Consider the following 58,140-nt stretch of genomic DNA (forward strand, 5'->3'; position numbering starts at 1 on the left):
TTTTTTCCCCCTTGAGACAAGGTCTCACTCAGTTGCCCAGGCTGAAGTGCAATGGCACAATCATAGCTCACTGTAACCTCAAACTCCTAGGCTCAAGCGATCTTCTCGCCTCAGCATCCCAAGTAACTGGGACTACAGGCATGTGCCATCACACCTGGCTAATTTTTTAATTTTTTGTAGAGATGGAGTCTTGCTGTGTTGCCCAGGCTGGTCTCAAACTCTTGGCTTCAAGCAGTGCTCCCACCTTGGCCTCCCAAAGTGCTAGGATTACAGGCGTGAGCCACTAAGCCTGCTGCTTTATGTATTTTGAAGCTGAGTTGTTAGGTGCCTAAACAATCATAGAAACTGTATATTTTGGAAGATGTCATGTAACCTTTATCAGTATATCTCATTGTTTTTTTAAATGCTTTTTGTCTTTGGATTCCATTTGGTCTGATACTAATATACCTGCTTTACTTTTTATCATTTGCTTGGTATATTTCCCCCATCTGTTCCTATTCAAAATGTTCTCGTTGATCGGTTTCAATCCATCTGTGTAAACATCATATGTATAGCAGGGTTTTGCCCTTCAATGGGGGAATTCTCTCTTACGTATTACTAATGATATTTTTAGACTTATCCTGTCATTTTATTTTATGCTTCCTCTTTACCTTGTCTTCTCTTCTCTTTTCCTGCTAAATTTTTTCTTCCCTTCCCCTAAATTCACTCTAACAATCTAAAAATTGATTTTCCAATTCTCTCTTCTGTTGGTTACCCTTAAATTTAAATCCTACATTCTTTAACTTATGATTTTCTATCAATGTCTAGAGCTAATCGAGAACTGTTTCTCCCTTAGCATACTTTAACTTTCCTTTCCTCCCCCACTTGCCACCTCCCAAGTTGAGATCATCTTGGTAGATTATGGCTCCAAATTGTTGTTTTTAAAATGTTTACATTATGCCTCAATAATTATTTCGACTTCACTAAAAGTTTTACTAGTTTCTTTGTTCACCACAGTTTCGGCATCCCACGTCTTCCTCTTTCTTGAATTTACTATTTTTTTATTGAAGCACCTCCTCTGGGAATTCTTTAAAGAATATGAGGGTGGCAAACTTCCTCCTTGTAAAACAAAAAATGTCTTAATTTTTCCCTCCCACTTGAATATTTCATTTCCCTTCAGAACCTTGGAGATAATGTTCCATTGTCATGTAACATCCAGTCTGATGCCAATTTAATATTATTCTATTGATGACCTGCTTTTTTCTCTCCGGAAGCTTCTAGGTTTCTTCTTCTTCTTCTTCTTTCCTCTTTATTGTTTTGAAATATTACTATAATGTGTCCAGGTTTGAGTCTTTTTTTCTGGGAATGGTCAATCTAATGATTAAGTTCTTTCTTCAGCAACTGGGAAATTTTCTTTTGTTAGCTCTTTAATTATTTCCCCTCTTCTATTCTCTGAAGTCCTTTCCTTCTCTAATGCCTATCCCACAGATGGATCCTAATTTTTTCTCTCAGACGTTCCATTTTTTTACTCTTTTTACTGTGTTTAAGGAGACTTCCTCAGCTCAATCTTCCTAATAACTGGATCATTAAACCCATCTCAGACCATCTACTGAGTTTCAAATTTCAGTTATCAATTTTTAAATTTCTAAGACCTCTGGGTGATTCTTTTTAATGGATTTAATATTATTTTTCATCTCTTAAAGATAATAATTATATGCCAACTAAACTGGTTTTGTTGTTGTTAGCTTTATTATCTCTATTACTTACAGAATTAACTCTTCTATATGTTTAGATCTATGCTATCCAATACAGTAGCAGCTTGCTATTTAAATTTAAATTAATTTTCCCAGTGTATGTTTTTGTCTGCTTTGTCAAAGACCAGATTGCAATACAATGATGGATTTATATCTGGGTTCTCTGTTCTGATCCATTGGTCTAGGTATCTGTTCTTGTGCCAGTATCATGCTGTTTTTGTTACTATAGCCTTGTAGTACAACTTGAAGTCTGGTAAAGTGATGCCTCCTGATTTGTTCTTTTTGCTCAAGGTTGGTTTGGCTATTTGGGGTCTTTTCTGATTCTATACAAGGCATAGAATTATTTTTTCTAAATCTGCAAAAATGATGTTGGTACTTTAATGGGGATCGCATTGAGTCTGTATATTACTTTGGGTAGTATAGACATTTTAACAATGTTGATTCTGCAGATCCATGAGCATGGTATGGTTTTCCATTTGTTTACATCCTCTGCAATTTCCTTCCTCAGTGTTTCGTAATTCTTCCTATAGAGGTCTTTCACCTCCTTGGTTAAATATATTCGTAGGTATTTTATTTTCTTTGTTGCTACTGTGAAAGGTATTGAATCTTTGATTTAACTCTCAGCTTGACTATTGTTGGTACACAGGAATGCTACTGATTTGTGTACATTGATTTTGTAACCTGAGACTTTACTGAATTTATTTATCAATTCCAGGAGTCTCTTGGTAGAATCATTGGGGTTTTCTAGATATAGGAATCCCTATTCAATAAATGGTGCTGGGAAAATCGAATAGCCACATGTAAAAGACTGAAACAGGATCCGTCCCTCTCACCACTCACGAAAATTAATTCTTCATGGATACCAGACTTAAACCTAAGGCATAAAACTATAAGAATTCTAGAAGAAGAGGTTGGAAAAACTCTTATAGATATCAGCCTAGGTAAAGAATTTATGAAGAAGACCCCAAAGACAATCACAGCAACAACAAAAATAAATAAATGGGACCTGATTAAATTAAAAAGCTTCTGCACAGCCAAGGAAACAATCAAATCCCAACAAAATGGGAGAAAATACAGAGTCTACAAAAAACTCAAGCAAATCAGCAAGAAAAAAATCAAACCCCATTAAAAAGGGGGCAAAAGACATGAACAGAAATTTTTCAAAAGAAGATAGACTAACTGCCAACAAACAAGAAAAAATGCTCAATGTCTCTAATCATCAAGGAAATGCAAATCAAAACCACAATGAGATTATTACCTAACTCTAATGAGAATGACTTTTATTAAAAAGTCCCAAAACAACAGATGGTTGCTGATGTGGATGCAGAGACAAAATACTCTTATACACTGCTGGTGGGACTGCAAACTAGTACAACCTCTATGGAAAGTAATATAGAGACACCTCAAAGAACTAAAAGTAGACCTACCATTTGATCCATCAATCCCACTACTGGGTATTTACCCAAAGGAAAAAAAGACATTCTATAAAAAAGAAACTTGCACTCGAATGTTTATAGCAGCACAATTCACAATTGCAAAGATGTGGAAACAACCCAAGTGCCCATCAATACATGAGTGGATCAATGAAATGTGGTATATGTATACCATGGAGTATTACTCAGCCTTAAAAAAAATGGTGAACTATTACCGTTTGTAACAACCTGGATGGAACTGGAGACTATCTTTTTAAGTGAAGTGTCACAAGAATGGAAGAACAAAAACCATATGTACTCACTACCAAATTAAAACTTACAGATCAAGCCTGTGGGAGGGGAGAGAAAGGGATGGGTAAATTGACACCTAACGGATACAATGCACACTATCTGGGTAATGGACACACCATAACTTTGACTCAAACTGTACAAAAGCAATTCATGTAACCAAAACGTTTGTACCCCTTCATATTCTGAAATAAAAAAATAAAAATAATTTTAAATTAATTAAAATTAAATTAAATATTTCATTCGTTTAGGTGCAACAGCCACATTTCAAGTGCTCAACAGCTACATGTGGTGTGTGGCTACGTATTGGACAGCTCAAATATAGAACATTTCCATTGTCATAGAAAGTTCTATTGGACATTATTGGCTTAGAGCTACTCCCTATTGTGGTTTGGTTTTCCTTAAATTTTTGGTGATTCTTGATGTTCTGCTCATCCTTATTTGCAGCTTTCTGTCCAGTGCAGCCTGTCCCTGGTTATTGAGGGTGGGAGAGAGAGGAGTGGCCTTCTGGCAGCCTTTCACCCGGGGCGGGGGGGCTCCCGATTCCTCTCTCGAGGCGTCAGTAGCTACGTGCAGAGCTGCTCACCTCTCTAGACCCAGCCGCAGGGGCTATCCACTGCTGCCAACTGCTGAACACACAGGCGCTCAGGAACACCCCTGAGACCTCCTCTGATTTTTTTGAGTCTAGTCTGTCGTCTCAGGCTCGGAGTGCCACACGCCATTCCTCCCTCCACGGCAGTCTTCTCCTTCGTGGTTTAGCTGTGGTTTCCTCCACCTTTATTTCTTTATAGCTTTGATGCTGTTTATCTTTATCTCTCAGAAATGCAACATTTCTGATCTGCTGATGTTCCTTTCTTGTTTTCTCACACTCCAATAGATTTATTATTTTATTTGTTCCAATCGTTTTTCTGTCATTTTGCGGATTGGGACAGGAAAGAGGGTCATCTGCCCGCTTGACCCAAACTTCAACGACGCCTTTGTATAAGCATCACTCTGCTCCTTGTACAGCACACATTTCACAACTGAGGGTTCAAAACCTGATGATCCCCAAATTTAGACAGGTGCCGGGCTGTCTGCATCAGAGTCCCCTGAGAATCCATGAGCCCCTCTCCTGGGAGCTCCGAATGCACTGCCCTGCTTGGGGGTCATCGGCCCACCACACGGGAGGGGTGGAGAGGGACTCAGGTACTCAGTTAGGCCACCCGCTCCACAGTGCTTGTGGCCAATGCTCAGATGCCCAGGTCACTGTCTCTGTGAGTGAAGGGGACACTGGGTGGGTGTAGAGATGGGGAGTCTGGGGGATTTCTTTCTCTTAGGAGGAGGATGAGAAACTGCAAAACCCGTTGGGGAGAACTGAAGGACAAGAGAGATACAATGAGTACAACTGAATGGAATGGAAATGAATGATCGCTGCAGGCCTCTCTCCCTCCCACAACGGTATCAACTCTGCGAAACCCAGAGGGCAAAATGGGGCCAGAAAATTCCCACACCTAGAGATTTTTTTTAAAAACTTTAATTGCTATTCTAACAGAGGGGCCCAACTCCAGCTTTGAGGAGATATACTTACTGGTTAGATTTGCAGTAATGATTATTATTGTTACTGTTAAGGAGAATACACTCATTGTCTGCAGTGAGTTCACAATTCTGCACAAACATGACCTCATTTCTCCTCTGAACGGGGCAGGTATTGTTAACTCTGTTTTTAAAAGAAGGACACGGAGGTCCATTGTGGTCCGATGCCTTGAGCAAGGCCACACATCAAGAGAGGGAGGGAAGATGGAATCGGGCCCCAGGCCTCTCCCGTTTGGGTCCCAGCGCTCTTTGTGCTGTTCTAGTCTCACGTGTCTGGTCAGTTCCTCAAGTTCCCTTATGGTCGCAGGGCTGGTTCCAGGGAACCGAGGGGATCAGAGAAGCCAGGGTCCCCTACATCAGATACCAGGGTAGGAACAATCATTACCTTTCAGTGGCTCAGCCAAGTCCAGGCTCCAGACTCAGCAACCAGAACCTTCCCTGGTTTGGCTGCAGTTTCACTACGCCCTAACCTGGCTGACTTCCCTCCCCACCACCTCAACAATGCGGGGGACTCCAGTACTTCCCCTCTGGATCCACACAGACTGAAAGCCCTATTCACGCCAGATTTGTCCTCCTGCTCCATACCAAGCTCCTGCTGCCTACATGTCCCATGGGTCAGCGGTCCCCAACCTTTTTGGCACCAGAGACCAGTTTCATGGAAGACAATTTTTCCATGGACCGGGAGGGGGGTGGGGGCGGAGGCAGAACTCAGGTGGTGATGGCAGCGATGGGGAGCGGCTGTCAATATAGATGCAGCTTCGCTGGCTCTCCTGCCGCTCACCTCCTGCTGTGCGGCCCGGGTGCCTAAGTCTCGTGGAAGACAATCTTTCCACAGATGGTGGGGGCTCGTGGGGAAGGGGGTGGGGGGCGGAGCTCAGGCGGTGATGCGGGGCTGGGTTCATAACAGGCTACGAACAGGTACCCAGCTGCACCCCACGGACTGGGGACTGCAGCCTTGGGTTAATCACAGTACATTTTGGCCACTGCACTATTCTTTGGGCCTCTGCTTCTGCCAACCCCTAAACTGTGTCCCACAACACCCTCCACCCTTCCTACCCAAGCTTCAAGCCTCAACATGCCAAAGAAACCTTCCCTTGGCCTTCCAGAAGAGTCGCTCTCCCTCCCTGAACCCTTACTCATTCATTCCCCTGATAATCACCGAGGGTCTCCCGGGTGGCAGGCAGTGTGGGAGGTGATGGGAATCTGAGAGTGAACAAGCTAGACATGGTCCCTGCTCTTATGGAGTTTACATTCTAGCTGGGGGAGATGGGAAAACAAAAGAAAATAATTCAGTAAGTCACATATTTACAAGTCACCATAAGTACCTATGAAAAGGCTTTCCACTAAATTCCAAAGAAATTAAGGCCTCAAAAACATATCCCAAATCTGCCACGTGGCTCCATCTCCCCCCTGTCCAAGAGAGAGCTTGGCTTGTCTAGGTGCATCTAAAAGGGTCATGTGGCTAACGGGTGATGGCGGATGGGAGCAGTGGGGCACCAGACGAGGCTGGGAGGGAGGCCAGGCTGACTACACAGGGCTTTGAAGACCACGTTGGGCAGCTGCATTTCATGCTCGGAGCAATGGGAAGCCGCTGTGAGATTTTAATGAGGGAGTAACGTCAGCTGACTTATGACAGAGATTCTCAGTGAAGCAGAGGGCAGGGGACATGGGGGGTATGATTTTGCTCCTCTCCCCCAGGGGACATTTGACAATGTCTGGAGACATTTTTGGTTGTCACAACTGGGGGAGGGGGAGCTACTGGCATCTAGCACATAGAGGGATGCTGCCAAATGTCCTACAATGCACAGGACAGCCCCACAGCAAATGTCAGTAGCGCTGAGCTTGCGAATCCCGGCTTTAAGACGAGCCTGGCCTCTGTGTGAGGGACAGATTCTCAGGCCCTGAGAGTGGAGTTAGGGAAACCACCTGGAAAGCCATTTAAATTAACTTCACAGAGCTATTGCATTGAACCGCCTGAATCTCTCTCCCTGTGGCCCAAACCTCATCCTCCCTGCTTTGGGGTCTCTGCTTTCCCTTGGGTGACAGCCAGCCAACTGGGCCAACTCATCTTCCAAGAAGCCCCCTTGCATTTTAACCAGGGCCTTCTGGAGATAATACCGTAACCCAAAAGCACAGTCAGGCTGGCCGAGCAGAGGAGGAGTCATGCCAAGGCTTCACTGCAGAGGCCACCTGCTCTGTGGGGGAGGGTGTGGGATAACAGAGAAGCTCCAAGTGTGTCCTCTTCCCCCATAGTCACTGCCGGCCTCTGTCATGCCAACTGCTGCCAGCTCGGTGCTCCTCTCCTCCTTGACCTCCCGAATGCAGGGGCCTGTATGGGCAGTAAAGGATCTGGGCCCCGGAGACATGTGACGCCCTGCACTTACAGCGAGTTCACGAGTATTTACCGCAGCATGGAAACCTATCATTCACAGCCTTGGCATGGAAATCAACACAGAGAGCCCTCGAGGGGCTCTCCTCTCGGCCCCTCCCTTCCAACTTGAGGTTGGTTTTAAGATTTAGGAAAGACATGATTGAGTTGCGGTGACAATGGATGGGAGGTCTGTGGATGAGGAAATGTCCCCAAAGAGGAGGGGAAGGTACCTCCTCAGGGGCAGGGCTGGCCAAGCAGATGGTTGGAGGTGGGAGAGTTTGTTTCCTGTGCCCTAGTCATGGACCATTCTTCTTCCATTAATATACAGGCTGTTAACCTTTTGGATGTGTAGGGGGTCTTATGGAAATTTTGAGGAAACCTCTCTCTGGAAAAATGAATACCAGGGACAAAGTTTGTTTACAATTTAAGAGACTCCCAAATTCCCTTGAAACCTATGTGACAATATGAACTAATTCACACCAACATGTAAATGACTAATAAGATTCAGTATATTTCCATTTTATTGGGGAGTAAAGCTCTTAAACCAAAGGAACTGGAGCTCTTACCAGGGGAACTTCTCTAGATCAGTGGGCTGAGACACATTCTGAAGGGGATGGGAAAGCATCTCCTAACTTCTGAAATCTCTGCCTCTGCTGTACCTGCATATAAAACTGAGTTAGGAAGTGGGGAAGCTGCAAAGGGAGGAAGGGCAACAGAGGGTGTTCTTAGGCTAATTTGGAATCAGAAGGTCGCCTGAGACTCAATGGGGCTTGTTTGGACCTGGGTACCAGATATTCCCGGTCAGCCCAGAGCATCTGATCTTGTTAATGAGCCAATAAAAATTAGGGGACAAAGGCCAAGCCCTGGCAACTCAAATGAATCTCCTCTGCAAGAGGGAGCAAACTCGTAAAGAGTTGTAACTGAGCAAATGGAGGAATCCTTGTGTTTCATTAACTTTAATAGTGCTCGTTAGGTTGGCTTCTAAGGGCTGCGGACAGGAGTGAGAAAGCCAGACTCGTCATCAGGGCTGGGGAGCAGACCGGCTCTCGCGGACGCCCCCTGCACACCCCAACGCCAAGCTGGAAGCCGCTGTTCTTGCCACCCCCACAGGCTCCCCAGCCCAGCACGACATCCTGGCTACACAGGCAAGGAGCCCGGGCCTCAGGGACTAATTCTTTCCTGCCAGAGTAGGCAAAGACAGGGACAAAGAGCTTGGAGCAAACCATCTCCAGGCTTGGACAGGCCACCTGGCTCTGGGCATCCACACAGAGGCCCCTCCCGGGGACATCAGAAGTCCGGCTCCAATGCCCACAAGCCCCCACTAAAGGATCCTACCAGAGCCTGGCCAGAGGGCCACTGTCAATGCCAGCCCCACCCCTGTCCTCCTCCTTCTCCTCCATCCCAGACGTGTCCAATGCCAGAAAAACAGAAAACAAACAAACAGGGCCAGCAGAAAACACATTACCAAACAAACTCGCCTCGCATTGTCCTCTGTGGTCGGCCAGGGCCTGCGGCCAGAGGCGGCTGGCCTGGAAAGGCCCAGACAGCTCCCTGAGCTCGGCCCCGAGCAGGACCTCCTCCCTGCGCAGTGTCTGCCCCGCCGCCTCCCCCTCTTTCCCTCACGCCTGCTCCATCTCTCCTTCCTTCTATGCATTATTTCCCTGCCTGCCCCTTCTTTTTAAGTCCCTTTCCCCCTCTTCTCCTTTCTGTTCCCTTCCTGCATCCATGAGGAAATAAATTCACTGAAAAGCAACACACCGAAGAAACGCTGCAGCGCGCACAAAGCCAGGGCGTGAGCCACGCCCCCCTCTGCGCGAAGTCACCGCGGCGCGGCTCCCGTGCAGCCATGGCGGCCCTTCGGCGTCGGGCCCCCTCCGCCTTTCAGCTCGTCCTCCCACTCCCGAAGTGCTTGTCTCTGACTGGACCACGTTATTAATTCCCTGAAGACATTCTCCGCTCCGAGTCCTTGCTCGCCTTGCCCCCGCCACCCGGAAAGCCCTCGCCCCTTCACCCGGCTCCACGACGGCAATTCCGTGTGCCCTTCGAGGTCCGCTTGAGGCCCTTTGCTCCTCCATGCAGCCGTCCCGTGACAGCTGGAATCAATCTGCGTCCTTTATGCCCTCATTAGGATTTTATGTTGGCACCTCCATACTTGGACATGTACCACATTCTGCCTTACATCCTGATTACTTAGATGCCAATTTCTCTCCCCTACCCAATTACAAACTTGAAGGGAGAGCGGTTGTCGTCTTTGAATCCTCACACCCTCCAAGTCCCCGGCACAGAGTAAGTGCACAGCACATGTCAAACGTTGAGTCTATGGTTCTAAAGAAACACACATTCAATTAATTTTACGTATTAACTTCACCAGTGTGAGTGCATCTCATTTGTAATCACTTTATTTGCAAACTTGTCTGCGGCGCTGTGTTCCTTGAGTGGGCTCCCAGAGGTCTGATTTCCCCACTTCGCCAAGGGCTGCTGGAGGATGGTATGTTAGATGGCGGCACCTACTGGTGAAGGGCGGCGTTACAGCTTGGTCCCATCGATCCCAGCAGCACTGGCCCGGGGACGGGAGGCAAAGGGCGAAAGGCAGAAGAGGATTAGAACGAGTTCCTCTCCCTCCTCAGTAGCCCTTAGGCTGTTCAAGAGGTGGAACATCGCTGGGTCAGGGTCAGGGCCCCTGGGAAGAGTTTGTTCTCCAGCACACTGCAGCTTCCTGCAGACTGAATTTTGCAGGACCAGAACAGGGGACCAAAGAATCTCAGCCTGACTGTGATGTTCCTTAGCTCTGCCAAGTCGGCTCAGAGGAGGAAAGGTGGCGGGAAGAAGGGAGACCTTCGTGCCAAAAAAAGCAGGCAAAGTTTTGTAAAGATATCAACACTTAGCACGAGTACATAGCTGGCAAACATTCCAGTGACCCCTTTTTGCTACAGGTTTTCAGCTTCTTTCAGAAGGATTTTCAGTCCATGGGAGCCCTTTTCTGAAAATATAATAGATGTTATTGGGTCTTTAGATGCTATTGTAAGCTTTGTTTTACAGTAATTCACTCTACAGTCTACTCGAATCTGGTTCTTGAATACCTTGAACTTTGTCCAATACCTCCACCGATTCTTTCTTTAATCTGGGATGCCGTAAAAATGGTATTGGTAGATGGACAGGTCCTACTCCACCTCTCCATCTTCTCCTCTGGGGAGGGAAGCCAAGCCAGCTCTCAGCAAAGTTTGGAAGTTCATTATGAAAGTTCCCACAGCCCCCTCCTCTGCCACTCAGAACACATTTGTTAAGGCGTCTACTGATAACTGAAGTTTTAACTGGCAAAGTCTTAATCCTGTCATCCTCTCTCATGAGCATATTTGTAGTTGGGGCAAAGAACATGAGGTTTAGCTCAAAGAAGTGACTCTCTAATGATGGCACTTTAAGCATCAATAGGAAAGATCTTTGATGAGGTGGCAGAGAATCCCCCAGGGACTTTCAAGTGGCCTCAGTCAGGGTTCTGCCTCCTGGGTCTGCCTCCTCAGAGTTCAGATGGGAGCTGCCTGTGGACTCTCCATGTACTTTGGCCCACGCCTCTGCTCACTCAGGCTGCTTCTCGCCCAGTCTCCTGCCTCTGGCTCTTCATCCAGGCTGCCATCACCCAATTCTCTAGACCTTTGGGGAGATCCTGAGCTCTGGCTTGGAAAGTTCCAGCTATGTGTCTTTGTCTTCCAGAATCTGAGAGTGTCTGGCCAGAGTTCCTCCAGATCCCCTGCATCTCCATGGTCTTTCTTCAGCTTAGGGTTTCCACACTGCCCTCCATTCCACAACCTCTGCTTCCCTTGGTCCTTTGGGCAACCTGAAGCACCCTCAGACTGGTGGGAGACAGGGAGACAAGGTCAGGGAATGCTCTACTTCTCCCTGGGGTTTGCATGAACTCACCATTCCTTGATTCTTTCAGTCATTCAACAAACAATCAGTGAGCACAACTATGTGCCAGAAATATGCTTGGGATTGGGGATATAGTAGTGACCCATACGGGTCTTGCCCTCAAGGGTTTGACAGACTAGTGGAAGATAAGCAGACTAGTGCAGTACAACCTGGCAAGGACCATCACTGGGGTAGGTTTCAAGGAGCACTGAGCTCCAAGTTTACTGGGGCAGTAAGAAGACTTCACAGACAAGGTACATTTAAGCTGGATCTTAAAAGGTAGTAGTGGGTTTCCAGCTGACAGGAACATGGTGCCTGCAACTCAGAAGAGAAAAACGACATGTCATTGAAGAGGTTCAGGACTGGCACAGAGGGACACGTATGCCATGCCAAGGAGTTAGAACTTAGCTGAGTCAGACAATGGTCCATGAGACACACAGTAAGTGCCTGAACTGTGGCAGCAGCAAGAGGGCTGGAGAGGAGGGATGGATTCGAGGGAGGTTTTGGAAGTTGCACCCTCAGGATGTGGTGGCCTGTTAGATGGAGAGGAGGACAGAGTCATTAATTAAGGACTCTAAGGAACCCAGCCAGGGCCACTCAGTGGGTTATGAGACCATTAACTTCAAGATGGACATGGAAGGAAGAGGACAGGTCAGGGGACAGTGTTGAGAGGAACAATGAGATTGGTGGAGGTAGGTTCAGTTTGAGGTCTTGAAAAATACCATTGGAAGTATCTATAAGTAGGTAGAAATATAGGACTAGATAGAAAAGAAAGGAGGGAGCTAGAGCTATAGGTCTGCAAACTGGACATACGGAATTACACTAGAAGAAAAGCTGGGTTAGGGATATAGATTTGAGGGTCATCAGCATATTGGTGGTGGCTGGAGCCATAATGCCCTACTAGGCGGCCTACTAGGGGTCGTCCACCTGCTTTGTGCTGGATCGTCCACAAGTCGTCATCAGTAACACTCCAACAAGCTGCAAGGGTGGAATTTTATCCTCCCTGTTTTCCAGGTGAGGAAAGTGAAGTTCAAAGGAGAGAAGCGACTTGCCCAAGCTTTCCCACAGACAAGGCTGGGATTTAAACTTGGGACTGCCGGGCCCATATTCTTCCCACCACGCTTGCCGTCTCTCAGAGAGAGCGCCGAGGGAGGTCGTGTAGTGCGAGAAGTGAAAAGAGCCAATCTAGAAGCCCAAACTGTCCAGCGTTTAAGAGGCCAGTGGAGGGAAGCAGCCAGCAAGACAAGCAGGAAAAGAAAGGGCTCCGAGAAGGGGAAGGAAAACGTTCAGAGGTTCTGGGTGACACAGAGAGGTCAGGCTAGATAAGGACTGGCAGGCAGCCCTGGATGGGAAGATGTGGATGTCACTGGAGACCTCGGGGAGGGTCAGAGAAGACTGGGCCAGACCGCCAGGGGTGAAAGGGAAGCAGGGAGGTGGTGATTAGCGCAGGTGTACGCCTCGGAGCGGTTTGGCCGCAAGGGAAGACGAGAGGCTGCAGGGTCTGGGGAAGCTGGTTGTCGCTGCTTGAGGATGCTGCGGCCATGCTGTGCTTACAGAAGCAGGGGAAGGAGCCAAATCGAGAGGCTCAGGCAGGGGGTAACTGACAGAGCGGGCTCCCTGGAGGGCCGGGATGGGTGGGGTCCCGTACATACATGTGGTACTGGGCTTCGCTGAAAGGAGGGACCCCTCTCCCAGCAGGGGAGGGACAAAGGGGAGGGGACAGGAGGCTCATGCCAGATGGTTTCTGGCTTCTCAGTGGAACAGGAGCTGAGGGCGCTGATTGGAGAAGCTCAAGGGCTGGGGTCATCTGGAGGAAGCGAAGTCTGGAAGGGCAGCTCTGTGGAAGGGCCAGGGCATGGGCTTGGGGCAGTTTGGAGACTTGCCTGGTGATGTGTGGGGGTCTGGAGCCACACGTCAGTGTCGATGCCAACTGGCAGCATGGAGATTTTTGTTTCCTTCATGGAAGCAGCCAGGGAGCCGGTGAAAAGGAAGCAGGTGGCAAGGTGACTCAGGAGTAGGGGTGGGAGGGAGGAGGGGGTGGGCTGACACGGGGGCAAGGGGCCCACGGAGCTAATCAAGCGGTGGTCAAAGTGGCCAGGGGAGGTTGGAACAGGTGTGGGCAGCTCGGACTGGGTTACCTCTCCCCAAGTCCCAGAGGGCCGCCTGTCTGTAAAGGCAAGACTAAAAGGCCTTGGAGCGAGGTAATCCTAGAATCCCAGGGCTGAAACGGCCTTTGGGAGAGGGTTACTTCCCATCCTCTGCCTGTAAGGCAAAGTGACTCCTGAGCCATCATGAACAGTGTGAAACAAGGACTGACCAGGGTCAACCTGTCCCAGGTCCCAGCAAGATCCCTTCCCTCCCTCCTTTATTTCTTCTGCTGTTGTTCTGAGTATTCTCCCTTTCTCTCCCTCTGTCAATCACTGATTTTTGTTTATGTTTCTGTCTTTATATTTCTCTCTAGGAGTCATCGAGATTCAGCCCAAATCACCCCTCGTCCACGAAGCTTTCTTGGATGACTGGCTTCTGTTTCCTCTGACTTTCTCTGGCACCTTCTCTCTGGGCCTTCGATGGCACATTCTGCATTCAGATGTTCTGTTTTGCATATGTCAACCTTGCCTACCTGCTCAGACGTATGGCATCTGAAGGGTTTGCCCTGTGATGTGGAGGGGTCCAGAACCACACATTGGCGTTGTACCCCCACCAGCGGGGCCACATTTCCTATTTCTTTCGCATCTCCTAGAGGGCATAGGACAGTGGCGCAGAAGGTGTAAGTACCACATGTCACCTGATGGAGGGATTGATGACTGGTCAAATCATCAGGAAGAGAAAGAGCAAGAACCGGAAGGGGGTCCTGGCAGCTCTGGGATATGGGCTAAGGAGTACTGATCTGGAAGTCAGAAGTTGGGGGAGACATGGATTTTGCTTCTAGCTTTGCCTCTTAAATGTGCTGTGTGCCCTTGGGCAAGTCATGTGACCTCTCTTCACCACACAAAGGTGATAGCTACAGTCTTCTGCAGTTCTACTGCTGCATGATCCTCCAGAGCAAGGGTACTGCTCTGGATGTGAAGGAGCTGGTCAGCGACCTTTGCCCTGCTCCAAATGATTAGGCTTCAAGAGTGGTAAGAGTGTGTTGCGATTCTGTGGATTCAGAGGCGGCAGTATAGACAGCAGAGGAGGTATACAAGCTTCAGAGTCAGGCCTGGGCCCGAGTGCTGGCTTTGTCCCTTCTTAGTCTGTCATCCTGGGCAAGTTAATCTACCCGAGCCTCAGTTTTCCCATCAATAAAACGGGGATAACAAGTCTTGCCTCATAGGCTTGTGGTGAAGTGCCCAGTATAGTGTCTGGCACATGGTAGCTATGAGCTCTAATTTGTGCTTCAGAGTGTCTATATCTTCTTAAGGCACAGTAGAAGGTGCAAGACGGTACAAATGGGAGTGCTGCTGACAAGGGCAGTGTGCTGGAATGCATGGAATTTTTAAACCTTCTCAGCAGGAATGTGTGACAGACAGGAACCCGTTAGCGTTAGTGAGATTGACCCCCATTGGCTACACATACACCTGGCAGCGTCAAAACCTGATCTGGGGCAAAGCTGCTTCTTTGCAAGCACTACTCTGCCTTTACTGTCAAACTGTGGTCTTTGTTCCTTCTGTGAAGCAATGCAAATAACTGCAACAGCCTCCCCCACTGAATGTCTACTACGCGCTAGGTGTTTCTAGACATTATCTTATTTAATTAACACCATAACCTGTGAGATTTTCATCCACTTTGTCAGATGAGGAAACCGAAGTTCACTGAGGTTGAGTAATTTGTCTGAAGTCAAACAGGTAGAAAGTACCAGAGCTGAGATTTGACCCACAGGTTTGTTTAACTAGATAGAGCCCATAGAGTTAGACACTGATGTATACCTCACCTTTGAGTCGTATGACCATACCCATTTTCCAGATGAGGAAGCTGAGGCTCATAAAAGTGAAATAATTCACCAAGAGTAGATAGGTGGCTGGGAAATGGTAGGGCCCAACATTGACCTTGGGGCAGTCTTGCTCCAGCTGGTACGTGCTCTCCAGTAGTCTATGCCTATCTGTCAAAGTAGGGTCATTGGACTTGTTTTACATATTGGGAAGCTGAGGAGCAGAGAGAAAAAGCAAAGCTTATAGAAGGAGATTTGGCAGGAGAGGGGAAGTCCCGGCAGAGGTATCCCTAAGCAGGACGTGAACTGAGATCTATCAGCTACGGGCCCACCCCTCCAGTCTTCTCCCCAGACAGGAGGAATTAGAGTGAAATGAATGTCAGAAGCACCCCCGAAGGAAAGTGAAGCAAACTGCAGCCTGAGAGGTGAATGTAGGAGGTCCAGAGACACTGGACGCTTTGCCCCACTGGTTATGATATGGCAGATGCTACTGTTCGCCATTCCTTCCTTGTCATCCACCTGAATTACTGGCCAACTAAGTCCCTGCAGAAGTGGATGGGGCAGAGGGCAATGTGACCAGCCCCCCAATTCACAGCGCCCCAATGATAGGAGCCCTGCTTCTACTCCTATAGAATCCTCTGAAGGGCTGGGGGTGGGCTGGAACCAGATGGGGGAGGGGAGCAGAGCAGGTAACTGCCTCTTCTGCCCAGATATGGAGGAGGAGCTCACCTCATCCTAGAGAAAAAAAGGAAATGACCAGAGGAAAACTGGTAGGATGAAATAAAAGGAAACTAGGGTAAAAGACCCCTAGTCTTCCAGAGACATAGTAGCTTAGGTGGGGCAACCCACCTGAGCCTCCCTCCCTGAAAGCCAGGGCAATGGCCACATTCAGGGGACTAGGAAATCACACTGAACTGGAGAGAAGGTCCCAGATAACCCATAGTTTGCTCCTATAGAACCTTCCATGCCCACCTCAGCTGACGGGTAGGGTGTGGGCTGGAGCCCCTCCCCTCATCCCCCCAGGGACCCAGAGGTGCTAGTGTCCAAGGAAGCCAGAGGCAGAGCAAACCAAGGCAGAGCATCATCCCCCCTCCCAGCCATGGGGAGCTCCTCGGCTCTCTCCCTGTGCCCCCACGTAGATCACAGGCACCGTCTGGCAACATCCAATTCCCTTTCTTCCTTTCTTCCTCTTAACCACTCTCTTGTTTGGGGCAAAGAGGATGGCAAGTTTGCACTTGTCCTCCAGCCCCACACATAATTGGTAGCAGCAGGCAAAGCTGCTACAAGGGGAGGGGTTTGCCGGTGGAATGAAAGAGGGGGGAGTCTTAGAGTGACAGGGCTGGAAGGGACCTAGGAGATCATCTGACCCAACCTTTCTGCAGCCTCCGTACCATTGCCATGATCTACATGCTCCCATCCAGCGGTCACCCCTCCTGCCGTGCAAAGGTTCTCAAGGCCTTCTCCCCCAGCCTTCCTAAGGGCACTGCCCCCTTTCCACCTCAGAGCCAATCCACGCTCTGGTGTTCTAGATGAGGAAACTGGACCGATTGCGATATGACTTGCCCAAAGGAAATCTTCGTCCTAAGACAGAGCCACAACAAGAAACCCGAATGCCCAAGTATGTTTCCAGCCTCTTGCTTTTCCACTCCATCCCCAGGGAAGGAAGGGCTCAGCTCTTCTCCCTGGGGGGCAGGGAGGCTGCCGACCAAGCACACCTCTCACCCCAGCCGATGCAGGGGGCCACTGTCAAGGGTCTGAGAACCAAGTTGTCTCCGAGGAGATTTTGGTCATTGCCCCGTCCCCCTGAGAACCCTGCGGGCTCTGTGAGGCTGGCCTGGGTTCCGATGGTCTCTTCCCTGCAGAAAATTGGCTGTGAAGCATGAGTAGCACCTGGGGCCTCGTGTGGGCTGATTCTGATCACAGCCCCACACTCCAAGAAAGCCCTGGTCACCTTCCGAGAGGTCTTTCCCCTTTCCCTTGCTGTGGAGAGGAGATGCGGACTGGGGGAATGGTCAGGAGGCAGCGTCCATGATTGAGGGACACTGCTCCTTCTGCACAGGATGCCCCTGTTTTAAAAATATCCGTTATCTTTCCTCTGCTGCCCCTGCAGTTGGAGCGATGAGGGTTGAGAATGGACAGCCAGGACCAGCGCATGAAGCTGAGTGTTGGAGGTTTGGAGAAGCATGTTGTCTTAGTGTTTGCACACATAGGCATGTTTCTGTGGGTTAGCTTTTGCTCCTGTGCTGAACGCATGAGAGTGTGTGTACGCGTCCACGTCTACATGGGTCGGGTGGGGGGGTTCAGCCGGCTTACCTCCAAGGCCCTTCACTGCAAAGGGGTTTCCCCTGGACCTGGCAGCTTTAGCAGGGGGAAGGCTACTTTCTTCTTAGTCCTCAGTTAAAGTGGCCTCAGACCTTGAGTCCTGAGGCTGGGGACGTGGTGGGGGGGAGGGCTAAGAGTTGGGAGGGCGTCACCCGGCCAGCCACCGGAGCCACTCTGTGTTCCAAGGTCCTACGTTCCGCGTGTCGGGCTGTGTCAGTGGACGCGCCCAAGTCCTGCGTGTCCATGTCCGCCCCAGCTTCCCGACACCTCGCGCCCTCTTTGTCTCCGGGTGGAGGTGTGCGTGCAAACCTGCGCCACACCGCCTTCGTCGCGTGCGAGCGCGGGGCGCACCCTCGCTCCCCCACTCTTCCCGCGGGGACAGAGGACGAGCCGGAGCCCGGTGCTGTTTGGTCTGGAGCCGAGCGGGGCTTGCATTGATCCATTGATTGTGCGCGGTCTGCGCCTGACCTCCCTGCTCCCGGGGAAGCCGTCTCCATGGAGACCGGGCCCGCTCCCCCAGCGCCGGATTGTAAATTCCTGCAGGCAGCGGCCCGGCAGCCTGGGGAGGGGGCCGCCGCGCCCGGGCGCGCAGGGGGAGCGGCCGCCGCGCCGGGGCCCCATTTGAAAGAAAAAAGGGCACGGAAAAGGAGGTGGTGGAGGAGGAGGAGGGGGAGGAGGAAGAAACGAACAGGAGCGAGGAGAGGAGGAGAAAGAGGAGGAGGAGGAGAAAGGCGAAGAAAAAGAGACGGAGCCCGAGAGACGGAGAAAGAGCGAGAGAGGAAGAAAGAGGCAGAAAGGGCGTGTTTCTGGCGCTGCCTTGCCCCTCCCCTTTCTCAGGTCTCTCGCTCGCGCTCGGCGCGCTCTCCGGCTGCAGCTCTCCGGGCGACGCTGGGAATTGGGTGGGATTACACGGAGCAGCCCCGCCGCCGCCGCTGGCGGAGCCCGACTCGGAGAGGGCGGGGGCTCCCCTCCGTCAGTCGCGCCGGGCGCCCCTCGCCTCGCCTCGCTCTCCGCCGCGCTTTCCCCGACGTCCGGCCGGCAGGAGCCGGCAGCGTCGGGCGCCTCCCGCCCCGGGCGCCACGCTCTGTGCCCCGAGCCTGCAGCCCCCCGCCCGGCCCCGGCGGGGCGCCCCTCCCCTCCCCCTCCCGCGCGCGGGGACCCGGCCGGCTTCCGCCCTCCCCAGGCTGCGAGACCGGCCCTGGCTGCCCGGCCGCCCGGAGCTCCGGCCATGGGCTCGGGACGCGTGCCCGGGCTCTGCCTGCTCGTCCTGCTGGTCCACGCCCGCGCCGCCCAGCACAGCAAAGCCGCGCAAGGTAAGGACGGCGGGGCGCGCGGCCGCGGGGCTGCCCAGGCGGCGGGGCCCGAGGGCCCGGGCGCGATTTCCGAGGGGCAGGGAAGCGTGCTGCTGTCAGGACCGGCCCCGAGCGCCCGGACTCCGCGCCTGGGGGCCCGACCGCTGGGCGCTGCGCCCCGAGAGAAAAGCTGGAGCAGCCGGGGCGGCGGGGATGGGTGAGAAGTCCTGGGGGCGGTGGGCAGGAGTGACCACGCACCTCAGAATTCTGCGCGACTTCGTCCATCCCACCCCGCTGCCAGCATCTTCGGAAGACTTGTGTCCTCCAAAACCTGGGAGAGAATCTTCTCTTCTCTCAGACAGTGCCAGAAACTTCACTTGTGGCCTGGAGAGACTGAGGGAATGAAAACTTTTCAGCCATGCCATAAATTTCTCCCTCTCATCCCCAACCCGCATGCAAAGTCAGACAGAAATTTCCAAGTTGCTGTCTTATCAGTGGAAAACTGCTAAAGAAAAATAGGATCTTCTGTGGGAAAACCAACTCATCCCTCACGGATGGTAGGGGGCTGAAGGAGAGAAGAAAATTTTTGTGACTGGCTCCTGGCAAAAATGTTGCGTTTCTGCCTCTTTGGGGGAAAATCTCTTTCGTCTTGCACGGCTTTCATTTCTTATCATAATATTTATTTATTAAGGCCTCGGGTTTCCAATTCCATTTAAATCCAGGTCAGAATTGCATTAAAATAACAAAGTAGAATTCCAGGCTGGGGAGTCTGACAGATCTCTCTAGGAATTAGAGACAAGGAGGCCTCCCGCCCCGGTCCCTGACCCCCAGCTCATCGCCTGGCCGGTCCCAAGGCTGTGCGGGCAGAAACCGGGCTGGTGCGCCACCGTCTCTTGGGCTAGCCTCCCCTCCCCCTTGACCTCTTGCTGTACCCCTCCCCCATCGTGTCCTCACTGACGAGAGATTTATACGAACAAAAAGAAAACTCCTCCTGGCAAGGTTTTGTCCGGGAGAATATGATCTTGCCTCTTATCCCAGAGGCTCCTGAAGCCAGCTGGGGTGAGAAGGTGGCTGGGCCAGAAGGAAAGTTGAACTTGGGAGTTGGGGAAGCCTAAGTGTGTGGCAGTCAGGTCACTGTGTCCCGGAGCCTGAGCGCTTGGCTCTTAAGCTGCTCTGTGTACGAGATGGGCTGCCGTTCTGTTAAAAGGAAGGTGCTATGTCAATGCTTCCCTCCCCTCCCAAACACTGCCCCTACAGCTAACCTCTTCCCCTCCAGCCTGTCCTTTAGCAGAACCGAAACACTAGAGACCCTCAGCTGTCAAATACCAGACCCCACCCCCAAACCCTCCCCACCCCAAACTGCCTCTTCTCCCGTCTCCTGGTTCCAGACAGCCCACCACCACCGCCACCCCCAGCCTGCTAGCAGCCCCTCTCCTCACTGTGGATTTGCTTGTGTTTTCATAAACAAAGCTGGCTTTTGTAGTGCTTGCTGACTTACTCATAACATGGAATTAGCTAGGGAGTTTAGTCTGAAGGAAGGAACAGATTTCATGAAGTAATCTAGAGACAAGATAAGGGCCTCTTTCAAGTTGGAGCCAGTGTCGGCAGTGGCCTAGTAAGGCTGGGAGGCTGGGGGCGGAAGAAAAACCAGTGCATTCCAGGGGGCTTCAGGGGCAGATGGAGACTCCTCTAAGGGACAGGTGCCATCAGCCCATGGTTCAGGGACAGGAGTCAGAATCCCTCCAAGGTACTCCAGGGCTCCCTCTTTTATTAGACGCCTGCTGGGTGCTGGGAGACATGCTGCCAGAGTGGAGGCCCCTGCCCTCAAGGAACGTACAGACGAGTAGTTTTGTCTAATTCACAGGCCACACTTGCTCTGCCTGGGCTGCCGTTAGCTCTGCATCTTCCTTCCTTCCTTCTGATCCCTGAGTCTAGCCTGGCATAGAGTGGAAGCCTCTCATTGACCCTGCTATTCAGGAAATCTAGAAAGCCTGGCTGGAGGTTGCCCAACGACAGGTTCGCTGGGTTAAAGGGCTGCCTCCGGACTCAAACCTGCAGGGAGATGCTGCAGGAAGGACAAGCAGCGACCAGGCAGGGCAGCCTTACAGCCTGACCCGTGGGCAGAGTGCTGTGGGCATGGGAAGGCCTCCCTGGCCGCCAAACATGTCTCCTGATGATCACCAGTGCTAGAAAGTGCAACTTTAATGCCACATGCCTTCAAATGAAGCATTAGCAGGTCTTTAAAACACAAATACTTTTGTCAAGTATCTTGCAAGGAGTTACTATACCTGTGGGGAAATCTGGGTCTCTGTCCTTTTTCACCAGAGATTCCCATGGCGGGTGGAGGAGGAATGAGCCCTAAATATAAAGGTGAGTGTGTGGGGGTGTGTGTGTGTGTGTGTGAGTGAGAGAGAGAGAGAGAGAGAGGTTCACCACGATCACCCACAGGCGACACAGCTGGTGTCTGTGTCTACTGCGACTGAGTAGCTAAGCGGGAATGCTGGTGTTTCCGCGTCTGCGAGGCTGTGTGTGGGTGAGTGGGTGGGTACGTCTGTGTGACTGGGAGGGAGGGCGCGTGAGGGTACATGGTTTTGAGTGTTTTTCAAGTGCCCGTCTGTGTATTTTAAAGTAGACAGACTGGATAACCAAGATAATTGTTAACTTAGAAGCATTAATTTGCTTTGCTTTTTTGGGGAGGGAGGTTGGGGTTGGGGAGGCAGCAGTGGTTAAAAAGACCTAATCCTCGCATAGGGCTCAGGTTACAGCTGAATGAAAAGGTCTCCTGGCCTCCAGGGAGACTTGTCCCCAGGGCTGGCTCCCAGACAGCCAGCAGCCTGGCCGTTCAGCTTACCTGGTAGTTTTCTCTCCTCATTAGGGATAGAGTTTTGATAAAGTCGTATATTTAGACTTTCCAAGTAACACCATCCCAGGGGCTGAGAGCATTCATGTGGCAGCAAACAGTGTCTCTCTGTCTCGGTGTCTCTCCAGGTCTCTGTCTGGGTGTATGTGTCTCTCTCTCTTTTTCCCCCACCCCTCTCTTCCTCTTTAATGTGGCTGTTTCCTCTCCTCCCGCTTCCCTCGGCTCCTGTGGCCAACGCTTACAGTGAGGGGACTGTTCCTCCTAGCCCCTCCCTCCAAAATATGAAATGAAAACCACCGTGTCAGCGGGTGAGGGTGTCCCCATGGGCAGCTGGCTACTGCCTGTGCCCCATCCAGGCCACACTGGAGCGAGGCAGAGTCCCCACTCTTGGAGCCTGATCTTCAGTCACTTCCCTCTAAGCCCACCCCCCATTTTTCCAGAAGGGTGGAGAAGGGGGTGGACTGCCTAGAAATTCCTCGGGAATCCCTTTGACCTCTCTTCTCTCTGTGACTCCATGACACGTTGGGAGGGTTGTGCCTGGGGCAGGGGGAGCAAGCACAGAAGCTTTTCCCTGTTTTCCACCCCTTACTTCCCATCTCCTTGAGTCTGCAGAGTGGAATAAGAGAGAGAGGACTAGAAGACTGAGGCCAGAGTTACTGCAGGCAGTGAAAGAAGAAAGTCATCAGCAACCCTCAAATGAGATTGTTTTCTGAAACCTCCAGGAATCTGAGAGCGTGAGAACCGGTTTGGGATGTGAGCAGCTGGGACCTGCTGTAAAAGGAGCCAGTCCTGGGTGTGAGTTTGGGAATGCGAGGTGTGCATCCACCGGAGTGTGTGAGCATGCGTGTGCGTGACTCACGGTGTGTGTGTGTGTGTGTGTGCGTGTGTGCGTGTGCGTGAGTGTGCACGTGCAGTGCTCTGGTGAGAGGAAAAAGGAAGTGGGGCAATGTGTGTTTTGTTTTAGTTGGAGAAGTAAAGAAATCGAATGGCGTGGTCCAGTGCCTTGAACTGAGGCTGGGGGAAGGGAAAGGATGGTTTCAGACCCTCCCGAGAAGATGGAGGTGGAAGAGCTCGCTGCCTGAACACCCCCAGTCCCTGCCCCCGGCTCTGGTCCCTGCATGTCAGGGTGTGGGCCTCCCTTGACGTCCCATACCCTTAGCACATGACCACTTATAAGAAAGAGTCCCTGTCCGGGCTGGAAACTGCGGAGCTGCTCTGAGGTTGGCAGTGCCCGCAAGAGGCCCAGACCTGGGGACAGCTTCTTCAGGCTCAGTTAGGAGACAGGAGTCTGGAAATAGGACTGCTGGGCCTTGTGGGGAGAAGTGAAACAACAGCCAACTCAGGGATGCTTGGTGGGTAGAGGAGCTAGTCACCTGGGCTAAGAGGGGATAGAGACCCCCCTCACCCGCTGGCCCCTCTGTCACCAGACTGCCCCCCATGCCCACACACTGCTAGCCTCACTGAGTGGTGGGGACTATGGCGCCGGTGGGTTTAGACAAATGCAGAGCCTAAGGATTCAGGCCTCTGAGGAAATCACTGAAATTCTCCTCCTCACTTATAAAATATCAGTAGGGTCCCTTGCAGCCCTGAGATTCTGCACATCTCATCCGAGTCCTTCCTGCTAACGGCAGAAGACGGGCAGCGGGCTTCAGTCCTGCAGCCGGGCCTTCCCAGGTTACGCACCTAAATCGCAAGCCTCTCCTCCCTGGCCCCTCCGCTGCTGCCTGCCCGAGTCCGGGTCACTTGGCTGCTCTTCCTTTCTTCCCCCACCCCATGTCCTAGAGCCCCAAGTACCTGATAGTTCTGTGTCCTTAAATGGGTATTTACCCCTGGAAACAGTCCCTGAAGAATACGTGTATGTTTCTGTGTGTGTGTATTCAACACAGTTGGGAAGTGGAGTGAAATGTCCATGTTGTGGAAACTGAATATTCCTGGAGCTGGGCCCCAGGGCCCCCGTCCTTGGTCCCACTCCGTACACTTCCAGCTTCAAGACTAGCTCTTGGTATTCTGCCCCAGCCCAGACACCTGCTTTGCAATTGCGATCGAGCGCTGTGATTTAGCCACATGGGCGGGATGATGACCCCCTAAATAGGGTGCTGTGGCCCTCACTCTTAGCTATGGCTCTTCCTGTGGCTATAACCATAGCCCTAGAGGGCTGTGGGGTTTGGATTTCAGAGCCCCACGCTGGAGGTTCTCCAGCTCTGGTCACTGACAGTGACAAGCTGAGGAAAGACCTGGGCAGGAGCCGCTGGGCTGGAGGGAAGATCCAGGATAAGGAAACAGATCTAAGGAGTCCCTGGGTGAGAGCGGAGTGTCAGGATATGTGGGCATGGCGGGGGTGGGGGGTGCTGGGAGAACGGAGGGCACTTGGAGGGTAGACCCTGGGGAGCAGATTTACAGAGAGGACGTTTTTACAAGTTTCTAATTATATTTATTTGGAGTTTTCCTCTGGCGGTTTGAAGCTGTTAACAGCAGGAACCTGTATCCCTGGTGTTTGTTTTTGTTTCTAACCAGCTGCTTGGCCCCGACATAGTGAATCCAAGGGCAGGCGACACCTGCCCGCTGCCGCACCGGCAACCCCTTCCTTGTTGCAGCTGTGTCTGCACCTCCTGCCCACTGCTCAGTCCTGCTCTCCTCTGAGTCCTGCTCTGAGGCAGGGCCTCAGAACATCTGCCTGCCTACTTCTGATTTCCGGCCAGGATCGTCCAAATTTCACTTGCATTCCCCTCCATGGTTATGTATTGCGTGCTTGCTTCATGCTGACCTAAGTGCTAAGCTGGGGTTCGGGGAGGCACCACAGTGACAAAGGCCTGGATCCCTCTGGCGAGTGCTGAGAGAAGAAGAGAAGACAGTGGGTATCGAGAGAGAGCACTGGACTGGGAGTCAGAAGACCTGGGTCCTGGCTCTACACTAGCTATCTGCTCTTTCCTGAGAGCCCCTCTCCGGGCTTCAGTTTCATCTGTTTAATGAGACAGGACCATTTGAAGACCAAATGAAACAACCTGCGTGAAAAAACTTTGTATACTTAGTGGAATTATACAAATCTGACATCATTGTTGTTTGTTATTTTTTCAGTGAACTTGGAGAGATAAGACTAATAATCATGAAACCAGAACGTACCTTTGCCCACTGCCCACCTCCCTGCCCTCACTCTCCAGGTTCTGCCCTGCCCCCACCTCACTGCCCTTTCCCTACTCACCCTCTGAAAGCCTTTGGCTCAGCTTTGTTGGTTTTGTCCACGCTGAAAGAGGGGAAGTTCTTGTCCTTTTAGAGGTACATTCAAATGAGCAAGGAGCTAGATTAGGGGTAAGGCAGGACATCAAAGGGAAACCCATCAGGGCCTGACAGGTGATAAGGGTCTCAGGTTCAGCCCCTCACCCTCTAAATCACCAAGCACCAGCAGCTTTTCCTGGCTGTTCAGTTGAGTAGGCTAAGCTTGTGTGAGAGGAAAGGGTACTTTTTTAAAAAAAGAAGATAATGCTCTGTCTCCTCCTTGGGGTCAAGAGCTGGTCATTTGTGTGGTTTCCTGGACTCTCCCTAGGCCTCCATCACCTCTGCTGAAGTGTTGTCTGGGTTGAGGATGGGCCCAGGCTCCAGCTGAGGTCACAGAGCCTCAGCCAGTCCCAAACTGGGAAGACAACCTGGGACGCCAGAACTGGGACGCCAGGCTCTGCTGGTTTCCCTAGTTGCCGCTTTGCTCTAGAGTTAGAGCAGACGTGCACATACGTGGGTACACGTGCACATGCCGCAGGTCAGGATGTCATGGCCAAAGCCTGGGCCGGTTCTATTTTGGATGTTACTTAGATGTGGGTGGCAACATGGAGGTAAAAATGAGGGAACCGACCGAGCAGCAGAGGAGTGTTGGTCTCAGGTGCCCGTCCTCACTCACAGTGCTCACAGTGTTAGCACTGTCTGAAGGGGATGCTCTGGAGACACCTGAAGACGAGATCCTACAACTCCTTGATCCCAGTCTTCCGGCCCCAGCACTCATCGAATGGATGCCTTTAAGTGGGTGCTTCCCTTGTTTGAGTTTCCTGTCTCCCTCCTCTTAAGACTAACCTTCCTGGGACTTCCCTCTACCCAGAACAGTTGTGGGGTCACAGGAGAGTAAAGAATCTAGCTTTTTCTCTGAGATAACACAGAGCAGAGGGGATACTGCAGATGTGGACCTCACCTACTCATCACCAACCCATCTGTTTAACAAATATTTCTTAAGGGCCTCCAGTGCATAATCAGTCTGTCTTGTTCACTGCTGAATCCCTAGCACCTAGCACAGTGCTCAAAATCTGCTTGTTGAACAAGTAAATGAATATGCTCAACTCTACTGCTACATGGGTTTCAAACACTCAGAAGCCATGATCTCAAGGAGCTTACAGCTTCAGTAGGAAGATAATATTCATGAAGTAAAAGTTAAATAATGGTACATGGTAGCATATAAGAAGCATCACAAGCCTGTGGTTGGTTAGGTGACCAGAGAACCTGACAGTAAAAGCTTTAGGAGTTAAGAGAAAGAGTAGATCAGAGAAGGCTGAAGCGGTCACAGCAGTGGCACCTGAACTGGGTCCTCAGTGATGGGTAAGATTTGAAGATATTTAAGGAGAGGAAAACAGAGGAGTGAGGTACACACACCACACATCCCAGGATAGCCTGGCTGGGCCAAGAAGGATGTCACAGCCACGTGGGTACCAGACAGGCTGCTTCTGACTTTCTTACTGGGTCCCCCAAATCTGCCCACAACTACCCCCACCCCTGTCAGTGGTAAGGTAACTACTGTAGTAATAGAAAAATGAGGTTGACTCTACCTAAAGGTGTCTGCTTGTCCGTGGCCTGCATCCCTGCCCATTTCTGTTTGTTATTCCTGTGCTGGGCCTGGGCAAACTTGTGAAGTATATGAAGTGTTTCCTTGGGGGTCCTGCTGCTTCCCTTTTGGGGTACACTTGCCCATCCCCAGAAGGGAACATAACTGCCTATGTTATAATAATCTACCCTTTCCGGTCTGCCCTCTGACTCTCACATCCCCACCCCATCCCACCCTTCCTGCCTCCGTTTAGCAGAGCTTATGGAGCGCCATGTTAGGCACCGAAGCCAATTCAGAAGAAATGTCAGAGGGTGCTGGGAGAAGCTGCTGCAGTTACAGACCTGTGCCTTCGTGCCAGGAGAGAGGAGGCAGGGCGGTCTCGGCAGCTGTGGTATCTCTGCAGCTACCACTCTCCCCTAGTTCAACTTTTGTTCCAACCCAGTGCCTGGGGTGAAGGTGGGTTCTCCGCAGCCTTCACAAAGAATTGTGGAGCTTCTGGGTTCCCCTTCGCCACTCCCCTCTTTGGCAGTTCCCGGCACAAGTGGAGTAGGCAGTGGAATGGGCACCATCAGGGATGTGTCTCCCCAAAACCCTCCACAGCATCACATGGCCCCCGGGTGCTGCATCTCCCTACACCAGGCCTGAAACGGGGCTTTGATAAGATGGAGGGGGAAGGGAGTTCCAAAAGGATACAGGGACAAAGTTGGAGAGGAGGAATAATAGTAGCAAACCTTTGTTGGACATTTGCTGTATGCCTGCTTTGGGGTGCTAAGTACTTGGTATTAACTCATTGATGCTCATGGCAGCCCTATGGGGAGGTGCTATGATTAGTATTATTCCCATTTATGGAGGAAGAAACAGGTAAGTTTAGAGGCTGGCCAGGACCACACAGACACAGGTAGAACTGGCATTGGAACTGACACAGTGTCACTCCAGAACTCCTGTCTTAACTACTCTGTCATGTCTCTTCCCAGCTTGGGCACATAACTTTATGTGCATAACCTGAGTTGCGAAAGGGAGACAGACAGCAGCCCCAGCCTCACCCTGCAGATCCTGATTCAGCTGGTCTAAGTGTTGCCTGAACATTCACATTTTTTAAAAGGTCCACAGGGAATTCCAGTGTGCAGCCAGGGTTGAGAACCACTGATCTAAACCAATCCACCCCCAGGCCGTGCGCAGTGGCTCATACCTGTAATCCTAGCACTCTGGAAAGCCAAGGCGGGAGGATCGCTTGAGGTCAGCCTGAGCAAGAGCGAGACCCTGTCTCTACTAAAAATAGAAAAACTTAGCCAAGCATCATGGTGTGCACCTGTAGTCCCAGCTACATGGGAGACTAAGGCAGGAGGATGGCTTGAGCCTAGAAAGTTTGAGGTTGCAGTGAGCTAAGATGACACCACTGCACTCTAGCCAGGGAATCAGAGTGACACTCTGTCTCAAAAAATAAATAAATAAATATAAATAAACCAATCCACTCTCAATAGCATCCACTAGTTTGCCAGCTAGTGAACAGCTGCACCCTAGAGAGCAAGCTGAGACTGTGACCATGAGTGTGCAAGGGATCCCTGCAAGGACACATTCTGGCACGTGTGGTGAGAGGGAGCTCTGGAAGAATTTAACTGGCAGAAGGAGGAGACGCTGGATATAATTTGGGGGCCCCCTTTCATAGCTCTGCCTTAGGCCTGTTCTGCTTTGAAAGATTCCAGCCAGATACCAAACGGTCCCTTCCTCAGCAAGTGAGGAAAGCTTAACATACTACACGAGATGGTCTCGAATTATTAGCAGAGCAACTTAGCAATAGCTAAAAATGAACTGAGGCAAACTAAGTCCCCTCAGACCAGGAAGAAGGCCCACCAGGACGAGATGTTGGGAAGACAGTTTTGAGCCAGATTTGGAAAGCTGAGCATAGTGTGGCTGGAGGAGAAAAGAGAGGAATGCATCTGCAGTGTGAAGAGTGAGATGTGAGCAAATGTGTGGAAAGTAGAATGGTTAGGTCTGGTAGAGGGAAGAGGGCAAGGTAAAGTCTTCCAGAGCAGAGACTTTGCTGGAGAGGGATAGCATGGAGAGCCGGGAGACGAGGGCAGGGGTGAGACGGTGGGGAAAGCCCAGCTGCAGGAGTCTACAGGCTCTGCCAGGAGGCCTGGGTTTGCTCTGATCAGCATAGGGGTCCGCTCTGGTACTGGCGAGCACTGAATGGGAGGCAAAGGAAAGAACTGGGCACCCACACTGCCTGATGCAGGGCCTAGTGAAGCACCAGCTGATTCTGAGACTGGCACATACCTCCGAGATGGCCCCAGAAAAGGGTCTTCCAGATGAGTCCCCGTGTTGCCAGGCCAGGGAGTATCCCTTACTCAGAACTCGTAGAGCAGCGCTGTCCAGTAGAACTTTCACTGATGTCGGAAATGTTCCATATCTGTGCTTTCCACTATGGTAGCCACTAGACACACGTGGCCATTGAGCACTTGGCCCGCGGCTAGCGCAACTGAGGAAGTGAATTTTAAATTAATTGAAATGTAAATACGGTGGTGAGTGGCTACTGTATTGGACACACCGTCCTACGGCATCTGTTGCCTGACCAGTGATTTCATACTTACCATCTCAAGCTTCCTGTACTGGGAACCTTCTCTTTACTAGATATTTTATTAGGCACTTTACACAAATGATCTCATTAACTGCTCACAGCCTCTCATGAGGAGGTATTATGAGCCCCATTTTAAAGGGGAGGAGATAGAGAAAAAGAAAAGCCTCCCCAGAGAGTGGTAGAGCTGGATTTGAATCCGGGACTGTCTGGTTCCAGTGCTTATGATTTTTCTATTATAGGACATTTCTTCGTACCGTTTTCTCTTCACCAACTGGACAAACTGATTCTCCATGCAGCCTCTTGCCATCTACGAGGTCCCCCTTGCTCACACCTATGAACTAGTCTTACATGCCCTCTCTTTGTTCTCTCACTTTGGGATGACTTCCCAAATGGGCCAGCTGGGGGACACCACGACCACAGAGCCTGAGCGAGGTGGAGAGTAAGTGAGGACAAAGGCTCCCGGCACGCGGGATCACTGGGCTGGTGGCTGGCTGCAGAGGACCGGAAGAGTCAAAGCGTGTACAGTGCAGAGCTGAATGGAAGCCTGTGAGACCTGAGGCAGCATGTCTGGGGACACTCTTTCAGATTTGAGTTCCCTTTTAGCCCCAGAAAGCTTCAGACCTGCCCCTAAGTTCTTCTTGAAGTATAAAAGCAGAGAACAGATAACTATTTCAAGCTAGAACTCATGGGTATCTATAAATTGGAGAGATTACTGGTCCACTCAGCATTCATTCAGTGAAAGTATATCAGGCACCTTAAGGATTTGGATTCAATAAGGCTAAAAGGCCTGAGAATCTGCTTTTTAACAAAACCCAGGCAATTCTATAGCCCATAGATCGCACTTGGAAGTCAGATTGTCCTGGTCTCAAATCTCATCCCTTTTACTTGCAGGTTGCTACTAATATAGTGTCTTGAGTTTCCCAGTGCACAGCTATAAGCAATCTCTTCCCCCTCTGATCTTCCCTGCGACACAGGTTCTCAGCCCGGGCTGCACATTGGAATAACCAGGAGAGTTTAGACAAATGCTGATGGCCAGGACCCAGCCCGGGGTAGCTGACCGGAATCTCCAGCGTGGGGTCGACACTGACGTGCAGGCCTGCACAGGGACCCCTCCCTTCATCTCTGATGCCTTCAGGGCATGCGCCACAGCCCGCTTCGTGTTTCTTGTCTCTCCTTTTGGCTGGGCTGCGTTACCTTCAAGCCTCCACTGCCCTCAGTGTCGTGCCTGTCACAAACACACTGAATAAAGCATTTTCAATGGAATGAAACATTTTCCCCTATTTCAGTTCAGCTTTATGGGCACCATAATATTGCCCCAGAAGTCAGAACCTTTTGCCCAAAGACTCTTTTCTATGTCCTTTTTTAACCATCCTCGTTTGTGCTGGATCTTGAGTGGCCTCTTCCTTTAGTGTAGCTCTGTATGCAGCACCTCTTGTTAGAGCAAGGGCCAGGAGAGAGAGTAGCACTTGGGATCAGAGCCCCACGGGCTGCACTCACCAGGCTTCAGGTAGCTGGTGCCAACCCCTGCCAGCTCCTGATGCCCCCACTGTTGGCAGCACAGGGGCCGAGGAGAATCACCCGGGCTGGAACTCCTTTCTTCTAAAGCTTCTTGGCACAGTGGTAGGCAAGCGGGAGCAGGCCCGTCTCAAGCAGAATCATGAGGCAGATGAGGATACTTCACATGCTAAGTCCCCTCTCTTCCTCCTTTAACTACCAATGGCCACTGTCCCCATGCCTTTTCCCTTCCCCTCCCTCTAAGCCTGCTCCTAAAAAAGGTAAACTAATTCACACTAGGTCGATTATTTCAAATCAAGTGTGCTACTCTGTCCAAGGGCTTTTTGTTTGTTTTTAAATCAAAGAGGAGTGTTTCGAATGATGGAGTCATTATAGCTGTCATTATAGATTAAGTATTTTTGAGGGGAGCGGAGGTTCTTTCTGAATTTCTGGAATTACAGAGTCTATCCACTCTGAAATCAGAGGGACGTGGGAGAGCACCTGTTTCTGCAGGAGTCGCCGCCTCTGTTTTAGAGAAGAGGGGATTTCGCCCTTGGGAACCCACTTTCAAGGTACCCCTTGAGAGGCACCGACAGCGATTCTTACGTGGCCCCCTCTACCCCTGCCAGATGTGGACGAGTGTGTGGAGGGAACTGACAACTGTCACATCGATGCTATCTGCCAGAACACCCCACGGTCATACAAGTGCATCTGCAAGTCTGGCTACACAGGGGATGGCAAACACTGCAAAGGTGAGGCTGGGAGGGGGCCTGGAGAAGGGGAAACCAGTGCCACTGCCCTCCGTCTGTGCATCAGACGGTGCATCGCACCAAGACTGGAAATGCCCACGGGCCAAGGGTGGGTAGCTGCATCTTCCTAGAGGGGGCACCATTTTCTAATTTGCGCAAAGGCTCCCTGCAGGCTAGCGGAGGCCTTGGTGGTGATAGTTCACAGCCCAGAACCAGCTGGGTGGGAGCACCGGGATCATGGAACCAAGGCCTGAGGTTCCCTGGCGTTGATACCTCCATCTTTAGACCCTCACACTATCTCCCACAAAGGATGGAAACAAAGAGTGGGCCCCCGGGGAAAATTCATACCGTAAACACGCACATCTTGCCCTCATAATTAATGTAATGCAAATTAAAGTAGCCTTGAGATATTATTTTACATTTATGAACTTCGGTGTTGGTAAGACTTCAGTGGACTAGGTGCACTAATTAGTTCCTGGTCACATCATAAATTGAAAAGTAATTTTGTAATACCTACCAGGAATCTTAAAAGGTATTTATACCACTTGACCCGGGAATTTTACTCTTGGGGAATTATTCAAAGGTAATTCAAAGAAACAAAATAATATATGGGTGAAGTTGTCCTTTAATGATTATCTATGATAGTAAAATAAACGAAAGAAATCTAAGTGCCTAACAGAGAAAAAGAGTTATGAGAATAGAGAAATAAGTTATGATATTCTGCAGCCACGCACAGCGGTGATGAGAAAGACCGGATGGAGACATGTGAAAATGTTTATGATTTAGGTTTAGATGAAAATAGCAAAACACAAAATGGTTTGTAACACACACACACACACACACACACACACACGCTTGTATTTTTTGAAAAAGCAGCCACAAGGCTGAGCCCAGGGGTGGACAGTGCGTTTGCTGGGTTCCCAGGTGGGTTCCGGCCCTGGTCACAGCTTCTCTTTGTCCACAGATGTGGATGAGTGTGAGCGAGAGGATAATGCAGGTTGTGTGCATGACTGCGTCAACATCCCTGGCAATTACCGATGCACCTGCTACGACGGATTCCACCTGGCACATGATGGACACAACTGTCTGGGTGAGCAAGGGAGCGCGGATTTGGTAGGGGGACGTCTTGTGGGGAAAGGGGTCTTCTCAGCATCTCCTATGTCCCAGGCAAGGAGGGAAAAGTGCTCCATTCCTACAAGAGAACAAGGTCAGCCTCCCCTTTGAGACTGGCCACTAAGGATGAAATAATCCTTCTGCTGAGTGAAAAACATCAGAGGAGAAGCTGCTACAAATGCTCCCAGGGCAAGGGCCGGGAGATGAGAACAGTGGGTGTAGCCAGTGAGTGAAGCGTGGTGAGAAGATGACTTGGCTGCAGACAGATCCTGGTTCTGCTGCTTACCGACTGGGGCTTGGGCAAACCAGCTACTCTCTGGGAATCTCAGCTTCCTCATGCCTAAAATGAGGATGGTAATAACCCACTCGGAGGCTGCTGGGTGGACCACCATGAGAGAACATGTGTAAAGAGCCCTGTACAATCCTTAGCACATAGTAGGTGCTCGGTAAGTGGGAGGGATGTTGTTGATGACGACGATGCTTCTCCGTGCCCCAGGGAACCTCTGACCGTTACAGGCCAGTTTTCTCCCAGCTCTTCCTGCAACCTCCAGTCCCACCTTCTCCTCACTTCTGAGACCTCAACCTGACCTGATCTCTTTTGTCCCGGGAGCTGGATCAGAGATAGGAGAATCTCTAGGGAACTGAACTCAACTTTGGTCTCTGTCATTTTGGAAAATGACTCGGGCCAAGTCAGATTCTTCCTCAGGTAGAAAAATTTGAAGCCCATGGCAGCAACGGATTTGAGATTTGAACCCACGAGTCCTCTCCCAAACTCCTTCTGGTGCGAAAACAGAAATAGGGCACTGGAAGCACAGAGGACCAGGAAAGGAAGAGAAGCAAGATGAATGATGCCCAGAAAACAGGCTAGGCTGGTCCTAACCCCCTACCTCACCAAGCGGATGAATTCTCTGAGGTCCCACTGGCCAAGGAAAGCCTCCTTACTGCAGAGCTGCCTCCAATCCCTCTCCGTGAACCAGGCTGCAGGTTTCTTCTCCCAGCCCAGGCCTCCACACGCTGACCCCTGCTGGGCCCTTACCCCCAGCCCTGGCCACCTCTCCTACCACTTTAGCTACTAGGGAAGGGCCTCATTTCTCATCTGCCCATTCGCCCTTGAGGAACTTTTTTAGGACTCCTTTGGGAAGAGAAGCTGTGACACTTGGACCAGGACAGTGAGTTGCCTGCAGGACTGATAACATGAGCTTCTGAGTTCTTTGGCAGCCTTTGACCTTTCTAGGCCCCTGATTCTCACCAAGTCTAGTTTCCCTATAAGTGTTCTGGGGAGAACCAAGCAGAGGGACAAGAGAGGGCCAGGGGAGCAAAAGTCTCCCTAGGGTTAGGGTTCAAAGCCTCAACCCTACCTTTGGTTCATGGGGGAACCTTGAGAAAGTTGTCCATGCCCTGGGCCTCAGTTTCCCCACTGAGAATTGGAGGAAAGAGCTTGACTAGAGTAGCAAAGCCACAAGGTTAGAATAGAAGGGAGCAAATAGGAGGATGGAATGTAGGATGAGACGAGCACAGGAAGATCAGGATGGGGAAAAGTCAAGAGTATAGCAAGAGATGGGCAGAGACAGGAACAAAGCAGAGGAAAGTACACCTACTTAGCTCTTCCAACAGGTGTATCTCTCCAACAAGAGCCAGCTGGATCTGGGTCCCTCTGCCCTTGGTCAGAAGGGGCAGGGAGGGTTTCAGGGGCTCGGCAGAGAGGATGGGAAGGGACGGGCAGAAGAGGCCCTCAGGAGCCCAGATTCTAGCTGCTCCCTTTGGCAAACAATTTCCCTGATGCCTCCGGACCAAGGCAAGCTGAGAAGGGCTGTGGACTTGGGAGGGCGGTAGCTAGCACAAAGATGGAGTCAAGGCGTTGAAGTGGGAGCTCCAGGGTGAGCTTGGCTCTGGGACCTGGGGCTGGTGATTTTGGGGTGAGAGCCTACTGTTCCACTTCCCCCATCTAGGGCGTGGCCTGGCAGCTCTCCCCAGATCCCTCCCCACCAAGCTGCCAGACTGTGTTTTGTTAAACCAAAATAGGAGAAAGGCTAGGAAATATGGCAGCAAGCCCAGGCATGGGGGGAAGGGGAGGAAGGACGGGGCCATGGCCTGTCCACAGAAATGGTCCCTGCCCCACAAGGAGTTGAGGCTCAGCTGCCCTTACCCACCCTGCCCCTCCTAGCTCAGCACCATGGCCATGGCTCTCCCTGCACACGGAGCCATTTCCCAGGTCTCTGGATTCCCTGGCCGCTAATCACAATGAGCTGCCACCCCCACTAACCTCTCCCTGACCAATCTAAGCAAGCTCCATCCTTATCTTCATCCCTGTTCCTCTTCCTCTGGCTCCTTTGCTGATTTCCTCTGCCCTCAGACCCAGTTTCCACAGGTGAGGGAAAGGGAGGCAAGTCTTCACCCAGGTGAGCCAGGTTCAGATGTACCCCTGTCCTCTACTTGCTTAGCTCCCCAGCTCTGTCCTCAGGGTGGCTCTTCTCATCCAGTGCAATATCTGTGCAGAATGTATTCAGGGAAAAAAACAAACAAAACAAACAAAAAAGAAACATCCAGTGGAATAGTAGCTGACCATGGGGTGAGAACTGCCTGGCCCAAGGCTGGGCTTGGGAGGTGGGGGTGAGTGTCTCGGCCTTTGGTGCGAAAGTCCCAGGCATGCCCTGGACCCTGGCCTGCACCCATGGCCCCACCCGTCCTGCACAGATGTGGATGAGTGTGCCGAGGGCAATGGCGGCTGTCAGCAGAGCTGTATCAACATGATGGGCAGCTACGAGTGCCACTGCCGGGAAGGCTTCTTCCTCAGCGACAACCAGCACACCTGCATCCAGCGGCCAGAAGGTCAGCCCGTGACCTGGGAGGGCCCTGTCCCTGCCCTCCCCAGGCTTCTCTTCCCAGCTGTCCCTCAGCACCCCCTAAGTCTTACCCTCTGTTCTCAACTCTGCTAGCTCCATTTTCTCTTGTCCCCCAACTCAATCACAACCTAAGGGCCCATGGACACACACTGTATTAGAGCAAAATCTGCAGGAATTAATTTGGGGTCAGGCTCAGTATGGGATTGAGGCTACTATGGGGTGTCCTCTGTGTCCAGACCTGAGGTGGATATTATTCCTAATATCAATGGCTGAGTTGTGGGTGGCTGAGTTTGTCTAAGTTGCTGCTTATCCGAAAGGGCCTCATCAACGCCTTCTACCTGGGATTGGATTGGGAGGCTCAGGCAGGAACAGTGGGGTATATGTTACCTGTTTCTGTGACTCACCCCTGACCCCGACTAGACTGTGACATCTCTGAGGGCAGGGACTATGTCTAATTCATCTTTGTATCCCCAGCACCTAACAAACTGCCCTGCATGTAGTGAGAGCTTAATAAATGTTGAATAAAATTGCATAGTAACTGTCTATACCAATTACTCCCACTCACATTATAGATCTGGTTGTTATTTATCTTCTTCCTAGTTTGACTCTAAGCTCTTTGAGGGAAGAGATCATGTCTTATCTTTTTCTGGATCCTTCCTAAATCCACCCATTCCCTAGCACAGTGCCAGGCACCTACTAGACACTATTTTTTGGTTGTTTGAAGGAGAGTGTGACCGTGCAGGTTTTCTCTGGGATGGGTATCAGCACCTATCATTGAGAATTGTTCTGTGCTCTGCTCATAGCACCCAGCTCTGTGGGCAAGACAGGAGACCTGTGACAGGGAGAGTCGGTGCCCTCCCGGTGTTACCACCCCAAGTGGAATTCTCCCGATTTCCTAGGCCCCCCTTTCCCCTTAGAGTTCCTCCTCTAGGCATCCAGGGGTATAAAGCATTCACCCCCTTCCTTTTCCCTTTTAGAAGGAATGAATTGCATGAACAAGAACCACGGCTGTGCCCACATTTGCCGGGAGACACCCAAGGGGGGTATTGCCTGTGAATGCCGCCCTGGCTTCGAGCTCACCAAGAACCAACGGGACTGTAAATGTGAGACAACGGGGATGGCAGTGGGGGAAAAGGAAAACAAAGGGGAGGGGTGTGGGGCCTCAGCAGCAAGAAGACAGGGCTGGGAGGAAAAGGGAATATGGGGGAAACAACTAGAAAAGAGGGCCAGTATCCATGTTGTGGAGAACTGTGGTACTCGGGGAGAAGCAAGCTGATAGGCCCCTGCCCTCTGTGTGCACAGTGACATGCAACTATGGTAACGGTGGCTGCCAGCACACATGCGATGACACAGAGCAGGGTCCCCGGTGCGGCTGCCATGTCAAGTTTGTGCTCCATACCGACGGGAAGACATGCATCGGTGGGTGAGGCCAGGGGAGAACTCGGTCCACCTTGATGGGGGTGGGGCGGAGGCCCTTGGGAACCAACCAGGGGTAGTGGGGGAGCACATGGGGCCCAGGTGCTGGGACAGAGGGACTGGCGAGGGAGTTAAAGACCCAGACAATGCCAGGTCTAGTGAAGGACAACTCTAAGAGTGACTGAAGGGCTCACCTGACCCTCTTCCTCTCCCCAACCCACTGGTTCCGCTGCCCTGCCCAGGATCCTCACCGTCCTCTTTGTCCCAGGACAAGGTATTGCCGACAGAATAATTAGCAAGGGTGCTTGCTGACCAAGGCTGTGGTCGAGAAGAGGGGGGAGAGCTGGGGCAACGCAGCCAATGAGGCCTGACCAGAGGCCCGGTTGACTAGTGTGGACAGGAGGGGAGCTGTCATGGCTCACTGTCCCACTCTGGAACTGAGCATGGGACAGAGCGCTCTTTCCTGGAACAACCATCCCTGAACTGCCAAATGGAGTTTCCTGGCTCCAGGTATCTTTTTCCTCTGGATCCTTTCTCTCCTCACGCTCCTCCTGCAATTCCCCTTTCCACTCCCCTCACCCTAGACCCCGCTTCCTTCTCTCTCCTCCAGATCCCAGTGTACCCTTCTCAGCTCCACCTCCAGCCCCCTCTCTTCCTTGTCAGCTCCAGCCTTCCATCTCTCTCGCCCTGGTCTGGGGCCCTCTTAATACCTGGCTCCCTCTTCCTGACTTCCTAGGCCTTACCGCATATATCTTTAGGTGCCCTAGGTGAGTTTAATTCCTTAATTCCTTCAAGTTAATTCCTAATTCCCTAAGTCTTTAGGTCTTCAGTGCTGAGAAGGATGGTGGGACAAAGTGTCCCTTGGAGAAGTGGAAAATGAAAGGGAAGAACTCTGGCTGGGGGAGAGTCTGTGTCTTGAGCCTGGCAGGGGCGAGCTTGCTCTGCAGGCGTTGGTGTTTACGGATGGCCATCCGTTTGGTGGGCCGCAGCATGCTGGGGATGGGCAGGGGTGAACCCAGTCACTCTGTGTGAAGTCGTGTATATCAGAGACATGACATTCGGCTGAAGAACCAGACTCTCCCCACCCCGCTCCACAGGCCTGCTGCCTTCACTGCAGACACCAGAGCAGGGGAGCAGATGATGCTCTCGCAGGGGTCCCTCAGGCACCCGCTCCGGAGACTTGCACACACAGTTCTGAAGTGCTTCTGTAATTAAAATCTCTCCTGCTATGTGTTTCCCTCTGAATTAACTCTTCAAAGACCCTAGAACATTTTTCGGTCTTCACGTTGCCTTCTCCTAGCTGGTGTGTTTTATTAATAGTTCCTTTCATTTTCTCCTCATAGGTCTAATTCTTTTGTTTTCCAAACATCCTACCACCCCCTGGACACATTCACACATCCCCAGAGTCTCCCAAAAGAAATTGCATGGAGTCCCCGAAGAAAATATGCATGAATCAGGACAAAGCTCCGGGCCCATGGATGCGAGGGTCTGATCCCTCTCGAACGTGGCCGCTTCTGAAAACACCCCTATTGAGCTTGAGCTCTTGTCTAAGCCAAGACCCATTCCGTCGTCTGGGCCATAGCCAAGTGAGGCAGTAGAGAGCAAATGAGGCTGTTCTGGGGTTTACAGCTGTTCTTTCCTAGTTCCCCTTCCTCTTCTCTAATAGAACTTATTTTACCCTGCCCTGCCATTACCCTGCCATTTTTCTTGCCAGCCCCAGTAGGAGGAAAAGTCATCGTTTGGAGCTATCAGGACATTCAGATGTAGTGGGGAGAATGAGAGGGCAGTACAGTTAAGCAGAAAGGGAGAGCACCCTTTGGAATTTGGGATTCGGCAGTTTGTAAGACTTGAGGTTGCACCCCAGCTTTGCCTTGGGCATGCTGTGTCGTATTGTGTGCCCCTCTATGAGACTGTTTTTCAGTTTTTCAGTCACTTGGTGGGAGCCTGGCTTCTTTGAGTGTACCAGGGAGGACAAGGCTGAGGAGTGAAGTTGTTGTAAGGGTCTCAGGGGCCATCATCTGGGGCTAGTGGTTTGCGCTTATAGGGTGGAGGAGGGGGTGGGGAGGGTTCTAAGGCCCAGCGGGCCACAGTGGCTCCTGCCCAGCATCTAAACGGTTTTTTTACAATGTCAAACAGGGGAAAGGCGGCTAGAGCAGCACATCCCCACTCAGGCCGTTTCTAATGGTAAATATGTCTGCTCTCTCCGCTTGCTCTCACTGGCTTGCTAGGGGAAGGGCTAACCCGCTGGGGCTCCCACTAACCGCATGCCCATTGGGCCCAGTCAACAGGGCCCCCTGGCAGCCTGGGCACTGGGCCCATCAGGTGACAGGAAACCTGAGTCCCCAAGAGCTGGCCTGGGAGCCTTCATGTTGGTTTTGTCTTTCTTTGTTCCTGTCACTCTCCTCTCCTTCCTCTTCTGCTCCCTCCTCCCACCCCTGCCTTCTAACACCCCACCCCCTTCCCAGCCATCTGCCCCCCACCCTTTCTCTGCATAGTTAGAGACCCAGCCAGCTCCACCTTCCCCATGATGCCGCCCACCGTGCACCGGAGATAGGGTTAGCTACCATCCCCTCCCTGAGGCTTCTTTCTTGGATTCTGACCCACGTCAGTTCACAGTCCCAGCATCACTCACCATTCTCTCCCCCATAATGGTTATGAGCATGGCATTTGCATTCAGACAGACCCGAGTTTGAATCCTGGCTCTGCCACTTTCTAACTGTATGACCTCAGGTGAGCTGCTTTCCTCTCTGATCCTCGTTTACTCTTCCGGAAAATAAGGAGAATGACAGTCTTTCCTTAGGGTTGCTGTGATGACTGAGATAGTGCATGTAGAGTATGTATCTAGTAGGCGCCTGGCACAGGGTTGAGCACAGAGTAACTTGTGGTTTTAATACTGCAACCTGGAGAGCAAAGGGGTCAGGCTGTGCCTCCCTGCTGCCCCACCCTGCTCTGGAGAATGCTGTCCTGCAACGGCGGGCCGCTGCGCCCAGCTTCCTGTGCAGCCTGGGATGGACACTGTGCCAGCTCTGCTGCTTCCGATCCTGGATCCTTCAGAAGCCACCTAGACTTGGCACAGGATCTCTGTTCCCTTCTCCCTACTCCAAGGCTCAGTGGACCTCTTCTCGTGCCAAGAGCACTCTTAGCGGGGAAGGCTAGGCTTGGAGCCTAAACTCAAGGTTTCCTCCTACGTTCCTCCATGCTCTTGGGGAACCTCAGGGGAGACTAAGGTAGGAATCACACCGAAGAGATCCCACTCAGGTTGGGCTGCTCCCAAACCTGGGCATTAAAGGGACCAGGCCACGGCCAGAGACCCACAGGCAGAGGTGGGCTTCTGGAGCCCTGGCCTTGCTGCTTTCGTTGGTGACACGGGTTGGGCCCGAATGTTCGGAGTCAAGAGATTCAAGAAGATGACAGAGCTGACCAGTACTCTCCTCATTCAGTTCCCCCGATTCTGAGAACTACTCTCCTCTTTTCCCTAGCAGAGGCCTTCGGCTCCTCTCTTTCTAACGGGAGAATTCTAGGCCCTCCAGAGGACCATCCACACCTCCTCGGTCCCTGGGTCAGGGCCTTTCGCTATTTGAGCTAATGGTTTTTCCTTGGACTCACCTGATTTTCCCAGGCTGCTGTTTAAACCTATTTTTCTCCTGCTCTGAATCTAGAAAATAGAGTGACCCACCCATTCTCCCTCAACTCTGACCTTCCAGTGAAGGGAAAATTTAGCAGTCAAGAGGGAGCAACAGAAAAGACTTAGCAGAAATAAGGATTCGAGTTTTGACTACCTCTAAGGTTCTCTCTTCCACCTACCTTTTTATCCCCTTCCTTCTCTGGATTCTTCTCCTTTTGCCCCCTCCCCTCACCTATATAATATCTTCCCATTAGCAAAGTAAAACAACAAAACAGCCAGCTTATCGCCATCTGGAACCGAAAAGGAGGGTTTGGGAACAGTTGAAGGTAGCTTAACCCAGTGCGTGCTGTCTCCTCTGAGGATGAGCAGTTAGGCCTGGAACTGAGATCTTTCTTAAGATAGCTGGGCAGGCAGGCAGGGGAAGATAAATGGATGAGCATCCCTCAGCTGTCTTAGCAATGGCCAGGCTCATTCTTCTTCCCAACCTACCCACAGTACAGTTGTCCCACCACGACCCCCCCCACCCACCAGAGATGGTCCGTGGAAAGAGGAGGAAACTCCTGTCTGTCCCTTCTGGTTCCCTGGCAGCCAGAACCACCCTCACTTAGCTCCCATCCCTCCCTGCTCCCCCCTGCCTCCTCCACCCCCTCAGCACATTCCTGCCTGACAGCTCTGGCTTGTACCTGCCTCACTGCTGTCCACCTTGTTTCAATCAAGTAGGGGGCAGGGAAGTGGACTGCTTGGCTGCACTTGTGAGGGGATGGGGGTTGGGAGTGACGGGAGGAAGGGGGCTGGGAGCCTCCCTCTACCCAGTGCTCCTTCTGAAACACAGGGAGGCAGCTGAGGCCTTCCCTTGGGCCTCTGTGGTCTCCACTACCCTCCAAGTTTGGGACTCCTCTAGGCCAGTAACCTGGTTACCATCCCCCACCTCCCTCCTGAACAGAGACCTGTGCTGTCAACAACGGGGGCTGTGACAGTAAGTGCCACGATGCAGCGACTGGTGTCCACTGCAGCTGCCCTGTGGGCTTCATGCTGCAGCCAGACAGGAAGACCTGCAAAGGTAAGGACTCTGAGAGGACAGGAGCGTGGAGACCTTTGGTAAGGACTGGCATGCGGACCAGAGAGAGGGTGCCTATTGTGGGGCCACACCTCCTCGACTCCCTTCTTGTAGAGAACCCAGGACATGGCTAAGGGTTGTCTTCTGTCCACCTGTCCCATCTCAGTTCAAGGAGCACAACAGTCCAGCCAGTTCCTTAGTGCCCCTGCGCCTCCCCTGCCTTGGTTCCCAGCTCTCATTCCTAGTCACCCTCTTAGTTAATGAACATGCAATTCACATTTGTCCCTGGGTCTGGAAGGATATTTGAGTACTGACTTTGTGTGTATACAAGGTCACAGGTGTGTTCCATAACCTTCTTAACCCACATTCCTCAGACTTTCCCAGGGGAAAATGATCTCTCCCCTTAGAAAGGCTGTACTGGCCAAAGGAAGAGTAGGCTAGCAGTTAGGAGCACTGATGCTGGAGCCTGGCTACCTGAGTTCAGATCCCAGCTCTGCCTCTTACTAGCTCCGTGATCCTAAGCAAGTTACTTAATGTCCCTGTGCCTCAGTTTCCCCAGTGCTTGCTTCACAGGTGTGTTGTGAGGATTAAATGAGGTATTATGTATAAAGTACTTAGAACAGTGCTTGGTAAATGGTAAACACTCTGCGTTAGCTGTTATTCCAGTATAATTTCCCAAGCTGCCCATTCTATTTCCCCTTCTTTTAATTCGCCAGGTCTGGGGAATGATGGGGGAGAGGGAGGAGGAAAAAGGGAGAGTAGCCATACTGCAAATGTGATTCATCAGGTCTGTGTCCCCTGGTCACAAGGAGTGGGGACTGGAAGGAGGACCGGGCTCCTTCTTTGTGTCTTTTGGCCCAACAGCTGCGAGAGGAGGGGGAGGGCTGGGGCAGCGGGTCAGCCAGCCAGAGTCAGAGGTTTCCTGCTGGGAAGGACTGTTGACAGGTATGCTAAAAGTGAAGTGGAAGGCTGCCCTCCCTGCTCCCTTCCCCCAACTCGGGGTGAGTAGCCTGGGTCCTGTCTGCCACCAGCTTGGGGAACTTGACCTCAGGAAGGAAGCCATTCACCAGCCCCCTTTCCCTTACTAGTGCTGAAAGCTGCCTCAGGCCTGAGCCTCTCCAGACCTCTCCCAGCCCAGCCCCCTGCCTGGCCCCCGTCACTCCCCCATCAGCTCCCCAGCCTCCCTGGCTCTCCAGGAGGTCCTCCCTGCCTGGCCTCTTTCCCAGCTTCTCCTCCCTTTGACTCTCCACCTCTCCTTGGCTCCCCCCTACCCAGGGCTCTTGACAGGGCCCTTGGTGACAGGTGAGGGACAGGAAAGAGAGAACACTGTCCACCAGCCCTCTTGGGAATAGCCATTAGCTGGAGAGTAAGGGGCATGGACTAGCCCTGTAGGTCAAATGCCCACCTGATCCCTGCTTCAGGCAATTCCCTGAGGGGCTGATTCTGGTTCCCATCTGTCCCCTTCTAAGAGGACTCCATCCCAGAAGAGAGGGTATTACTAATGGCCACAGACCCCATGAACACGGAACAAATGGAGACAAGAGAGTGACAGAGGTGTCAGAAAAGGCAGGCCCAGGGCTCTCCTTGATTTTCCCTGTCTCTGTGAGGGAGGGAGGGATCTTGTCTCCTTATTTGTTCTCAGCCTTCAATATCACCTTTTCTTCTGCTTTTTCCTGCTTCTCCAGACATAGACGAGTGCCGCTTGAACAATGGGGGCTGTGACCACATTTGCCGCAACACAGTGGGCAGCTTTGAATGCAGCTGCAAGAAAGGCTATAAGCTGCTCATCAATGAAAGGAACTGCCAAGGTGAGCAGACTTGAGCCAAGGTGAAATCCTTGGGAGATGTTCTTAGGGTGGGAGAGCTTCAAGGAGGCCAGAGGCCCGAAGTGTTAGAAACTCAGTAGACGCTGTGGAGTCTGCAGGCAGCACCGTCCTGCCAACTAGCAAGCAGGACCCCTTCCTCCAGGCGGACCAGCTCCACAGTGAAGCACGCAGCTTGGCACGGAGTGAGGGATGGATTTCACCCCAATTCTTGTCCTTGGCAGAGAGTGATCTGCCTAACCACACATGGTGGCCCTGACCCACAGGCAACAGATTCTACAGCTCCTAACTGCAAGGACTCCAAGTGGAGGGAGCACAGGGCTGGGCCATGAGCAGGGACTCTTTCAATTCAAGGCAGAGAGCCAAGGCCCCTCACTTGGGCGCTTCACCTGAGTAACTGTCAGGTGCCCCGAGACAGATTCAGTGGCTCAAATCCTTGCTCTTCCAGATATAGACGAGTGCTCCTTTGATCGAACCTGTGATCACATATGTGTCAACACACCAGGAAGCTTCCAGTGTCTCTGCCATCGTGGCTACCTGCTGTATGGTGTCACCCACTGTGGCGGTAAGCTGGCAAGCTTGCAGCCCCCCAGCCACCCTGTCCCCTCTCAACTCCTCATCCTCCAGTCGAATAAGACCCTGAGTTGGCTTGTGGCTATGGGTAATCCCTGGGTGCATGCATTTATTGTGATGAAATGGGAGGAATTAAGATAGTTTCTGAAGGCCAGTTGGGAGGCTGGGGCATCAAAGAACAGCATCCTGCCTCCAAAATTCCTATCTCCCATCCCCATCACTGTCCCTGGACCCACATCCTCAGCTCCCAAATGATAGTCCTTCTGGTAGGTAGGAGTGGAAGGCTTTAAAAAGCTGGTCAGCGTGACCCCTTCTCAATTATTCCTTTGACTGGGGACGGAGATAAGGGGAGGAGGTCTGAGCTCTCCTCAGGCCAGTAGTCATATTGGGGTACATGGAATGCTTTTTAAACTTTTTTTTTAACTGTAAGAATATTTAACATGAGATCTAGCCTCTTAAATTTTTAAGTGTACACTGCAGTATTGTTAACTATAAGCACAATGTTATACAGTAGATCTCTAGAACTTAGTCATCTTGCATAACACAGGGTACCTGGAACTCTAACAAATGTCCTGCCTACTCCCTGGCTCCTACTCCCTCCCCACCATTGTGCGTCTGTCTCCCTGTCCCTTCCCCTAGATGTGGATGAATGCAGCATCAACCGTGGAGGTTGCCGCTTTGGCTGCATCAACACACCGGGCAGCTACCAGTGTACCTGCCCAGCAGGTCAGGGCCGGCTGCACTGGAACGGCAAAGATTGCACAGGTGGGCAGTGCCCTCTGCTGACCAAAGTTGACACTGCAGTTTCAGGGGGGCAGTTGGGGTCCTGAAAAGCAAAAAGTATCATGCAGGGGGAACATGTGAGGTGGGATGGGGTGGAGAATGTAGCTATTTAATTTAGAGACATGAAGTTTCTAGTAAAAAAAATCCCTTCATCAATCTCCATGGGTACCGTAGTTCTGCATGTAGCTGATTCTCTTTGTCCAGATTACAGGGGGAGGGAGAGGCTGGGAAAGGAATGCACCAGTTTCCTGAGGCCTCTCTCCCCTTCCTAGAGCCAGTGAAGTGTCAGGGAAGTCCTGGGGCCTTGAAAGCCATGCTCAGCTGCAACCGGTCTGGCAAGAAGGACAGCTGTGCCCTGACCTGTCCCTCCCGGGCCCGGTTTTTGCCAGGTACGTGAGAGGAGGGTGCTGGAGGGTTTGGGGGAGAGAGGGAAGGCTGGCTGTTTGGGCAGCTCCTCTGCTCCCCTTAGATCCCTCCAGCCAGGAGGGGCTGGGAGGGCAGGTCAGAGTTGTGACAGACCCCTTCTCTCAGAGTCTGAGAATGGCTTCACAGTAAGCTGTGGCATCCCCAGCCCCAGAGCTGCTCCAGCCCGAGCCGGCCACACCGGGAACAGCACAAACTCCAACCACTGCCATGGTGAGCACCAGCCCCCAAGCCTGTTTCCACCCCACTCTCTTGTATTAATTCCCTATTTTTCTCCATTATTTCCCTGGCCTTCCTTTTTCCTGAGTCCTCCTCTTTGCCTTGTAATTATCCAGCCCTACTGCCTCTCTCTCTGCCCCTAACATCTCATCACCTTGGCTTTTGCAATCCCACTTCCCCAGCCAAGCCCCTGGCCTATTGCCCAGCTTCTCAACACCCTCCACAGCACCCTCCACCCCCATTGGGCCCCCATGCTGTGCTGAGCTTCTACCGTCCCTCTAGAGGCTGCAGTGCTGTCCGTTAAACAGCGAGCCTCCTTCAAGATCAAGGATGCCAAATGCCGTTTGCACCTGCGAAACAAAGGCAAAATGGAAGAGGCCAGCAGAATCCCAGGGCCAGGTCTGGACTGGGGACCCCATTCCCATGGGATGTCTGGCCACCAAACCCTCCCCACCCCTCCGCTCCTCTGCTTAGCAAGATCACTTCCAAAAACACACCAGCACCCTGAACTCTGGACAGAGCAGGGGAAAAAGCAGTCGTAGGCATAGGGCCCAACGAAGTCCACAGGACATTCCCTTCCACCAACTGATTAGTATCCTAGACTAAAAGAGGATTGAGATAGTTGCAGTCAGAGATCTGGTGAGGTCTGCCTGGGTTGGGGTGAATAAGTGAGAACTTTCCATGTCACCAGGGGGTTCCTTGGGGTTGACAAGTCCTCTCCCCCAGGTGGTGCTCCCTGCTCTGACTGCCAGGTCACCTTCATCCACCTCAAGTGTGACTCCTTTCGGAAGGGCAAGGGCCGGCGGGCCCGGACCCCTCCAGGGAAGGAGGTCACCCGGCTCACCCTGGAACTGGAGGCGGAGGTCAGAGCCGAAGAAACCACAGGTAGGACTAGGGCCCTGTTGGGAGTAGGGCCAGAAGGAGAGGGCAGAGGTGGGAAAAACACAGGTCTCAGCAGCAAAAGGGAGGGATAGGGGCAGACCCTGCCTAATGCCAAGGCCGAGAGCTAGTCCCTCTTACCATGCCCCTCCTGCCTCCCAGCCTTGCTCCCCTGCCCTCCTGCTCACAGCCACTCTTTCTTTCTCTTCCTTCTCTGATGCACACTGCCACCCCCCACCAGCTGGCTGTGGGCTGCCCTGCCTCCGACAGCGGATGGAACGACGGCTGAAAGGGTCCCTGAAGATGCTCAGAAAGTCCATCAACCAGGACCGCTTCCTGCTGCGCCTGGCAGGCCTTGATTATGAGCTGGCCCACAAACCAGGCCTGGTAGCTGGGGAGCGAGCAGAGCTTGCGGAGTCCTGCAGGCCCGGGCAGCACCGTGCTGGGGCCAAGTGTGGTAAGGAAGCTTGCTGGGGAGCATGGGAATGGGGAAGGCCTGGGTCGGGCCTGATTCAGAGCAGGACCCTTCATGGCCTCAGTTGCATCTCTTAAATTATGAGGCAGCCAAGACTCTCCTGCCCACCATCCTCCCTTCCCTTGTCCCAGGCTGAAATCTAGAAGGATACCAGGAGGGGCCGGCAACCTTCCTGCACACAGCTTTGACCCCCCATTCCCCATGAGCAGGATTCTGTCTGTTGCCTGACAAAGAGATTCTCCCTGAATCTGAGGGAGTGGGAAGGGGAGTCCCAAGCCTGGGTGGTGGGAAATGGGGGGTGGGTGGCTAGCACGGCCGACTCTCCCTCAGTCAGCTGCCCGCAGGGAACGTATTACCACGGCCAGACGGAGCAGTGTGTGCCATGCCCAGCGGGCACCTTCCAGGAGAGAGAAGGGCAGCTCTCCTGCGACCTTTGCCCTGGGAGTGATGCCCACGGGCCTCTTGGAGCTACCAACGTCACCACGTGTGCAGGTGCCAGGGGAACAAACAATACAGAGTGGGGTAGGGTGGGCACTGGGACACCCATGGCATGGGATTTCCCAAAGGGCAGGCCCAGGCTCCAGGCCACTTAGTCGACATCTTGCTGTCCCCTGAGATTGGGTGACCCGTGGGGATGACTCAGGACCATCCCCATCAGAGTTGGGCCCTTGATTCACTACAGGTCAGTGCCCACCTGGCCAACACTCTGTAGATGGGTTCAAGCCCTGCCAGCCATGCCCACGTGGCACCTACCAAGCTGAAGCAGGACGGACCCTATGCTTTCCATGTGGTGGGGGCCTCACTACCAAGCACGAGGGGGCCATCTCCTTCCAAGACTGTGACACCAAAGGTGAGTGGGCTATTCACCCCATTGGGGATACCCCCATCACAACTTCCAAAAAAAACTCTCCAAGTCCCCAGAGTAGACCTGACTATGTTGTCCCACCATTTCCCCCAAACCATGAAAAGGCCCAGCTGCCTGACCAGCCATACCATCCTGCACCTAGGACCCATCCTGGCCCTCCACCAGTCCCAAGCCTGGGAACTGAGAAATAATTAACAGTCCCACTTACCCCACTGCTTTGAAGAACTAGTGGCACATTCCCCTCCATACCCTAAATGAGTTTCTGTATAGATTTGATACTGTGCTCAGTGTCTGGAAAAAAAGGATTGGCACTATAGCCAACCACTCTGAAAACTTTGTTTTTCCCTGGGCTTAAATTCTGACATGACTGGGAAAGTTTGGGACCCTGGAAGGAACTCTGGTGTTGTCAATCTCCTGATTCTCCATGATGAATGTATCCTGCCCATCCTGTGCCCCAGAATTCCCACCAGCCTGCCATCTTGATTCCTGCCTTTCCCCCTTGCTGCAGTCCAGTGCTCCCCAGGGCACTACTACAACACCAGCATCCATCGCTGTATCCGCTGTGCCATGGGCTCCTATCAGCCTGACTTCCGACAGAACTTCTGCACCCGCTGTCCAGGAAACACAAGCACTGACTTTGATGGCTCCACCAGTGTGGCCCAGTGCAAGAGTAAGTGGCAAGTCAGGCTGTAGAAAAGGGAGTAGAGACATCTGGGAGCAATGGGCATGGAAAGAAGGAGGAGTGGCAAACCAACAGGGAGCAGGGCTGGGGGGTGGATGGGCAGGAAAGTCCCACTCTCCACCTCTCCCCATTCCACTCAGTCTCAAGGTCAGTTTCTAGGCTGGATCCTGTAGCACCCTCTCCCTGGAGACAGGTAATGAGACAGACAGATGAAGTGAGAAGGAAAGGTACTAAAAGGGCAGGAAGGAAGATGGACCCAGAACTTGGAGAACAGATGATGAACTAGGATAGTGGCTGCCCACGTGTCTGACCTCCACTTCAGAACTCTTCAGTTTCCCCAACCCGTTTCCCCACTGACTTACTTTTCTTTCTTGCTGTATCCACCATGGCTCGGCTGCAGATCGTCAGTGTGGTGGGGAGCTGGGTGAGTTTACTGGCTATATCGAGTCCCCCAACTACCCAGGCAACTACCCAGCCGGCGTGGAGTGCATCTGGAACATCAACCCCCCACCCAAGCGCAAGATCCTTATCGTGGTACCTGAGATCTTCCTGCCATCTGAGGACGAGTGTGGGGACGTCCTCGTCATGAGAAAGAACTGTGGGTGGCTGCAGAGCTGGGCCAGGGAAGGGCAGTCCAAATCTGATTAAGAGGGAGAAAGAGAGACTGGTACAGGAAGAATTAGGGCAGGGATCTGTGAGGGCAAAATAGTGAGAGAGGCCTTAGGAAGCAAGAAGCCAACAAAGGAAAATAGCAACGAATAGCACATATTCAGTAGAAAGCAGAGTTAAGAAAGCCGCGATGAGGCTAGAATTCCAACGGGGTTCAATGTGTCCCTTTCCTATCCTAGTATTTCTGCCATTCCATTCACTTAAATGTCAAATTTCTTACACTATGTGAGTGCCTGGATTCAAAGAGAAGTTGTGGAATGAGCCCAGGGGGCAATGGGAAAGGGTGTGGGGTGTGGGGTATGTGTGTGTAGAGGGGGAGCCTTTGTCAGAGTGATTCTTTCCCCTATTCCCCACTCCAGAGCCCTCATCCCAGGAGGGCTTGCACAGCCTGCTCTCCTGACCCCCACTGCTTGCCTCCCCAGCCTCCCCATCCTCCATTACCACTTATGAGACCTGCCAGACCTACGAACGCCCCATCGCCTTCACGGCACGTTCCAGGAAGCTCTGGATCAACTTCAAGACAAGTGAGGCCAACAGCGCTCGTGGCTTCCAGATCCCCTATGTTACCTATGATGGTGAGCAAGGGCAGGAAGCACGGAGGTGGGTGAGAAAGGGGAGGCCCAGAGGTCTTGGGAGGGAGCCAGGAGAGCAGGAGGAGCTCCCACCCCTCACCCCCTCCCCTTGGTTGACTTTGCAGAGGACTATGAGCAGCTGGTAGAAGACATTGTGCGAGATGGCCGGCTCTATGCCTCTGAAAACCACCAGGAGATCTTAAAGGCAAGTGAATATTAACGATAATAATGATAGCCAATATTTAATGAGCATGTAACCCTGTGCAGGCAATATGCTAAGCCCTTACGTGAATATTCTCATTTGATTCACGCAGAAGCTCTATGAAGTAGGTGCTCTCATCATTCCCACTTTATAGATGAGAAAACTGAGGCACAGAGAATTAAAGACTCCCAGTGCTAAAGCTGGGAGCTGATCCCAAGTCCCTCTGACTGCAGTGCCACCTACACTATATTATACCTGGGGGAAAACTTGGAGGAGAAAGGGAAGGTGTAAAGAAATGTCCTCTACCTCTTCCAACAAGAGACAGGGAAAATGAAGTATAGAAAGTTGTTTTTGGCCGGGCGCAGCGGCTCACGCCTGTAATCCTAGCACTCTGGGAGGCCGAGGCGGGTGGATCGCTCAAGGTCAGGAGTTCAAGACCAACCTGAGCAAGAGCGAGACCCCGTCTCTACTAAAATAGAAAGAAATTATCTGGACAACTAAAAAAATATATATATAGAAAAAATTAGCGGGGCATAGTGGCGCATGCCTGTAGTCCCAGCTACTCGGGAGGCTGAGGCAGGAGGATCGCTTGAGCCCAGGAGTTTGAGGTTGCTGTGAGCTAGACTGACGCCACGGCACTCTAGCCAAGGCAACACAGTGAGACTCTGTCTCAAAAAAAAAAAAAAAGTTGCTTTTGCATAAGTCCCTTCCTTCCGTTACCCCCGCCCCACGCCACACTAAGAAGCAGCAGATCCAGCACAGCTTTCTCAGAATCAGTTCATGTATAGACTCCTTTTAAAGGAAAAGAAATATATCTAGTAATGAAGAATGGAAGGATACCCTGGGTTGGTGGATCCCAATTTGAGAAAATCTTATTTAAGAAAATATAGTCCTAGTCATAGAATTATCCTTCATAAATTATCACTGCAAAAAAGTCTGTCTTATGAGTAAAATAATTTTTATATTATCATCAAAAGCCATAATGGCAAAAATCACCTAGAACTCACAGACTCCAAAGGATATCATTTCAGCAATACTTTTCAAACATTTGAAATATCCGAACCCTTATTTCAAATCAAATGTACCGTGGAACTCCAGTGCATAAAGCAGTACAGCTGTTCTGATTAAAGAGGAGTGGGTTGAGAGGCTGGAAGCCCCCTCATCATTTTAAAAATCCACTGATGCAGTGGAAAAGCACCAGCCTAGGAACCAGAAGATTTGAGTTTTTAATGCACAATGCCTGGCACTCAGTAGGCTCTCCACACGTCATGCTGCTGTTGCAGACAGGGTGGTCAGGAAAGGCCTCTGGGGAGAAGAGGCCTGAATGAGGTAAAGGGGCTACCCACTAGAACATCAGGGGAGGAGCATTCCAAGCTGAGGAGCATTCCAAGCTATGGAGCATGGGAGCAGTCTGGCGTGTTCAGGATCCTCAGGAAGGCCAGTGTGGCTCAGCATAGTGAGGAAGAGTGGAGAGGAAAGCAAGGCACAGATCACATTCAGCCTATGGCCATGCAATGGATTCAGCTTTACCCTGGGTGATAAAAGACACCAGAGAAGTGTTTCAAACAGGAAAAAATCAAAAAGTCACGCTGACTGCTGTGGTAGAACAGTCTTTGCAGAGACCAGGGTGGACCCCAGTGAGGACGCTAGTGCAGTGGTCCAAGGGAGAGATGACGGTGGCTTGGACCAGGGTGGTAGCTGCAAAGATGGTGAGAAATGGTCACCATCCAAATATATCCAAATATGGATATAGTTTGAAGATAGAGTCAAGTAGGAGAAAGGGATGGCTCCAAGGAATGGGGCCTGAGCAGCAGAAGAATGGAGCTGCCGTTGACTGAGTTGTGGAACTCTAAAGGAGCAGATGGTGGGGACGGGAATCCAGAGTTTACCTCCGGGTATGTTTAGCGTGAGATACCTGTTAGCCATGAAGAGGGACTGCAGAGTCGCGATGTTCCTCTTTCCCACCCCCACTGCTGAGGCTGACATTGCTGCCTGCCATCCTCTGCAGGACAAGAAGCTCATCAAGGCCTTCTTTGAGGTGCTAGCCCACCCCCAGAACTACTTCAAGTACACAGAGAAACACAAGGAGATGCTGCCAAAATCCTTCATCAAGCTGCTCCGCTCCAAAGTTTCCAGCTTCCTAAGGCCCTACAAATAGTGCCCCTAGGCCCAGAGACCCAGCTTTTGAAACCCTCAGACTTCTTAGCCCTCAGAGCTGGCAGCCCCCTACCCTCAGACAAGGAACTCTCACCTCTCTCTCTGGAGAAAAAAATATCACTACACAGACCAGGCACTCTCCCTTCTGTCTTTCTAGTTTCCTTTCCCTGTCTCTCTCTCTCTTATTTTTTCCCTTTCCTACTTGTTCCCTGGAAAAGCCATTCAGTGCTGGCTCTATTCCCCCTGAGGGGTGAAGGAACAGCACAGCCCCTTCCCTGCCCATTTTACCAGCTCATATGCCTGGGTCCATCAGCTTGGAAGGGTGCTAGAGGCCCATGAAGGAAGTGGGTCTAATGGGGAATGGGGAGCGGGAAGAGGGGCTTCTGCCATTATAGGGTTGTGCCTTGCTAGTCAGGAGCCCGAACGTCCCCTGGCTGTGCTCCCCAGGGTGACTCTAACAGCCCAGAGTCCTGCCAAAGAAGCCTTTGACTTACAGGCTTAATGCCAACACTGGTCCTCTGGGGCACATGATTTGAGCCCTGGATGGCCCACGTAGCTGGCTTTCTTGTCTATAGAGCTCCTCTCTTTCTTCCCCCACATATCTGCCTGGGGTCTACTCCATAGGGTTTACAAGTGGCCCACAACACTGGGCTAGTGGATACTGGCTGAATGAGGAAGAGCAATAGGCATTGCCATGTTGAATGCCCTGCTTTGGCTCCCGGAGAGAAAGACTGTAGCTCTGCAAGACAAAACCCAGGTTTTAAAGCATCACCAAAAAAAAAAAAAAAAACAGAAAGAAAAGAAAATATATCATCTAAAGGACCAGACAGAACAATTGGAAGCTACCTTCAAACACTAATCCCTTTTCTTACATGTCTTCCCTGGCCCAGCTACCCCCTTAGTTCCACGCGAGGGCTCCCTGGGGGAGCACTACTCTCCTTGCCACATGTTGTCCTTAAAGAAGCATGGCTGTTGACCTGAAGCCAACCTGGGCCTCGCCCCACAGTTGTCTTTCCCTTGTAGCCCCAGGTGGCTTGTGGGCTCTACCAAAGAGGACCCCAGTCTATAGCCAGCCTGGAGCCACCTACCTCTGGCCTCAGGCTGTGGGCAGCAAGAGGAATGTGTGTGTACTCGGCGAGCCTCCTGCCCACCCTGTCCACGTCTAATAAGTGCAATCATTTTGAGTCTTTCTATGTTGTCTAGAGGGAGGTTTTTTGTTTTTTGTTTTTGTTTCTTTTTCCTCTATTAGAACAACCCTATTTATAGCTGCCCAAGAGAGAAGAGTGTATGTTTGGAGTGGAAGAAAATCAGTTTTGAATCTCATGAACCTTAAGTGCTGGAGCATCTGATCTGTCTCTATTCCACCAGTGACCACCCAGACTTCTAGAGCCCTTGGTTGGGGTAATCCAGGGTGATAACTCAGAGGCATTTGACATGTAGGAAAGTAATTCTGGGGACTTGATGGAGCAGGAAGGCGAGGGACCTGTGTTTGCTAAACCAATCCTGCTGTCCCTATGCCTCTCTATGGATTCAGCATGGACCTCATGATTGTAGAGGCCAATGGAAATGGTCAGTGATTTTCTACCCCAAGTAGGGAAAACCTCCATCTTTTCCCTGTCTTCATCCTGTTTTTCCCTGGTGTGCACATGGAAGAGGACCAGGACAAACCACCTGGGGATGGGCTGATTCAGGGTCCGAGGCCAGAGACAAGGCTGTAGAAGCCAAGAATAGGACAGTTATCAAGGCGTGAAGTTGGTGAAAGCACCAGATATTTGCCTGACCCTGGCCACTTCCCTCTCAGAGTTGACTTCAAGCCTAGCTTCCTCAAATACTGTTTTTCTAAAGGAAGAATCAAGTCCATGCCCAAGCCCAGAGCCTGTACACATTCTGCCTTTAATCCAATGTGCTGCCTATAAAATTATTTTTCCAATAGCTCCTTCTGGTTCCCTTAAAGCTGTAGTCCTAGTCAATCAAAGGCTACCAATTGACTTCTCAGGTTCATTTCTAGGTGACCGTCCCAGGATACTTCTCTCCCAAGAGACTCAACACTAAAGGAGCCTGACCCCCTCACCCTCTCATCGGTAGTATTCACCAGCCAAAACAGCCTTAGCAGTGGGAAGCCAATGACACAGCTAGACCGCCTGACATCCATTAGCCAATACTATGGCCCTTGGGGGTGGAGTGTCTGGCTGCCTTTGTCTCTCTGGATCAAAGAGAGCCACTGTAGAGATGCAAAATGTGCTTCTAATCAGGGGATATGGTCATTTAGCAGGAGTGTCTGTACTTCCCAGGAAGTACCTGAAAACTGTTTTAATCAACTTTGACCATCCTAATCTCCACCAGAAGCTAGGATAACTTTCTGAGTCCTCTCTCCTTGCCATTTTGCATCTCTCTTGGAAAGCCAGTGAGGGTGCTTCCCAATTTATGGACCCCTTTGGGGTCTGGCTTCTCCTTTCTCCCGGCTTTTCCTATCACACCATACACACACATATAAATACACTTCCTCCAGTCATTTATTCCATGGTTTATGAGACCTGCAAATAAGTTCCACAGTATGGAAAGTTTAGACCACTAGGCTTCTTAACTGATGTCAAGGCAGATCTTGGTGAGCAGGTGAAGACCTGCTGTTGTCCACCAAGTTTAATTTAAGTTATCCAAGTTGGGGGTCAAGAACCCAGGCAAAACTGCTGCTGAACCTATGGAGGAAGCTGGTCCTGGGCATCAAACTAGGAGTTAAATGGACTGAATGAGGAGTTATCACTCAGGGACTCTCTAGGCCTTTACAGGTCAGACAGAAAAGAGGTTTTTACCAGTGGAAGGAAATGGGAAGATGGTGTACGTAGGAACCCTTCATGAAGCAACCCAGAGGCCTCTCCGCAGGATGGGGTGCTTGTGGGGCTACAGTACTATGGAGCCTCATTCATCTGCCCTGATTTGAGTCTGGGAATAGGAAGCCATTTCCCTGAGGGCTCCAGGCACCAAGTGATGTATATCAGAAAGGCACTTACATCCTCAGCAGCATGGCAATTCCTCTTTACTTCTCTGCCTCCCTCTCTCTGTATTATCAGGCTATGCCCATTCCCTAAACCTGAGTGAACTCTCAGAGTCAGAAAAAACTGACCAGATCCTGGACTTGAGCTGCCTGCCCCAGGCCTAGAAATCCCCCAAAGGCTGATACTGAGCTGTGACTGCCCTGACTTCCCCAGGATTTGGTCAGTTTGAGGTGGTAGAGACTCATATTTGTTGCTAAAAGTTCAGTGATGTAGTCCTGGTCTTTGGCCCTAATGAAACATTTATGTCTGAAAAGTGTTCTCCCTATGTATGTTTTATGTGACTCTGGAATGGATAGGAGGTCATATCTCAAAATGCCAGAAAACATAAGAGCATTCAAACTTTCTGTATTTGCTGCTTAACCTCAATATGACAGACAGCCTCAGACAAGGGGAACAAAGTATAACTGACGATAAGCTGAAAGTGTTAACCTGCTAGGTTTCTTTCTTAAGCACAGTAAGAGAAAAGTGGAAGCAAACAGCACAAGGATATCTTTAAATTTGACCTGTCTCAAAGGTAGCAAACCTGTCCTTGGTCCATTATTTGGACTAGGAATCCTTTAAGAAAATATATGGTTATAGAGAATACAACCCCTAGTTCTGTTACCAGCTTATTTAGACAACACAAGTTGTAGGGGTATAGCAGTTTGGACAAACTGAAAACTTTATTCTTCTGTGTGAGTTGAACTGAAATTTCAGAAAATAATCATCACCATGTGGGAGGCTTTTTTTTTTTTTTAAATGCAGAAGAAATCTCAAAATATTGTATTTATATCTGGCTTCCACTGCTGCCAATATAGTAAGCATCCCCTACACAATCAACAATAAACAGCAAACGATGCAGTTCATAGAGTATTTTGCACTTGGGGAAAAATATGTATCTGAACTTGTAAAAAGAAATGTTTGGATTTTGTATTGTCTTTTTATTATTATTAAAATACTAAATGAAACTCCTCGGCCTAGCATGTTTTCCTCTATCTCAATAGCTTATCCTAGAGCCGGAAAAAGCCTTGAGAAGACAAAGTATTTTCTGGCTTCCAGATAAAATTTGGCGATTTATCTTATTCCTAATGATTTTAGAACTTGAAAAGGTTTGTCTCCTCTCCGTCCCTCCCTTTTCTTTTTTTTCCCCCCCAAGAAACAGAGTCTTGCTCTGTCACCCAGGCTGGAGTGCAGTGGCATGATCATAGCTCACTGCAACCTCAAACTTCTGGGCACAAACAATCCTGCTGCCTCAGCCTCCCAAGTAGGCAGGACTACAGGCGTGCACCACCACATCTGGCTAATTTTTTATTTTTTTGGAGAGACGGGGGTCTCAGTCTTGCTCAGGCTGGTCTCAAACTCCTGACCTCAAGCAATCGTCCCTGCTTAACCTCCCAGAGTGCTAGGATTACAGGCATGGACCACCTCACCCAACTTCTTTGTCTATCTTTAAAAACAGTATCAAGAATTATCTTCTGAAGGGGATCTAGGAAGCAGGGGAAATTTATTGTTCCTCGTTAGCACAGTATACCCCACAAAAACTGGCCTGGCCACAGGTAGTTCAATACCTCCCTAATAGGATGTCCCACTTCTAGCAGAGTACCTGCATTGAGGGTCACCCAACGTCATTCTTTTTATGATACACTCTTGGCCACCAAATAATATTCTGAAATACAGATTATTCAGGCACTACCATGCAGTCTCCAATCTCTTATATAAATGAACAGTCCCAGCCAAGGGTAGTGGTGAGAACTTGTAGTCCCAGCTGCTCGAGAGGCTGAGGTGGGAGGCTTGCTTGAGCCCAGGAGTTTGAGACCAGCCTGGGCAACACAGCGAGAACCTTGTCTGTAAAAAACAAAAAAATTAGCCAGATGCAATGGTGTGCGCCTGTAGTCCCAGCTACTTGGGAGGCTGAGGCCAAAGAATCACTTGATCCAGGAGTTCAAGGCTGCAATGCACTTTGATCACATCTGTGAATAGTCACTGCACTCCAGCCTGGGCAACAAGTGAGACTTCATCTCTTAAAAAATAAATAAGTGACCAGTCTCAATTTGTAGGCTCAGAGATGATAGACAGAAATTATTGCAAATATATAACTCTCTGACATGAAGTTTTATTGGATTTAATATCTACATGACATAGCCATTTGAGAGTATGACTTGAAAAACAAGGAAAGATCTACCTGATCAATAAAGATGCTGGATTGGCTTATCAGAATCTTGAACATCCCCCCCTTTAGCATCTATAATGAAGATAGTCGCATTCATTCCATAATTACTGAGTTCCTATTATATGCCAGGCAGCGAGCATCTGGCTGTCATAGCTTGGTAACAACAGCCATGCTCAAGATCCACACTCCTTATGTAACTTTCTCATTATAACTGATCTTCCCATATAGATTTCCCAACAGGAGAGACAATCCAGTCCCCTTGGTGGCTATGAGTATAAATTAATACATTGGCATTCTATTTTATACATTAACTTCCTATGAGTTTGATTTAGTGTGACAAAACATTAACACCTTTGTGTGTACTGACAATATCACACTTCTAGAACTATAAAACTGAGGACCATATCCAGGACTATTGTACTACACCAACTTGGAGACATCCTCTTTGACTTCTCTCTTAACCCTCTTCTATTCCAAGAACACTAAGTCTTCCGTCTGACTTCCTAGGACACTTGCTTTGGTGTCCCAGAATAATGTATAGTCAGGGCCATTGCAGTATGGGTATGCCTATATCAAAAAGTCTTTAAATTGGGGTACATAAAGACTTTCCAAGGAATTCTTTCCAAGGGTATGCGAAGACTTTGTAAGGGATACTCGGGCAAGGAAATCAATCTGAGGAGAGTTGTTTAAAGGAATACATTTCAAGATCCTCAACTTCCATATGAAATCTTTCCTAAAACCATTCTGTTTGAGAGCCAGCTGACATACTCATGTACACTCTCCATTCTACCTCCCCTTTCACCATAGTCCTTTGTCCCTTTTTACAAAAGAAAAGTATATCCCTCAGCTACACCGAATCCTGATGCACGGTCCAGGGTGTAAAATCCTGGAGAGTTGGGAGGGAAGGGTTGTTTTCCACTTCATATCAAAATATTCCCATTGCAATCAGTCCTCCTCTTACTTCATCTTATGAAATGTTTCTTATTTTCTACCTCCTACTAGCAAAAAACGCAATTGTTAGCTGTTCAACCCATTATTTCTTAGCAAATATACCTGTCTTTTTTAAAGACACATAAAAAATTCATATATAACAAGATTATTGGGGTTATTTCTGATTTTTAGACATGATTCTTATTTAATTGTTCTCAAAGACCAAACACCAGAGTTTGATGCAAGCAAGTATACACATTTACCAAGGGAATAACATGCCTTCTATACCATTTCTGAAAACTGATGTATTTAGCTATACATTATACGGCATT

At 50.9% G+C, this 58,140-nt stretch overlaps 1 protein-coding gene across 3 annotated transcripts; it reads left to right on the plus strand.

Annotated features, from left to right (window-relative positions):
- The first annotated feature begins 18,089 nt into the window (after positions 1 to 18,089).
- Positions 18,090 to 53,003, plus strand: SCUBE3 (signal peptide, CUB domain, EGF-like 3). Of its 3 annotated transcripts, XM_012646589.1 has the most exons (23): positions 18,090 to 18,842; positions 31,181 to 31,303; positions 32,265 to 32,390; positions 35,108 to 35,242; positions 36,234 to 36,359; positions 36,559 to 36,675; positions 38,809 to 38,856; positions 41,241 to 41,357; positions 43,040 to 43,162; positions 43,626 to 43,742; positions 44,390 to 44,515; positions 44,806 to 44,922; positions 45,065 to 45,169; positions 45,458 to 45,574; positions 45,902 to 46,060; positions 46,296 to 46,511; positions 46,860 to 47,021; positions 47,212 to 47,379; positions 47,903 to 48,064; positions 48,477 to 48,674; positions 49,168 to 49,320; positions 49,443 to 49,522; positions 51,528 to 53,003. In XM_012646589.1, exons 1-23 carry the CDS (start codon positions 18,758 to 18,760, stop codon positions 51,675 to 51,677), a joined length of 3,030 nt encoding a protein of 1,009 aa, XP_012502043.1. In that variant the 5' UTR covers positions 18,090 to 18,757; the 3' UTR covers positions 51,678 to 53,003. The 3 variants fall into 3 exon arrangements, with proteins under 3 accessions (XP_012502043.1, XP_012502044.1, XP_012502045.1); XM_012646590.1 differs by lacking the exon at positions 38,809 to 38,856; XM_012646591.1 differs by lacking the exon at positions 38,809 to 38,856 and having other exon boundaries at positions 36,237 to 36,359.
- Positions 53,004 to 58,140: the final 5,137 nt, after the last annotated feature.

Source organism: Propithecus coquereli, unplaced genomic scaffold, assembly GCF_000956105.1.
Source record: "Propithecus coquereli isolate 6110/MARCELLA unplaced genomic scaffold, Pcoq_1.0 Scaffold248, whole genome shotgun sequence".
NCBI lineage: Eukaryota > Metazoa > Chordata > Mammalia > Primates > Indriidae > Propithecus > Propithecus coquereli.

Coding starts and splice junctions, on each gene's coding strand:
- SCUBE3 (XM_012646589.1), top strand. CDS start 18,758: ATGGGCTCGGGACGCGTGCCCGGGCTCTGCCTGCTCGTCCTGCTGGTC. Junction 18,843..31,180: donor GCACAGCAAAGCCGCGCAAG/GTAAGGACGGCG, acceptor TACCCCTGCCAG/ATGTGGACGAGTGTGTGGAG. Junction 43,743..44,389: donor TGGTGTCACCCACTGTGGCG/GTAAGCTGGCAA, acceptor CCCTTCCCCTAG/ATGTGGATGAATGCAGCATC.